General features: G+C 39.2%; 4 protein-coding genes and 1 long non-coding RNA gene across 6 annotated transcripts; 3 read left to right on the forward strand and 2 right to left on the reverse strand.

Moving 5' to 3' along the window:
* The first annotated feature begins 6,747 nt into the window (after positions 1-6,747).
* On the forward strand, positions 6,748-8,522 carry LOC121775246. The gene is made up of 2 exons (XR_006045103.1): positions 6,748-8,216; positions 8,312-8,522. It is a non-coding gene; the product is annotated as an uncharacterized LOC121775246 (long non-coding RNA).
* A 905-nt stretch (positions 8,523-9,427) lies between these two features.
* LOC121773395 (peptidyl-prolyl cis-trans isomerase CYP40-like) lies at positions 9,428-14,813 on the forward strand. Its single transcript, XM_042170247.1, has 9 exons — positions 9,428-9,833; positions 10,497-10,997; positions 11,170-11,257; positions 11,361-11,413; positions 11,798-11,902; positions 13,647-13,722; positions 14,175-14,212; positions 14,287-14,356; positions 14,454-14,813. The coding sequence occupies exons 1-8, from the start codon at positions 9,663-9,665 to the stop codon at positions 14,338-14,340; spliced, it is 1,086 nt and encodes a 361-aa protein (XP_042026181.1). The 5' UTR covers positions 9,428-9,662; the 3' UTR covers positions 14,341-14,356; positions 14,454-14,813.
* Positions 14,814-15,744: 931 nt separating this feature from the next.
* On the reverse strand, positions 15,745-16,685 carry LOC121774649 (patatin-like protein 2). Of its 2 annotated transcripts, XM_042171503.1 has the most exons (3): positions 16,494-16,685; positions 16,238-16,419; positions 15,745-15,883 (listed from the first exon to the last, which is right to left on the reverse strand). In XM_042171503.1, exons 1-3 carry the CDS (start codon positions 16,674-16,676, stop codon positions 15,823-15,825), a joined length of 426 nt encoding a protein of 141 aa, XP_042027437.1. In that variant the 5' UTR covers positions 16,677-16,685; the 3' UTR covers positions 15,745-15,822. The 2 variants fall into 2 exon arrangements, 1 of the variants encoding a protein (XP_042027437.1); XR_006044968.1 differs by having other exon boundaries at positions 15,786-16,412.
* A 2,746-nt stretch (positions 16,686-19,431) lies between these two features.
* LOC121774338 (protein FAR1-RELATED SEQUENCE 5-like) lies at positions 19,432-47,281 on the forward strand. The gene is made up of 5 exons (XM_042171230.1): positions 19,432-19,557; positions 19,653-19,725; positions 45,631-45,772; positions 46,215-47,080; positions 47,274-47,281. The coding sequence occupies exons 1-5, from the start codon at positions 19,432-19,434 to the stop codon at positions 47,279-47,281; spliced, it is 1,215 nt and encodes a 404-aa protein (XP_042027164.1).
* Positions 47,282-48,710: 1,429 nt separating this feature from the next.
* On the reverse strand, positions 48,711-50,029 carry LOC121774339. The gene is made up of 2 exons (XM_042171231.1): positions 49,319-50,029; positions 48,711-49,247 (listed from the first exon to the last, which is right to left on the reverse strand). The coding sequence occupies exons 1-2, from the start codon at positions 50,027-50,029 to the stop codon at positions 48,711-48,713; spliced, it is 1,248 nt and encodes a 415-aa protein (XP_042027165.1).
* Between the last annotated feature and the right edge of the window lie 22,060 nt (positions 50,030-72,089).

Below are 72,089 nucleotides of genomic sequence, written 5' to 3' on the forward strand. Positions count from 1 at the left end.
GTTGCAGGATGGAAAGCCAATCGCTTACTTTAGCGAAAAGTTGAAAGGAGCTCAATTGAACTATCCAACGTATGACAAGGAGTTATATGCTTTGGTTAGAGCTTTGGAAACATGGCAGCATTACTTGTGGCCTAGAGAGTTTGTAATTCATACGGATCATGAATCTCTCAAGTACTTGAAAGGTCAAGGTAAGCTTAGCAAGAGACATGTTAAGTGGGTGGAATTCATTGAATCATTTCCCTATGTAATCAAATATAAAAAGGGAAAAGAAACATTGTGGCTGATGCATTGTCTCGGAGGTACATTTTGATCACTACTTTGAGTTCTAAGTTGCTTGGTTTTGAGTTGATTAAGGAAATGTATGATAATGACCCGGATTTTTCTTCTATCTATTTAGCTTGTGAGCATGCTGCATTTGACAAGTTCTATAGGCATGATGACTATTTGTTTAGAGAAAATAAACTGTGCATTCCTAAAGGTTCTATGCGTGAATTGCTTGTGCGTGAAGCTCATGGTGGTGGTTTAATGGGGCATTTTGGAGTCCATAAGACAATGGATGTTTTGCATGAACATTTTTTTGGCCTAAAATGCGTGTTGCTGTTGAAAGAATTTGTAAAAGATGCATAACTTGCATGCAAGCCAAGTCTAAATCACACCCACATGGTTTGTACAAACCGTTACCAATTCCTAGTGCACCTTGGGAGGATATTTCAATGGACTTTGTCGTTGGTTTGCCAAGAACAAAAAGAGGTAGAGATTCAGTTTTTGTGGTTGTTGATAGGTTTTCAAAAATGACACATTTTATTCATGTCACAAAACTGATGATGCATCTCATATTGCTGATTTGTTCTTTAAAGAAATTGTCCGTTTGCATGGTGTTCCTAGATCAATTGTGAGTGATCAAGATGCTAAATTTGTGAGTCATTTTTGGCGTGTGTTGTGGAATAAGTTGGGAACTAAACTCTTGTTTTCTACTACTTGTCATCCACAAACTGATGGACAAACTGAAGTAGTTAATAGGAATTTGTCTCAATCACTACGAACTTTAGTTAAAAGAACTTGAAAAGTTGGGAGGAATGCTTACCTTTTGCTGAATTTGCTTATAATCGAAGTGTTCATTCTGCTACTAACTTTTCTCCATTTGAAGTTGTGTATGGTTTTAATCCATTGAGTCCACTAGATTTGATTCCAATACCTATTGAGGAACATGCAAGTCTTGATGGAAAAGCTAAGGCTGAAATGGTGAAAAGATTGCATGAAAGGGTAAGACTCAACATTGAAAAGAGGACAGAACAATATGCAAAGCAAGCCAACAAGGGTCGGAAACAAGTTATCTTGAGCCGAGAGATTGGGTTTGGTTGCATATGAGAAATGAGAGATTTCCTTCGAAAAGAAAGTCCAAGTTGCAGCCAAGAGGAGATGGACCATTCCAAGTTATTGCAAAAATCAATGATAATGCTTACAAACTAGACTTACCTGGTGAGTTTAATGTGAGTGCTACTTTCAATGTTTCTGATTTATCTCTTTATGTTGGTGAATTAGATTCGAGGACGAATCCTCTTGAAGAAGAAGGGAATGATGGAGACACACCCAAGCTGATCTACAAGGACAACAAGATGTATCAATTGATCATTCAAAGTGGGCCAATTACAAGAGCTAGAGCTAAGATGATAAAGGAGTCCATGTTGCTTTTAGTTGCTGAAATAAAACCCAATTCCAAGACCATTCTACATTGGGCCAAGTGGTGAATATTATTCAAGTTAGTGGGCAGCCCAAGGCATTAAGTTTGGAGTCACTACATATCACATTTTGGAGGCCCAAATTGATGATACATGATGCATTTTTGTCCAAGTTGTAGTCAAAATGAAGGGTCTTTTTTAGTTACATTTTATGTTAAATGACTTTAGATGTCCTAGAGTTACACCAAAGGTTTAGGAGTTACTTTTCTTTTATTATGAGTCATTTTAAGTGTCTTAAGTTGTACTAATGATATGAGATTTTCAAGAGTCCATTCTAGCCTATAAATATGCTTGTAAGCATGTCATTTGAGGACACCATTGATCAAATACGAAAATAGACTTTGTCTTGTGAGTTGAATTCTCTTTGTAGAGTTTTTCACTTGTTTGGAACTTATCAAGATACTTTGAGCAAGTTCTTGTGGCGTTCAATCATACCAAGGTTCTTGGCTGATCATATAGCCAACGTGTAAAGGTTTTCCAAGCTCTGGAAGTGGATCAAACCAGATTATCAATCAAGGGAGTTTGCTGCCAAACCTTATACGTGGGGTTCTTGGATCAATATATCCAACGGGTCCTTCGTCGTGTCCTAATCCATATCAATGAAGTACTGGGTGAATGCAATATTCATGGCCACATTATTTAACTGAATCTGTACAGTATTTACCTATTTGTATGCATTAATTATCATGTTTTAGGCATTATAGGCATGTTGTTGTACATGGGTCAATGAGTGAATGCAGTAGTTGTATGTTAATTACTTGATTGAATATGTACATTATGTAGCTATTTCTATGCATTATTTATCATGGTTTAGCCATTATGTGACTTGTGTTGTACATGGGTCAAAGAGTGAATGCAATATTTGTATGTTCATTACTTGATCGAATCTGTACATTATGTAGCTATTTCTATGCATTATTTATCCTGTTTTATGCATCATTTGACTGTTATTGTACATGAGTCTAAGAGTGAATGCAATATTTATATGTTCATTACTTGAGTGATTCTGTTCATTATTTGGCTATTTGAATGCATTATTTATCCTGTTTTATGCATCATGTGACTGCTGTTGTACATGGGTCAAAGAGTCAATGGAATATTTGTATGTTCATTACTTGACCGGATCTGTACATTATTTAGTTATTTTAGTGCATTATTTATCATGGTTTATGATTTATGTGACTGTTGTTGGACATGGCACAATGAGTGATTGCAATATTCATGGTGCATTTGTTGATTTATTCTGAATAATATTTGATTATTAAAATGCAATATGTATCAGTTTTTAGCCATTATTTTGATGCTTCTGTACAAGGGTGTATAAGTGAATGCAGTATAACTGTCCACATTATTTTATTCAGTCTGTACATTATGTAACTAATTGTATGTTATTATTCTGTATGTTGTACAACATCAAAGCAGCTAAGATTGGACATCGACGAGGCGGTCGATGATATACTGCCAGTAGGAATTGCCCAGAAATTCCGGGAGCGATTATCAGAGGCCGGGACTAGTACAACTCCAGAAGAGACGGAGGATAGGAAACCAAGGGGTAGGAACGTCGACCATCTGTATTGTCGACGAACCCCTGCAGAGTTTCTGAATTGTATAAAGAGTTTAACTCCACGGCAGAAGGAAGCCGTCACGGAACTTGTACATGAGTCTAAGAGTGAATGCAATATTTGTACATTATTTAGCTATTTCTATGCATTATTTATCATGTTTTATGCATCGTTAGACTGTTGTTGTACATGAGTCTAAGAATTAATGCAATATTTGTATGTTCATTACTTGAGTGATTCTGTACATTATTTGGCTATTTGAATGCAATATTTATCCTGTTTTATGCATCCGTGGTTGCTGTCGTACATACTAGACCCTAGCCCCTAGGCTTGTTAAACCCTTAGGGAAAATAAGAAACGTGCGCCAAACATCGAAACACGGCACAACTTAAATTAAACGGGTCAGGATAAATATTCATTCCATATTACAAATAATGCATTACAGAAACTAAACTACGCATTATACTACACTAAAATGTACATTATGTATGTCTGTTTTAAAAAATACCTACGCGCTATGCATGTGCAACCCGAGATGAATTACTGCAGCTCGTGTATTTGGACAACGTTTTTTAGACTTAAAACATACTACACCCTAGCCCCTGGGCTTGTTAAACCCTTAGGGAAAATAAGAAACGTGCGCTAAACATCGAAACACGGCATAACTTAAATGAAACGGGGCAGGATAAATGTTCATTACATATCACAAATAATTCATTACAGAAACTAAAACTACGCATTACACTACATAATATGTACATTATGTATATCTGTTTTAAAATATACCTACGCGTTATGCATGTGCAACCCCAGACGAATTACTCCAGCTCATGTATTTGGACAACTTTTTTTAGACTTATAACATACTACACCCTAGCCCCTAGGCTTGTCAAACCCTTAGGGAAAACAAGAAACGTTCGCCAAACAACGATACATGGCACAACTTAAAAACCGGTCAGGATAAATGTTCATTACATATCACAAATAATGCATTATAGAATCTAAACTACGCATTATACTATACAAAATATACATTATGTGCAACCCCAGACGAATTACTGCAGCTCATGTATTTGGACAACGTTTTTTAGACTTATAACATACTACACCCTAGCCCCTAGGCTTGTTAAACCCTTAGGGAAAACAAGAAACGTGCGCCAAACATCGAAACACGACACAACTTTAATTAAACGCGTCAGTATAAATGTTCATTACATATCACAAATAATGCATTACAGAAACTAAACTACGCATTATACTATACAATATGTACATTATGTGTACATTATGTGGATCGACGACCGAGTTCACGTTCACCAGCACTTCAAAGTCCCCGAGTTGAACCGTTCAACTCACCAGCTCAACCTCTTCTACCGCCGCGTTTCGCTCTACCTCACCTCCCTCCCGTCGCTCGAGGACTCCGATTTCACCAACCTCTACGCCGGCAAAAAAATCAAACAACATCGTTTTATTGCTCGACGACAATTAGACGATCCACGACGATTTCCTCGGCGTGAGAGTCTCGTGGCTGAATCGAGTGGAGAGAGACGGCGGTAGCCGGAGCTTCGTGCTGAGGATTAGGAAGAAGGATAAGCGGAGGATTCTGAAACCGTATCTCCAGCACATCCATGCGGTTTCCGATGAAATTGAGGAAAGAGGGACCGAATTGAGGATTTACACGAAAAAAAAGTGCAGAGATGGATTATGGAGACAATCACGTCTGGAGCGTGTGAAAATAAAAAAAATGCCAAGATCTTCAAATGAGGAAATCATGGAAGTTTCCATAACCACCAATTTAGTGTTTACCTATTTTGATCTTTTCGGATTTTAATTGAATTAAATTTAATGGTTAAAGCCAATAATTTGGGCCACAGGATGGAGGAAATAAACGGTTGAGATCAAGAAGGAAATAGGAGAAAATATGGAAAAAGGAAATGAATACATCCATATATATATATATATATATATCACTTTGATGACCTATGCAATATTGCTAGACAGTAGATCATAATTCATATTGAAAAAAAATTGTCTTGTGGAAGAAAATCAATAATGGAAACAGATAGGCAATGAAAAAGTGGATAAGAAACTAGCAAATGAGAGCTCGTTGTCGACCTCAGCATCTTCTTTATCAGTCTCACTCATCATTTACAACCCCTTATCTTTCGTCTCTCCAAGATGCCAATGATCCGACTTGTTAAAATCGCAATGTAGGTCTTTGCTTCAAATTGTGTTCTCAACTCCTACACGAGTTAAGGTCAGCGTAAAACAGAAGTAGCTCTCTCCCATTTCTTTCTTCTTTTGCAATTAAATTCCAATTATGTACACTGTATTCTAACAAGCACGGATGTTGGTATTTATAGACCAAAATTTATGTATTTTAATTATTAAAATCAAATTTGAATTTAAATTAATGCTCTTTGAATAAGATTACTGTTTCAAAACTTGATTTCATTTCAAATTCTAACTTAAAACATGAATACAGAAAAACATACTACTGTTACAAACCACATATAAAACCCAATAAATTTACATATTATAAATATAATTAACAATTATTTAATAACCCGTTATAATCATATTTAGCACACAAACAACCTTCTTCTCATGAAAATACAATTTAATGTCTCAGATATCACATTTATAACCCAATTCATCTATATATATTATAAATATAATAATTAACTATCAAGATAAATGATCCGTTACAAATCCTAGTCGGCATGAACAATTTTTTATTTAAATTTACCCAAAATTCATAAATATTTTACATTTCTGCCCAAAACTCGGCTTTTATGCATGCATAGATAGAGATTGGAGATGATCTAAATAAAGGAAGGACTAAAGTTACTTGTATTAATTATGTGTTCTTTAAATTATTACTCCCTCAGTCTCAAAAAAATATAGATAATACGACTTCTAATACATAATTGGTAAAATATGAGATATACACAAAAAAAAAGTTATTGAAGTATTGCCTATAGAGAATTAACCCTACCTTATTAGAGAGAGCAATTTTTCATAAATGGATAAAGACTAGTATTTTTTATGAAACGAACGAAATAAAAACAAATACTCCTTTCGTCCACCAATACAAGAGCACATTTGACCAGGCACAAGTGGGTCGAAAAATTAGCAGGTGAGTCCTAATTTTATATATTAGTTTTATAATGAAATGTGAATGAGATAGAGTTAGTGAAGTGTGAGATCCATTACCGTACAAAAGCAAACAAGGAGTTATTAGTAGACGGATAAAAATGATAAAGTAGAAAGTTTATTAGTAATGAACAAAGGGTGTAATAATATACTACTCTCATATTCCACTAACTCATTCCATTAACTTTTTCAATTTATTTTCGTTTACATTTTTTAAAACTCGTACCGAAATCAAAGTGGACAATTATTGGGGAACGAATGGAGTAATTTTTATGGGATATAGAAAATATTATATAGTCCGAAGTCCGGACAGAGAGCTTTATTGGACAATTAGGCCCTACGGAAAAGTTGAGCTGGTGTGCTAGGCTAAAATTCAGGAGACCTGCGAATTGGTTCTACTGTCTAGGTCAAAAGAAAAAATAAAATAAAAGGAAAATAAGAGCATCTCCAATTGGTTCGCCGTTGTCCCCCCGAGCTTCCGCCGTCAGCGACTCGCCGTCGAGCCACTCCTATTGGCGATTATTGCTTCCTCCGCTCCCAGCTCCTCTTCCGTCACACCGCGATGTGGCTCCAACCTGCTCGGCGTCGCGTGGCGATCGGGCAGGTGCAGCTGCTCGTCGCGCCTTCTGTTCCGGACCGTTCTATTGCCGAAGCTAAGTCCCTTCTAGCCTATCCTAATCTCCCTTGTTATTTGCAAGTTTAGAGTTGCATTGAGATGTTTAGTTAATGGCAGCATCGAATAAATTTTTGATTCTAGGCTTAGGGGGCAAAATTCCAAGAAAGGACGCCATGCAAAAATGTATCCGCCATTTGGACCACATGGTATAGACGCGATCTCGCGTGTTTAACTAAACTCGCTTGAAGCTCTTGCGTGTTTTAACTAAACACGCATCAGGCTATCGCGTGTTTAACTAAACACGCGACACGCTCTCGCGTGTTTCGGGTAGACACAAATTCCAGCCCAAACGGCAGAGACCTCACTTTCCACTCGCGAATTCACTTCCAGCTCGCTCAATCTCTCACTCTCAGCGACGGCCAACGTTTCTAGCCGGCGAAAATCGAAGTGAATCCGTGATGGCAAAATGTATCCGCCATTTGGACCCTGAAAAAGGGCAGCCATGTTTCGGTTCCTTTGTTTACACTATGGAGGATGGTTCCTAATTCTCCTTATACTTGTTTCTTTCCGTTGGTTCATTTGGAGATTAGCATGCTAAATGAGGTCTCTATGTGATGTTGTGGTTCATGCTTGAGTTTGAGGAAAAGAAAGGGATATGGAGGTTACCTTCTTTTTCACCACTCTAAATCTTGCTCCTAGACTTGTCTCTCTCTCACTCTCTACTCACTATCTTGCTATGTGGTGGTGAGAGAGGGTGAGACCGAGTGGATTATGCTATATATAAGGGTATAACCGAAAGCCTGCAAAGGCTGATTATGTGTTGGCTGTTTATGTGTCCTTGGTTGATTATGTGTTGGCTGTTTTCTCTGCACCAACGCAGGGGTTTACTCGTGTATTAAATGCATTTGTACCTCCTCATTTATTGCCTTATTGCAGCCTCTGTCTCTCGCTGCTCATCTCTGTTGTTGTATGGTGTACGATGGGGCAGAGGCCGTTGAGCTGGAGTGCAGGCTTCTGCGGCTGTCTCCCTTTATTCTTTAGCTTCTTGTGGCTGTGATTATGGTTTGAGGTGCTTGTTGCTATTGGCTGTACCCTAGTCACTGCCGGTTTTGGGTGGTACTTCGGCCCTTACAAAAAAAAATAGTAGTGTCTACTTTCTCCTGTTACCTTTCCCACATGGCAAATGCTTTTTTTTTTTTTTGTTGAGTGGAGTTTGCTTATTTGTTTTCACATGGCAGGGGCTACACTTCCTGGCTGCCGAGTTGATACAGCCTTAAGGCTGGCTCGCTGCCTTGGGTCGAAGGGCGTCGGTCCAATATTTAACATTCCTAACTTGTAATAGAATAGTGTTTTCTTTCCAATTTCCCTTTTCTTTCCATTCTCAATAAAGTGTAAAACATTTATAAGGGTTGAAAATACATTGTTCTCGAGCACCTTTAGTTTGGAAAACAACTATCATCGTCCTTCTTTTCCGGTGCTTGTTCTATACATTTTTTTTGATTTATTTAATCAATTGTTTTAGTTTACTTGTTTATTTCACATTCTCTTCTTTTTGTGAACTTGTAACCTTGAGCTAGAATGTAGTGGGTTCTATTCGAAGAAACGAGATAAGAGAGTAATAATCTTTAATTCGATAAAGACGCTACAAAAAGGGCGTTTTAAAAGAGCGGTTATTACATGCATAAATTTGAAATATAAAGAAAAATGAGTTGAATAAGTTAATGGAACTTGGGTCTCATTTATATATATTACTCCCTTTGTTCCACTTTAATAGTCTCGATTTACCATTTTTCGGTGTCCCACTTTAGGAGCCTCAGTTAAAATATTCTATAAATGGTATAGGCCCCATATTCACCAACTTTCCTTTACATTTATTAAAACATGTGACGAACTCAAATGAGATTCCTAAAGTGGGATGGAGGGAATAGTTTTATAATAAAATGTGAGTTAAATAAGTTGCTGGAATGTGTGACATAATTATCATTTATGGTGAAATGAAATAGGACTCTTCTTATGGGATGGAAGGGAATGGTAAAATATGACTCTTATTATGGGAATGGAGGTAGTGAATAAAATGTACTCTCTCCGTCCCTAAAAATATTTTTTTTTCCTATTTTGATCTGTCTCTTAAAAATAGAAACATTTCTTTTTATGAAATTTTTTTCTCTCTAATTTGATGAGACTAACACTTTTTTTCTTTTATATTTCTCTTACTTTACTAATATTTTATTTTTAGTGAAAAGAGGGAGTGAAGTTGGCTTTTGAATCTTAAAAAAAAAAAAAAAAAAAAGTGAAGATCATTTAATAATATTGTATTAGGAATGAGTAAGTTTTCGGAAAAGAGAATCTCTGCTCTTTGCCAAAGTACTACGGATTTTATTTGAAGCAGAGTTGAAAATACAAATTTGGTTTTATAGCTATGCATTTATTGCTGCATATTCGTTGTCTCTATATGTATATGCAAGACGGTTACTCCCACGCCCAGCCCATGCTCCATTCCATTGCGCATCTCAATTTCCGCATTTCATTTCATTTCCGCCTCTGCTATTTTCAAATCGACCATTCCCACGCGCTAAATCTCTTTCGGAGATGGTGAATCCACGCTGCTTCTTGGATATCAGCATCGGCGGCGAACTGGAGGGGAGAATGGTGGTCGAGTTGTACAAGGACGTGGTGCCAAAAACCGCCGAGAATTTCAGAGCTCTCTGCACTGGAGAGAGAGGCCTTGCCTCCGTCACCGGCGTTCCTCTCCACTACAAGGTTTTCTCACTTAATAAGCGACAATTTTAAATACATTTTCACTGCGTTCGTTTTGTGTTTCGTTTTACTTGTGCGGCATCAACTTTGATGGCTACCTTTTCGGATTTCAGTTTTGTGAGGGTTTATTGAACCTACTTGCTCGTTTGTTTGATTTATGTATGCGTTTTCGAGCTATTCCTAAGCTCCAGGTAAGAAATCATTAAGAATTAGGAACTCACGTCTCCAGATTATTTTCTGGTGTAGTTTTGTTTTCTTCTGAAATTGTTGGATTCATTTGTCGTAAGGTGTTGGCCATATCTACTGAAATACATTATCTAATCACAATTTGTGTGTTCAACATTATACACTTTAATGATATTGCATTTTGTATATTCGATATATCTTCAACATTCTACCTACGAATTAAAGCTTTCGGTGTGTTATTTTATTTGTGTTGATGGGTGGAACAGTTGAAAACCTAAGTATAAAAGTGATCTCTATGTCTTCTAGCAAATCATTTTGTGATTTTGCCACATTTAGTTGGTCTTTCTAGTCATGGTTATAAGATTGAATAATGTTTCCTTCAGTCTTCTGATAAATGTATAAGAAGAAATCGAAGTTCAAAATTTCCAGTGGACTTTTGTTCCTTCATGCTTCACAACCTGAGCAATGCGTCTGATACAGGGTTTACGCTTAAGTCGTATTATCAGAGGTTTTATGGTGCAAGGGGGTGCAATTTCTGACGAAAATGGCTCGGTTGGTGAATGCATTTACGGAACGAAGTTTGATGATGAAAATTTTGAGCTAAAACACACAAGGAAAGGGATGCTATCAATGGCCAATAATGGTCCAAATACCAATGGGTCACAATTTTCAATTCTAACAACCCAGGCCCCACACCTAGATGGGAAGTGTGTTGTCTTCGGTAAGTTGATAAAAGGATTTGGAGTGCTACGTGCAGTAGAGTATCAAGCAGTAGTGGATGATTACTGCTCAACTGCTGATGTTGTGATTATCGACTGTGGAGAAATTCCAGAGGGAGAGGATGATGGGACAATTGATTTCTTTAAAGATGGTGATTTATACCCTGATTCACCGATGGACCTTGATGCTAAACCTGACAGGTACTCGTGGGTACTTTCTGCAATAGAATCTATCAAAGTCATTGGGAATGAGCACTATAAGGTATCTTATTTTATCACACAACTAAATTCTTACATATGGGCTTCTTGAAGCTTTGCTCGAATGTCTTGTTGTGCTCTTTTAACCAGTTTTAGGGTTAAAGTAGATTACCTCGAATGTATGCTAATCCATTTTTTACTGACATTTCTGATGATGCACTCTTTGCATTATGCAGGAAAAAAACTACAAGATGGCTATAAGAAAGTATCGTAAGGCCATCAAATATCAGGATTTGTGCTGGGAGATGCCGGATCTTGATCAAGGTTATGTTACTCTTATTATCTATACTAATCTTAAAAGTAGGCAATGCTTGAATATGGGTGTAATATTAACATTCTTATAGTATCTTATTGCATGTCTGTACAGAGCAGAGTGAACTACTAAGGAAGATAAAGTCGCAAATACTTACAAACAGCTCTGTAAGGTTTTTGGCTTACTGTGTGTTTATCAGATTCTTTGCTAAACTGTTTACCTAACCGAAGTGATCCCAGACCGAATAGCTGCAACCCTATCATCTGTTTACAGTAACTATATTATTTACATGGACTAAGTACAATACTCATGCTCCAACACCAGGCCTCCCTCCCCAGCCCACTAAGCGGAAAAAATGCTCACACTTTTCTGTTATATTAGTTTTATTACATTATAGAGGTTGGCTCCATTTTATAAATGATTAAGTTTCTCCACTGTTTTTCTCTAAATGTATATGTTAAGACATAAAAAACTTGGACCATTAGTTTATTTAGATTGATCTGAGTCATTTATTACCTCGTTGTTTTTCATGTTTCCTTGTCATGCTTCAGATGTGTAAGATGAAGTTAGGTGATCTTGATGGGGCATTGCTAGATGCAGAATACGCAATTCGTGAAACAAAAGACTATGCAAAAGCTTTTTTCCGTCAAGGCCAGGTTGGTCGTCATGTTAATTATCTGTGAAAGTACTAGTTCTATGTGCTTCTAATTCTGAACTAAAAAATACAAGGTTTTACACCATCAAAATGAGTAATGAGTAATGAGTAATGAGTATGTCTAGTTGTAGTACACAAAGTGCATTCTTCTAGTATATAGTTCAATTTAGCAGTTTACATGTTGAATAATTATTGTCGTTGTTGTAATCACTTGTTTAAATGTGCCACCATTTGTCATGTCCACATCTTCTGAAGTTGCCACCAATGAATCAAGTCTTTTATGTCTGATTGATGCATAATTATGATACTGACTGTGCCAAGAGGGGCTGAATGTGTATTCGAGGTGCATAGAATTTTGGGCTGCTTATGCGGTCGGTTAGGTTAGACCGAACCGAATCATTCGGTTAACCTATCCGAATAGCAGCCCTCTTGAAGAACCGTAATTGAACCAGTGGACCAAACCTGTGATCCGACTATTCGGTTAACCGAATAATCATTTAAAATATGTGTCTAGTTAATGATTAACCAAGCTGTTGGTTAACCGATAACCGTTTAAAAATCTGTCTAGTGCTAAACTCTTAATCATGTGGATAATATATGATGCATAATGAACCCACAAAGAACAATCAGACACAAATTACACAACATTCAACCACAGAGAACAATTATCCAAATCCAAGTTGTTACATTACAATTCACTAATAGATCCAAGTTCTTACATCAAAATTCACAAAGACAATTCTAAAAATCACAATGAACAATTATTCATATACCTAGTTTGAGGGCAGCTAAACTACTGCAGAACCTTAAAACTTCTGCACATACACACACACACTGAACACACACTCTGAACGCACACACAATGAACACACATACACATGCAAACAAATAGACATACAAATGTGTATCCATATAGCATGCCCCCCCCCAGTATGAACAAATAAGTACGATGACATGTAGACACACAACATGTGTCCACCTTGCAAACCACACTCAAGCACAACTACTAAGCATTTGTGCATAAGGGGTAAAAACATCAATAACGCAATAGAGGCAATGTTCTATTAACTTCAAAGTCCTACTTTAAAAACTTCTATATTGATTTAATTTCCATCAACCCACACATAGATCCTTGTGTGTGTGTGTGAACCTTTCCGTTGTTAATACCTCTGCTACAACATCTAATTAAACGGACGTCATGTCAAATATTTCAAGTAGACTAGTCCCTCAGGGCCATGTTCCGTTCACCATCAACGGATATTTTTTCACATCACTTGCTATATCTTCCCTCTTCACTCCTTAGTGTAGGCAGGGCGGGAGCTGAGTTTGCATGGGAACCTCCCTTAAGCATGGAACCAGTATGTGTTAGGTGTAAGTATAGTGGTTAGGATTCTAGGTAGTTGATAGTTCCTGGGTGGAGTTGGTCGATACGAGAGGTCAGTTTCTGGAGTTCAGCCTTTTGGTCAAGGCTGTTCGGACGGGGAAGCAGGCTTTAGGGTTTTGCATGGACCTGTGGGGTTGGGACTAATAATAAGCAATCCGCAGCTAGTTAGGTTATGGGCTTAAGGGTTTTGCTTGGACCTGTGGGGATAGGACTGTTAATAAGCGTTTACACACTAGTTTAGGGTTATGTTTTCCAAAGTTATGTGCCCCTTGTTTAGGGAATTTTCGTTCCCTTTAATTCTGTGATTTTCTTTTCCTCAAACCTTCACTCTATCAAATTGCTGTTTTCAATTATCTTTCAGGTATATAATGCACTGAACAACATTGAAGCAGCTGTTGAAAGTTTTCAAAAAGCATTAGAATTGGAACCAACTGATGGTAAGGAGCACTTTATTGTGGAAAACAGGAAATCCTCTTTTTGTGGAACAATACTTTCTGCTTTTCAGTACTCTTGGATAACTTTTAGCATTCAAATTGTGTATTTAATAACTTAGTGGATAAGATGCTTTCCCTCAGCCAATAGGTCTGGGGTTCAAGTCACCACGCCACGGAAATAATTGTAAACCATTACCATTATCCATTATCTTTAAAAAAAACACAACAAACTTCATAAATGCTAATGTAATTTTTTGTGTAAATATTCCTAAACAAAAAGTAATGGCCACCAAATATGCATTCCACAGCTCTGTCTTTTTTTGTTTCCCTTTGTGGGGTTAGCTAACCGTAGAACAAATATTCAACAAAACTTTAATGCTTTTATAGTGAATCATTTGTGCCATTGCGATTACTTCTAATTAACTGACAGTTTCCTTTTCCTTTTCCTTTTTAAGGTTGTATAAAGAAAGAGCTTGCTATTGCGAAGAAGAAGGTAAGTGACATTCCATTCTTGTATGAAGTAATCACATCTATTCAATAAATTTAATGGTTGAGATATTCACACAGATTGCTGATAGAATTGACCTAGAGAAAAAAGCTTTCTCGAAAATATTTCAGTAAATGGAAGTTTGAACTTGTAAGTGTGTTCTTTTGTGTAGTTTTTCTTGCTCTCTTCCATCCTGTATGTTATCATAACTGAGAGATGTTTGCCATCTGTTTTAAATCTATTGCAGGTTATTGGTGAGTTGAAGAATGAGTTTAATTCCTTGGTCATGCTGTAGATGCTGTTTCTATGAGTGGAAATCAATCAAGACTGCATTATGAACTGAAATTTTGGCATAGTTGTGGTACATAGCAGTATAATCATGGAAGCAAAAAAGACTTATAAGAAAAGGAATATTTTTGAAGAGAGGAGAGATTACTTGGTTAACCTTCGTATAATGGAAGTCTTTTATCGTGAAAAACTTTAAATCCTACTTTACTTGAAAGCTATGGTAGTTTTTGGGATGATTCCATATAATATCTTCTGTTGGTGGTTTCAGCCCTTCTTTATAATGGATTTCTTGGCCTAATAAATTCCTGCCTGTTGTTCGTGGATTTCTGTGCATTATCACCATCAAGTTTTTGCATCTAAGTGCATGCTTCCATCTGACTAATAGTGATTGGATGACCCGTCACTCATTGTGAACTTAGCTTTGTAATCATAAAAGTTCTAATACGTATTTCCATTTGAAATATGTATGGTTGCAGCATAAGCTGATATTTTTTTCAGTTAATATTTTGCGGGAGTTGAATTAGAAAATTATTTACCGCAACTAAGTTGTCAAAAATTGATCTTTGAAAATTGTTAGACAAGAATGAAGGTTGAGATTGTTAGGTTAAATAGACTGTGTTATGAGGTTGAAATTTTTGGTAGCATTGTGTAAATCTTTTTTGAGCATGTAGAGAACATTGAGTTGATGATGATGATCGGTCGCTAAGGGTGGGGCAATCGACACTAGAAACCGTCTTGTTCAACAGGTCTTGTCCAACTTGCATCATCAACCGATGATGCATCTCCCGCCAAGTTATCGTAGGTAAATGAGTTGAAAACGGTGGAGACATGAAAATCAACCAAATCCGCACTAGCGTCTGAGAAGATGCGCATCTTTAGCATTATACTTTCCAACGACATAACCAACATCTTGTTTCTCTCTGAACCCCTTCATTTTTCCAAGCAGTATTTGTTTCGAGATGTGTGTTAATGCCGTCAAGGTCTAACCAACCCATTCATTATATTATGCTATGCTATGCTATGCTATGCAATAGAAACTAGGCCTAGCCACTCACAGGGCTCCATCGATGAGATTAAAGGTGTGAAGCGTGCGGTGGTAAGTAAGTCGAACACATCTGATAGTCGAACTATGGTTGCAAGATTTTGGTTTCCATCCACCTATCATTACCAAGTAAAAACGTTTTAGATGGAAATTTGAGGCACTTTATGATTAAAAAGATGTTACATACATCTATATATGGTGGAGAAGATAACAGGCTTCACATCAAATGAGGGAATGACTGAGATTAGTTAGGGTTTGGCTGAGGGTGTGATTGCCTAATATTCCCTCAGATACTTTCCGTCATATTTTGGGCCGCCGCCGCAACATTGTTTCGACTCTTAAAACTCCTTACAAGAGGGAAGGAATAGTTATCCAAAAATATGTAGACAGTATATATAATCATCATCATCAAAAATATGAGCCACTCACAATCTCAATCACAAAATGCGGTTCTTTTTTATGGTAGAATTTAGAGATTTACGTACTACTACCTCCGTCCTTTAAAAATGCTACTAATGATTTCCATTTTGGTTCATCCTTTAAAATATGCATTTTTTTTTCCTTTTTAGGAAACTTTTTTAGTCTAATCTAATAATAATACTTCAATCACTTTTTTTATCTCTCTTACCCTATCAATCATGCATAAAAAAACGTGTCATTTTAAAAGTTGATATTTTAAAGGACGGATGTATTATCCTCACTTTTTCTCCGGGAAGATTTTTGGGGAGTGTTGTACGTAGAAGGAGGCAATATCCTTGGCAGCATAGAGAGGGCGATTGTTGGCACCGGGTGTCGTGAGCATGGTGGCGACCAACCCGCCCGTGCTCGTTCCAGCAATCACATCAAAATAATCAGCAATTCTTGCGTCCGGGCCATCTAATTCCTGTCCTTGTTATTATCATGCTTGCAACGATATCAACAATGAGACACAACATAGTATATCTTATTGATCATCACCTGGAGTCTGGCTTCGAGGTTTCCCAGAATTGTGCCCGGAATGATGCCTCTAACACCGCCACCATCTATGCTCAGCACCGTCGCCATTCTCCCTTTTGATTGAGCATTAGACATCGGAGATACTAAGATCAATTGCAGAGTTGCAACAAAATTTAATGCAAATACAAAATTAATCTTCTCCATGTTGGTATATTTTTGTGATCATAATTGTGCAAGCTATTCTGTATATACATACGGTCATATAAATGTATGTGTATCATCTTTTCACTCTACCCATCCATGATTACATACCTAAATATTCGTGATGCTTTGCGGATAAATTTTTTCCGAATCTATTTTTAGTGATTCGATGCCTGTCTTACAATATGTATCATATATAGATTTGCAAGTTTATGTGATCATCACAACCATATTTGGGTTTTGGATTTCAATTTTAGTTTCTAGTATTTCTTACTATATTGTAGTAGAATTGATTCCATCTCTATAGTCTTTTGAACTTTATATCTCTATCTACGTTGCAATCTCTATGCATTTTTTTAAATAAAATTTTCTTATGTAGAAAATGCAATAATTTTCACATTACATGTCAGTATTATCTACTCGATTTCTACTTTCCGAATCCGAGTTTGTTCGATTAACGCAAAATCCACAAAATTGAAGCCTTTTAGCATTGTTATTGAACCAGGAGAGGAGAACCCTTTCTTCACTAATTAGATGTTCAAATTTTGACATTCTAAAGAAAAGTGGATGTAAAATATTAGTGAGGTAGAACTCTTCTTTTATATATTAATTTTATGATAATTGTGAATAGAGCGAGTTAGTAAAATGTGAGATCCACTTATCCGTCAAAATAAGAAAATATGAGACATTTAGAAGTAATTATGTAACATAAAGTAAAACCAATATTAATTCCTATTGTAGTTAGTACGTGTTGGAAAGAAATTAAGGAATTTTAAATCATGAAAGATATCACGCAAGATCAATAGATTGATAATTAGAAGATATGATTGATTTGTTTTCCTAATTAGAAGTTACCAATATGTTTTCTATAATCGACATGTACTTGATTGTTAATAATAAGATCAATTTTACGTAATTCTACATGGCTTTAGAAAAAAAAAAATCATCATAGCCTAGTAATATAGGAGTACCTTTGTGGACCTAGTAGGCGAGAGAGACCATCCAAACACTCAAAATGACAAACCCAGAAACACCAAAAAAACCAAATCAGGTAGCCGATAAAATTCAATCCAGCAAAAATGTTAATTACTCACTATGGGAATGATTGAAGAAAGTGGAAGAGATGGACCTCATAGTCTTCTCATGGATCGTGGACAACATGGAGACGAACATCATTGCAGATTTCTTACACCATTAGTCTAGGAGATTACCACCCGCCGCTGCCGAACAGGAATCAGCCGCAGCAGCCACCATCACTCCTTGCCACCTCGAACCGCCGGGGAAACGTATATAGAAACTCTGGTGTGGGAGATATGTTTCTAACTCGTTGCAGGACTAAGTCAAAACTAGATGTTGCAGGACTCTTCCCATCCATGCATCAAATATTAAACTGGTGTAACGCTCATTTGGAGTGTGAAACACATATCATTTCTTTTTTTTTAAAGTTCTCTCTCACATTAATATAAATATACTATTTTCTCTCATCACTCAACATACAAAACAACATCTCCTAAAATCTCGTGTCATTACCCAAGTGTGCCATCTATTATGGGACGGAGGGAGTATCATTCCTAACTTCTACTATTCTCCTATTATCCTTTACTTTATATATCAAAAGTCAAAACCTAACACCAAATGTGTTTAACATTTTGTTCTAATGGATGGCTAGAAACGAGTGATATAAATCACACAATTAAACACAATTGGAATGGCGGAACTTCCTTTCATCGGAAAGCAACTTGGCGAATCGAGCCAAAGCGTGTCCGTTAGTGCCCTCTCCTCGAACGAGCTCAGGTCGGGCCGTCTCCAAATCAACCCTCAAAACCGGCTTCTTCAACAGATTCTCTCCAATCTCTATAAGTGTTTGCATATTCCTTATCGTTGAAACATCGAGTGATGACGCCTCTGAGCCCAAATCTTCTTCCCATTTGGATACCAAATACTATACAATATACTCAATTTGCCTTTAAATCATTAAAGCTAAAAGATTAAGAAATTTTAAATTAACTAATCTTAACTTAAGTTTTTAATATTGGGGTAAATACATAGCTCATACAAATTATTTCACCTTTGTTTTATATTAATGCAAAAAGTTTGAAGTTTACATAAATCATATAAAAAGTTTCATTCGTGTTTTAGTTTAGTATATTCTGTTATTTTTGTTTAAACAATGTTAGCCTTTTGTCTATGTGAAGTATAAAATGTTTCATAATTGTTTCATGTTAGTACAAAAAGTTTTATCATTATTTCATATTGGTACAAAAAATTTCATCATTGTTTTATGGTTTGTGCGTCACATAGACAAAGAGTTAACGTCGTCTAAACAAAAATAACGGAATGTACTAAACTGAAATACGAATGAAACTTTGTGTATGATTTATGTAAACTTTAAACTTTTTGCACTAATATAAAACAAAGGTGGAACTTTTATGCCCCATCCTTTGGTCCATGCGTATGCTCTTGCTAGACTTCAGGAGATGTCTAGTTCGGGAAGGGATGGGTTTTCTTCTAATTCTACTAGGAAATTTGGAGACAAGAGCCTAAGCTACCTTCTACTAATACTGGTAACCCACCCTTATTGCCTACTCCTACTATTCCTACCTTCAAGAGTAGGCGATTGTTGACTGAGGAAGAAATGACTGATTGTAGAGTAAGAGGCTTGTGCTATGGCTATAATGAGAAGTTTGAGAGGGGTCATAGGTGTGTTAGGAAACAACTATATCGTCTGGAAGTGGATGATGTTGTTGCTGGGTAAATAATGGCGGGTGAGACTGATTGTGTTGGTGAAGAACATACTGATGATGATGATAATCTACTGATTTCTATTCATGTTATTAGTGGATCGGTTTCTAAAGGATTTAGAACTATGAGAATCATTGGAAAAGTGGGAAAGAAGGCTGTGGATATTCTTATCGACTCTGGCAACACAACTTTTTGGATCTTCACCTTACTAAAGGTTTGGATCTTACACTGACTCAGGTCAAATCAGTGATGGTAGATGTGGCTGATGGGAATAGATTGAAATGTGATTCTGTGCAAGGGCTTGAAATGGGTACTGAGGCATACTCATCACTGATGTGTTCTTATTGCCTTTGGGAAATTGTGTTAGAGTTTGTATACTAGAAATCACATTTCGTGTGATTGAATACCGTAAAACTCTATATGTTATTTTCCAAAGGAATAAAACAGATTATTTTTGTTATAATGTTGTTATGTTTTACATTTAATGGATGTTTATAGCACATATAAATGTATAGGCAACGTAACAAAGTCTAAGTCTTTGTTTTAGTAGACCGGTTGTGGGCGTCGTCCACTTTAAGGTAACACGGTCAGCTCTGAACAAAGAAAAATAAGAATTTCACAACCTAGATAGGCCTAGACTACCTATCGTGAAAGATTGCAATGTCAGTCCGCATATTTCTAAGCCTTACTGAAATAAGATGACGTAGGTGTGGTATAGCACTGAATTAGATCTAACAGCAAGACGAGTCTTTATGCTATCTACTGAAAGATGAGGTCTTGATAATTAATTTCTTAATCAACGTATGTTAGCATTGAGCATACGGTATTGATTATGCACTACTTTGACTTACCAAAAGGTGCGGGTTTTTCGCAACTCAAGAATCCTGGTATATTGGGTAGTGGTGATTAATATCTAGCGGTGCTAGGAATGCTACTATATTGAATTGTGCACGAGGTGAGTCTCGTTTGATAACGTCCACAAGAAGAGTTCGAAACAAGGTTTTATTATTCGGAACCTAGCTAGTTGGAGTTTGATTACTCTATGAATAATAAATAAGCGTTTCTTGCTAAGTCTACTCTTGGAGATAATAATATGTTAATTAATTAAATCCATAGCAGACATTGATTAATTAATGGACGTTTTTATCTTAAGCGCGAGAAATTAATGACAAACAAATGGAAACCCGGAATACTTGTAATTTCGGATTTGGATGGGCAATGCAATATTACTTCTGTAGTGGCTGCTCGTAATATTCCAATATAAACTTATATTAAATTGTAGGTTCAATTTAATTAGTAAAAAGCTAATTGGGGGAGGCCATATCTAAATTCGTCCAAAGATCCCTGACTAATATGTGACTTAATATAAATAGAAGAATAAAGGAGATAGAAAATACACATTATTTTCTCCAAGAATTCTCGTCCAACTCCTATCCATCATAGGGGACGTTTTTGCTCTCTCCGTGAGCAGTTTCCGTATTCTTTATTTAAGGCCTAGTATTCTTGTGAGATCAGCCCACACTGATATTAGATTACAGTCCGGGAACCAGTCAGAAGATCCGTGGTTTAGTACTCAAGATCTTCACGTGGAGAAGACGCGAGCCATCTTCGATTCTTCAGTGAATCAACGAGGTAAATTGGCTAACTCCGTAGCAAGCGTGTTTTAGGGATTATTTGTGCTAGAGCATGTTTAAATTCAAGTTATGAGCCTGATACATGTGAGAATTACGCGAATAGAATTTCTCTAAATAATCTGCTAAATAGATCAGAATTATTATGTGATCCGTTTGAACGCACGCTTTCGCTGCCAACCCCTTCAAATTGTGTGATGAATCCGCGAATTTCTGATGTTAGTAAATGCTGGTAGAGAATGAAGACTACGGCACAAAGAATTTACGTGGTTCGATTTACTGAAGTAAATCTACGTCCACGGGAAGAAGGGAGGGCAAGATTGTATTGCTTGATCTGGGATTACAGCTTACAACACAGACTTGCTATATGATTTTATCTCTAGAGAGCTTAACCTTCTTCTATCTTATCTAAGTTCTATTTATACATTGAACTAAGATCGTGGCTTGCATCACCACCCTAAGTCGTGGATGTCGTGTAGGTCATGGCCTAAGATCGTGGATGTAGCGTAGGTCATGGCCTACGATCGTGGCCTGAGTTGACACCAAGTGGTAGTGGGTGTGTTGGAAGTTGTGGAAATCCTGTATGGGTCCACTAACTCCTTGTTCGGTCGAATACTGAGACCGAACTGCTTTGGTTGCCGATCTGAGAGCAGAGCTTGATGCCGACCTGAGAGCAGAGCTTGATTGGTTGGCTTTTACCGAGCTGTAGGCTGAGGCCGAACTCTTTGGTAATGCCGAACTCATACTCTTCCTTGGGCTTTGGGCTGATGGGCCGTCATTGCTGTTGGGCTTGTTTAGTACGCACCCCATCACTACCCCCCCCGAAGGGCGAAGTGAATCACTTCGGCGAAGTGAGTCACTTCGGCATTCTGGATAAAGGCAAGGGGGAGGCTGATGTCAGGGGACGTGCCTTGCATTAAATGCGACAGTAAAATCCGGCCGTTGAATCCTGAAAAGGTGGGATTCGAAACGGTGCGACGATTTTGAAATCTTCGCCGAATCTGATAAATACCTCCTTTCTTCATCATTGAAGCACTTTTGCGACTGCTTCTTCTGCACTCTCTCTTTTTTGCGAAAATTCTCTCTCCGCTTTCAAGAATTTCTTCAGACTTTCTTCACCTTCAAAAAGTAAGAAAAATGTCTTCTTCTTCTTCTTCTTCGGAGTCGGGTAGCGTTAGGAGAGGCGGTAAGGGGTCTTCTGGCCGGAAAGAGTCCGGGGAGAAGACCGTAGAGTATTTCCATAGTATTTTGAGTAAGGATACTGTGATATCCCTACCCGAAAAATACTTTTTTCCTGGGGGGAAGGCGGTGGTACCTGACGGTGATCATAGGGCTGACTCCCCGCCGGAGGGTTACGCCACCGTGTACGAGGCCTGCTTAGAATGCGGGCTTCGTTTCCCCCTCCCTTCTGCCTTTATAGATTTACTAGATTTTTTTCAGCTTCCTTTAGGCCAGGTGACTCCGAACTCTTGGAGGCACTTGTCGGCCTTCGCTGCCGAACTCCGTAGGTTAGGAAGGGATTTGTCTTTGAAGGCGATCCTTAAATTCTTTCAATTTAAGAGGAAGGGGTCTTGGTTTTACTTGATCCCTGTACAGCCCTTTAGGGCCTTTTGTAAAACGAAGTGGCCGAAGTGGCAAAACCGCTTCTTCTACTATGATAGGACCGCGGCTCCTAGTTTTCCCTGGAGAGGGCCGAAGTCCGTTATCCGTCATCCTCGGCCTGAACCGTTGGACGAGCTCGATGGCGAGCTCAACAAGATTCCCATAGTTAGGAAACAATACACGGAGTCTGAGCTCGTCAAGGGCGACGTCGTGTTCGACATCTCGTCTTCGGACGAAGAGGCCGAGGGTGAGGATTTCTCTTTATCTTTATGCTCTACTGCTTTAACGAAGAAAACTAACCTTGCTTTCTTGCTTTTTGGCAGTGTACATGCTGAACAAGGCTATCCGAAAGTCCTCCGAGCTTGTGGAGCCGGAGAGGCAGAGAGCCCCTCGCTCGGCGTCTGAAGCCGAGAAGAATCCGAAGAGGCAAAAAACCTCTTCTTCGGATCCGAAAGTGCCGGAGTCGTGTTCGGCTAAAGGGAAGGGGAAATTTCATGAGTCCCCAAGAGTGCCGGGGAAAGACCTGGTCATCTCCGAGGTGGTTGCAGACATCCCGGAACACGTCCCTGAGCCTTTTCAATGGCCGACGAATTTTGTGGAGGTAAGCTTTCTGACTTGGCTTCTTTTCCACATTTTTTGATGGCCATTCTGTTGAGTTTTTTCCTTGTTCATCTTCAGAGAGCCAAGCTCGTCTCCGTGGAGCTCTCCAAAGCATCCCACGACTACGAGGAGATGCAGAAGAAGATGCATCTTGCTCGTAGTCTGGCCGAACAGGCTGAGGCCAAATTTGAGAGGGCCCGAGCTGCTAGGATCTCGGCTCAGGATGAAGCCCGGTCAGCCAAAAAACCAGCTCATCATCCTGCAAGAGCAGACGAAGCACCGGGAGGCTCAGAAGGAGGCTGCCGCCGTGGCTGCCCAGGGGGAGGCTCTCCGTGTTTACACGGAGAAACTCTTTTTGAGCAGCCAGTTCTCGGCCTTTGTCGGTAGTCTGGTAAGGCTAATTACCGATAAGGGCGAGCAGGGGGCCGACGTCGTGCTGCCTCTGTACAGCCGAGAGATAGCAGCTCGGCTTCAGAATCTGCCGCTCCTTGAGGAGCTCGCTTCATCCTCGGTCCTGCTTTCTGCAGACCGAGTCCGGAGTTGTCGAGCTGATCGGGACGAGAACCTGGAGGCTATCTTTGCCTCCGTGGGACCCGTTTCACCCGCTTCGACTTACAACGGAGAGGGTGAGGCCGAGCCGCTGGAGCTGGAGGCCGAAGTCGAGCGGGCCGGGCATCCGGAGAAGGAAGCCGATCAGGAGGCGGAGGCGAGGCCGGCAGGATGCGAGGCCGAGGCTGAGGTAGCTCAGGAGAAAGAAGCTGAACCAGACCAAGGAGCCGGAGACGAAGCTGGCGGAGTATGATTTCGTCTCCCTTCTCTTAGTCTAGTTTCTTCCTTGTAAAATGGCCTTGAAGCCCTCCTAGTGTAAAAAATTTTCCTTGTGAATGAAAAATTCTCTACACTTGTCTTCGTATAGCTTTTCGTACTCGCCTTTATTCTTGTTGTATTTTACTATCTGCTCGGTACAGCTGCCGAACTAATATAGCTGCTTTGTACTCAAGGAGATGGAGATACTTCACTGGAAACGGCTGTACTCTTCGGCTTTAGACGAAGCTGAGAAAAGAGCTATAGCCGATCAGACGAAGAATGACGAGCTTCTGGCTCGTTTAGTGAAGCTGGATGCCGATAATAAGGACTTAGAGTCCGATAAGAAGGATCTGGAGGCCGAGCTGAATACGACCATTGCTGAGAGGACTGCGTACGAGGATTACATCCGTGTGCGCGGGGGAGTGACCATATCAGATGTTCAGAGTCGAGTTGACGAACTGTGGGAGGAATATCATGTACTCCGGAGGAACAATGCGCTGGAGAGCTCGGCTTGCCAACAAGTTGTGAAATCATTACGGCGCTGGGCTTCTCGGTACGACATCATTCTTTCCCGGCGTCCCGCAATCGAGAGATTCCTTAGGCATTTCCCGCCAACAGATGCTCGCACTCCAGATCAAGCCTCTGGTTCCCTTGTTCAAAATCCTACTCCAAGTCAACAACGAACTCCGGAACAGCCGGAAACGTCAAGACGAGAACGGGCTCAGGAGCAACCGGAATCGTCAAGACAGGGACGGACTGAAATTCGCCGAGGAGTTGTGACTATGAGCGAGCAAGATCAGCAGATGCTTATTGCAGAGACTCTTCATCGCCGAGGGGTTAGAGCTTCTGGGGCTCGCGGAAGAGGTGTTGGGTCGAGGATAGCATCTCGTCGACCTGCTTATTCTTCATCTGCTCGGAACAACCGAACTCGGCTTCCAGAGGATTTTGCAGATAGGTGGCTTAACTTCAGCAACCCTGGACAGTAGAATAGTCCTTTGTAATAGCGTAACGCCATTTTGTAGGGTAGCTGAGTTGTATGCCGAACAAGATTTGAAAAATGAAATTTTGTTTTCGCTTCTAACACTGTATTTACAGCTTAGCGAAAAAATTTCATCGTACTTGTCCTCGGTCTTATGAAGTAAACTTCTTTGACCGGACTTGGTCCTTGGTCTTATGAAGTAAACTTCTTTGACCGGACTTGGTCCTTGGTCTGATGAAATAAACATCTTTGACCGGACTCGTCTTTGGTCTGATGAAATAAACATCTTTGACCGGACTCGTCTTTGGTCTGATGAAATAAACATCTTTGACCGGACTTGGTTTGTGTTCTAATTTGGCGATTTTTGTCGCCGGGATCGAACTTTCCCTTGTCCTAATTCGGCGAGTTTTATCGCGTGGATCGGACTTTCCCAGTTAACCGAAGTGGTCTTATGCAGTAAACCTCTTTGACTAGACATGGTCGTCCCCGGTCTTATGAGGTAAACTTCTTTGACCGAACTTGGTCGTCCTAATTCGGCGAGGTTTATCGCGTGGATCGGACTTTCCCTTATTGCAGTTCGTTTCAGACGAAGTGCTTATTTCTTAAGCCGAATTGTGGTCTTGTATCTTCCTGAGAAGCTTGGACTCACAATCGTTGGCTTATTGCAGTTCGTTTCAGACGAAGTGCTTGTTAAGCTGAATTGCGGTCTTGTATCCTCCTTGGAAGCTTGGACTCACAATCGTTGGCTTATTGCAGTTCGTTTCAGACGGACTGCTTGTTAAGCTGAATTGTGGTCTTATATCCTCCTTAGAAGCTTGGACTCACAATAGTCTTTAATAATCGATCTAAAAAGGGGATCAGTCTTTAAAGAACGATATACCTTGGTACCATTTGTAAGAGACGACAAGCACATAGAGACAAAACACAGAGAGAAAAAATGAAAAAGACGAAGGAAAAAAACTTTAAACCTCTTTTTTTTTTAAAAAACGACAAGTAAAAGGTACAAGTAAGAAACAAACAAATAAAAACATATACCCCTATGACCGAGCTAGACACAAGACGGACTGACCGGACTTTTGTCTCTTACAAGTGGAACTTCTTGAGGTTGGAGACGTGCCATGTTCGGGGTACTTGTTCTCCTGACATGTGAGTCAATTTATAAGACCCTTTGCCGAGGACTTCTGACACCCGATATGGACCCTCCCATGTGGGTTCGAGTTTGCCCAGCTTTTCTGCTCGGCTTACTTCGTTGTTTCTCAAGACGAGATCTCCCACTTGAAATTGAAGCTTTTTCACCCTTTGGTTATAATACCGGGCTACTTGCTCCTTATACTTGGCTGCTTTTATGCACGCCAATTCTCTTCTTTCTTCGGCGAGATCTAGTTCTGCTCTCAGTCCGTCGTCATTCATTTCTGAGGAGAAATTTAGAGTTCGGGGACTGGGTACGCCGATCTCCACCGGAATTACGGCTTCAGTGCCGTACACCAGACTATACGGAGTTTCACCGTTGGAGGTTTTGGGTGTAGTTCGGTAGGACCATAGGACTTGAGGGAGATTTTCTACCCATTGTCCTTTGGCTTGTTCTAACCGAGCTTTTAACCCTTTCACCAGAATCCGGTTCGTTACTTCCGTTTGTCCGTTTGCTTGGGGATGGGAGACCGAAGTGAACCGCTGTTGAATGTTCAGCTCTTGGCACCAATTCTTGAACGTCTTGTCGGTGAACTGAGTCCCATTATCCGAGATGAGGATGTGGGGTATGCCAAATCGGCACACTATGTTCTTCCAGACGAAGTCCAATGCCTTTGAGCTCGTTATCGTAGCTAATGGTTCAGCCTCCACCCACTTCGTGAAGTAGTCCACGGCAACGATAAGGAATTTCATTTGCCGAGGAGCTTGAGGAAGTGGTCCCACTATGTCTATGCCCCATTGCATGAAAGGCCAAGGGCTTTGCATAGTGTATAGATCGGTCTGCGGCATCCTTGGGACATTTGCATGAATTTGGCACTTCGTACACTTCTTGACGAGCTGCACTGCCTCTTGTACCATGGTTGGCCAATAATATCCCCATCTCAGAACTTTTGTAGCTAAAGCTCTGGCTCCGATGTGGCTACCGCATGATCCTTCATGAACTTCTCTGAGGATGTAGTCCGTCTCTTCTGGTCCTACGCACCGCAATAACGGCTGGAGGTAAGACTTTCTAAAGAGGACTCCTTCATGAAGTTCGTACCGAAGTGCTCGGCACGTGATCTTCCGAGCTTCTCTCTTATCCTCGGGCAATTGTCCTTGATCCAGATACTGCAAGATCGGCGTCATCCAGTTCGGCGAGCTGGATACTGAATGTACCTCGGCTTCATCAATGCTTCGATGCATTAATTCTTCCGCCTTTGAGCTCGGATCTGAGGCCAACTTACTTAAGGTATCTGCTCGGCTATTTTCCGCTCTGGGAATGCGGATTATCCGAAAATAGGAGAAATTTCGGCTGATGCTTTGCGCTTTGTCCAAATACTTCTTCATTCTCTCGTCACGAGCTTCACTTGTGCCCAACATGTGATTTACTATGACTTGTGAATCACAATGGACTTTGAGAGATTTGACGAGCAGACTTTGCGCTAACTGGAGTCCGGCCAGGAGGGCTTCGTACTCGGCTTCATTATTAGTAGTGGGGAATAGGAACCGAAGTGAGTAGGTTACCTCGTGTCCGTCGGGAGCGACAAGTAGAATACCAGCTCCACTTCCCATCTTGTTTGAAGCTCCATCTACGAATCCGCTCCAGCAGTCCGGCGGCTCTACTTCGGATTCCAAGGGCTGTGCTAGTTCGGCATTGGCGGAATTCTTCTGTTCGGCAATAACAGGAATTGCTTGATCGAACTTTGCTTCTGCAAGAAAATCTGCCAAGGCTTGTCCCTTGATGGCTTTCCGAGGTAGATATTCAATTGTGTGCTCTCCCAACTCTATAGCCCACTTGGCGATTCTGCCTGATGCTTCTGGTTTGGTCAACACTTGCCGAAGTGGCAGATCAGTTAAGACGCATACCTTGTGAGCATAGAAGTATGGCCGCAGTCTCCTTGCTGCATTTACTAATGCCAGAGCAATCTTTTCCAGAGGTTGATACCTGGTTTCTGGACCTCTTAATGCTCGGCTTGTAAAATAGATGGGAAGCTGCTTTAGGCCTTCTTCTCGTACAAGCACCGCGCTGATGGTTTGATCCGATGCCGCTAAGTATAAGAATATTACTTCGGCTTCGGTTGGAGCAGAGAGAATAGGAAGCTCGGCTAGATAACTTTTGAGCTCGTCAAAGGCCTTTTTCTGCTCGGCTCCCCACTCGAACTTTGGTGCCTTTTTCAACACCTTGAAGAACGGCAGTTGCTTTTCGGCTGCTTGGGAAAGGAATCGATTCAGTGCGGCTAGACATCCGGTTAGCCTTTGCACGTCATGTATGGACTTCGGCATTGCCATGTTCTGAACGACTTGAACTTTTGAGGGGTTTGCCTTGAGTCCGTCCTTTGAAACCCAACAACCCAGAAACTTTCCCGAATCTACCAAAAAGGTACACTTTTGGGGATTAAGTTTGAGGTTGGCTTTCTTGAGCACGTTGAGAGTGGACTTGAGGTTGTGCTCGTACTCCGAAGTGCTTTTGCTTTTGACGACTATATCGTCAACATACACTTCGACCTCCTTTCCAATCAGGTGCCGAAAAAGCTTGTCTACCATCCTTTGATAAGTGGCTCCGGCATTCTTTAAACCGAATGGCATCTTTTTATAAGCGAAAATGCCGAAATCAGTAATGAAGGCCGTTTTTGAAGCGTCAATCTCATCCAGTAAAACTTGATGGTATCCTTTGTATAGATCAAGAAAACAAAAAATTTCAAAGCCTATCAAAGCTTCTACTTTTTTATCTATGTTCGAAAGGGGATAGCAATCTTTGGGACAGTGCTTATTTAGATCGGTGAAATCTATGCACATCCGCCATCCTCCTTCCTTTTTCTTGATCATGACAGGATTGGCCACCCACGAAGGATACTTCACTTCGAATAACACATCCGCCTTCAATAATTGACGGACTTCGTCATGGATGACTTGACTTCGTTCTGCCGCAAAGAGTCTTTGCTTCTGTTTTACCGGCCGGACCGAAGGATCAATATTTAACCGATGAGTGATTACCTCGGGGGGCACTCCGGTCATGTCCAACGGAGACCATGCAAAGACGTCTTTATACTCCTTGAGGAGCTGGATGGTTTTTTCCCGAAGTAGAGGCGTTCCCGCGAAGCCGATCTTAACCGTTCTGGATGGATCGTCTTCGTACAGCTGAACTGTCATCGAATTCGGCTCCGGTATGACTTCGGTCATTGCCTCTGACTCCGGCTGCTGTGATTGCTATGCTTGGTGGTGCCGATCTGACTGCTCGGCACTTCTAAGCGCAATTTGCAGACATTCCTTTGCTCTCTTTTGGTCACCTCGGATGACCGCTATCCCTCCTTTAGTAGGGATCTTGATGGTGAGGTGATAAGTGGAGCAAATGGCCCGAACTGTGTTGAGCCAGTCTCTTCCCAGGATGACGTTGTACGGGGACCGAGCTTTCACCACGAAAAACTCAATCATCGTACTGGAGCTAGTAGGCGCTTTCCCCACCGTGATCGGAAGGCTGATAATACCTTCAGGGCGGGTGTCCTCCTGGGCGAAGCTCTTCAGGGGAAGCGGAGCCGGACTGAGCCGAGCTGGGTCCACTTCTAGTTTGTCGAAGCACTCTTTGAAAAGAATGCTGACTGACGCTCCTGTATCCACAAACACCCTGTGGATCAGTTTGTTTGCCACTCCGGCTTGGATGACAATGGCGTCTTGGTGAGGAGAGATGGCCGGGACGGGATCAGCATCCGAGAACGTAATCACTTCGTCCTGCTTCAGCCTTTTATGCGTTGGCTCCTCTCGATTGGAGCCTCTGCGCTCTGACTTCAGGGACGACTTGGTCTTCCCGGCAGAGAGAGCGTCAATAGTCAGGATTACTCCATCATATTGCGGCTCGTCATCGTCTTCGGGATCCGGCTGCCTTTTCGGATCCTGAGGAGCGCAGTTCGCACCTCTCTGCTTCTTATTCTTCTTTGACTGCTTGCTTTGGTATTTTTTCAATGTCCCTGCCCTCACAAGAACATCGATACCTGCAGCCAAGTTTCTGCACTCCTCGGTATCGTGACCGTGGTCTTGATGGTAGGAGCAGTAGTTATCCTGGGGTCGGCGCGCGGCTGATTTCGTCATCCGCTTTGGCTTTTCGAACAGGTCAGAGTGCAGTTCGAAAATTTCCGCTCTCGGCTTGTTCAGCGGTACGAACTGAGCGGACGGCTTCTCGGGATTGAGACGGGGTCCCAATCTGTCTTGCACCGGAGTCCTTTGAATCCTTTCAAAAGGAGTTCGGCGAGGATGTCCCTGATCGCCAAAAGGAGTTCGGCGAGGATGTCCCTGATCGCTATGATCGGGCTTCCTCCTGTCTCCTCGGGATGAGCTGTCTAAAGACCGTTTGCGACGGTCAGCCTCATCGGCACGGGAGAACTGGTCCGCAATGTCCCACATCTCTTGAGCTGTTTGCGGACTGCATTCCACGAGCTTTCTGTAGAGAGCTCCGGGCAGGATTCCATTTTGGAATGCCGAAATGACAAGTAGATCGTTGAGATCATCTACTTGTAGGCATTCCTTGTGGAATCTCGTCATGAAGTCGCTGATCCTTTCGTCGCGACCTTGACGTATAGAAAGCAGCTGAGCCGAAGTGATCCGGGCTTCCGCTTTCTGAAAGAACCTCCTGTGGAAAGCATCCATTAGATCTCGGTAAGATCTAATGCTGCCTTGGGGGAGGCTATCGAACCACCTTCTCGCGTTCCCGATAAGCAGCTCGGGGAACAGCTTGCACATGTGGACCTCATTGAGACCCTGGTTCGCCATATTATACTGATAGCGTCCCAGGAAGTCATGAGGATCCACGAGTCCGTCATAGGTTATCGACGGAGTTCGGTAGTTCTGTGGAAGGGGAGTTCGGGTGATATCGTCCGAGAACGGAGTCTTCAATGCTCCGTACATGGCGAACCCGACATCTCTTCGGTATGGAGGAGATGGAGATCTCCTGTGATTCCGGTACCGAGGAGGAACAGGAATATGTCGGGGTTGAGGATTCTTCTTCCTGGAAGACACGGCACTACTGCGGTAGTGACTTTCATGTCTGGATGAGGAAGGAGAATCCTCCGTTTTCGTCTTCGGCTCTTGGCTCTTTTGCAGGAAGGCTAAGAACTCATCCTGCTTCTCAGCCAAGAACAGCTTGACAGCCTCATTCAAATCAGGCTGCTGGGAAGACTCAGTGGGACGATTTTTGGAGCGGCTTGTTCCTTCGCCATGAGAACTGGTGGTGGATTTATCCCTAGGCTGTTTTCCAGACCTATGGGATGGATTGGCTTCCTCCTGGTTCTCACGGGCAGGAATACGGGTACTCTGCGATCTGGTATGCATTTTTTGGGTGGAAAAAATGGATCAAAAATTCGCTTTATCACAAATTTTGTTCTCTGGTTCCCACAGACGGCGCCAGTGATGAATCCGCGAATTTCTGATGTTAGTAAATGCTGGTAGAGAATGAAGACTACGACACAAAGAATTTACGTGGTTCGATTTACTGAAGTAAATCTACGTCCACGGGAAGAAGGGAGGGCAAGATTGTATTGCTTGATCTGGGATTACAGCTTACAACACAGACTTGCTATATGATTTTATCTCTAGAGAGCTTAACCTTCTTCTATCTGATCTAAGTTCTATTTATATATTGAACTAAGATCGTGGCTTGCATCACCACCCTAAGTCGTGGATGTCGTGTAGGTCATGGCCTAAGATCGTGGATGTAGCGTAGGTCATGGCCTACGATCGTGGCCTGAGTTGACACCAAGTGGTAGTGGGTGTGTTGGAAGTTGTGGAAATCCTGTATGGGTCCACTAACTCCTTGTTCGGTCGAATACTGAGACCGAACTGCTTTGGTTGCCGATCTGAGAGCAGAGCTTGATGCCGACCTGAGAGCAGAGCTTGATTGGTTGGCTTTTACCGAGCTGTAGGCTGAGGCCGAACTCTTTGGTAATGCCGAACTCATACTCTTCCTTGGGCTTTGGGCTGATGGGCCGTCATTGCTGTTGGGCTTGTTTAGTACGCACCCCATCATTGTGATATGGTCTTAGGTATTCAATGGCTAGGGACATTGGGGGTTATTTCAATGGGATTTTAAGCATTTGATAATGGAGTTTAAACTACTGGGAAGAAGGCATTGTACGGCGGGGTAGTCAAATGAATCAGCTAGTGCAAGCTGTGTCTGAAAAGGAAATGAGTAAAATCATTTCTAACTGCCAGGGAATTCAGCTCTGCTGTATTAGGATGGTGGAAGAAGAAATTCCAGAATTAATAGCTGTGGATGGGGGAATTTGAGATGGAAATTCCCTTCGAAATACAATTTTTTTTGAAGTGTCAGAATCCCGTTTTTGCAGAACCTAAGGCACTTCCATCTATGAGATCCCATAATCACCACATTGTACTCACTAATGGTGTTTCCCCAGGAAACTCAAGGCCTTATCGACACACTGCGCTTAGAAAAACATCATTGAAAAAATTGTTTTTGATCTTCTGAAGCAAGGTTTTACCCAACCTAGCACTAGTCTTTTTTCCTCTCCAGTTGTGTTAGTAAAGAAAAAAGATGGCTCTCGGAGGATGTGTGTAGATTACCGGAGGTTGAACAAGATCACCGTGAAGGATAAATACCCTAATCCTTTGATTGATGAGCTTCTGGAAGAACTACATGGGGCTGCTATATTTTCAAAAATAGACTGATGGAGTACGTACTAAACAAGCCCAACAGCAGTAAAGCCCATCAGCCTAAAGCCCAAGAAAGAGTATCAGTTCGGCATGACTAAAGAGTATCAGTCCGGCATGACTAAAGAGTTCAGCTCGGCACAACCAAAGAGTTCGGCCCCAGCCTACAGCTCGGTAAAAGCCAACCAATCAAACTCTGCTCTCAGGTCGGCATCAAGCTCTACTCTCAGATCGGCAAAAGCTGCTCGGCAATAATTCAGCAGTTCGGTCTCAGTATTCGACCGAACTAGGAGATAGTGGACTCATGCAGGATTTCCACCTCCACTACACCCACGATCTATTTAGTGGTGTCAAGCAGTCATTAACTCATGCAGGATAGTGGACCCATGCAAGATCGCCACGATCTCCACGACATCCACTACCTAGTAAATGGCTGGCTCTACTCTCAGATCGGCAAAAGCTGCTCGGCAATAATTCAGCAGTTCGGTCTCAGTATTCGACCGAACTAGGAGATAGTGGACTCATGCAGGATTTCCACCTCCACTACACCCACGATCTATTTAGTGGTGTCAAGCAGTCATTAACTCATGCAGGATAGTGGACCCATGCAAGATCGCCACGATCTCCACGACATCCACTACCTAGTAAATGGCTGCATGCCACGATCTTGGTCCTTTGTATAAATAGAACCTAGATCAGATAGATAGGGTTAGACTCTCTCGCTCTCTAGAGATCAAATATAAAATAGCAAGTCTGTATTGTAAGCTGTAGAAAACAGATCAAGCAATACAACTCTGCCCTCTTTTCTTCCCGTGGACGTAGATTTACCTCAGTAAATCGAACCACGTAAATTCTCTGTGTCGTGATCTGCATTTTCCTGCATTCATCACCATCAAAAATTCGCGGACTCATCACTGGCGCCGTCTGTGGGAAACAGAGAACCAAATTTGTGATAAAGCGAATTCTTGACCCTTTTTCCACCCCAAAAAAATGCATACCAGATCACACACTACCCGTAATACCGTTCGTGAAAACCATGAGGAAGCTAGTCCAGCTCGCAGGTCTGAAAAACGGCCTCGGGAGACATCTACCTCCGGTTCTCACGAAGAAGGAACAAGCCACTCCAGGAGTCATCGCACCGAGTCTTCCCAGCAGCCCGATTTAAATGAAGCTGTCAAGCTGTTCTTGGCCGAGAAGCAGGAGGAGTTCTTAACCTTCCTGCAGAAGAGCCAACAGCCGGAGAAGACAACGACGGATTCTCCCTCCTCATCTAGGCATGAAAGTCACTACCGCAGTAGTGACGTGTCTTCCAGGAGAAAGAATCCTCAACCCCGACATGTTCCTGTTCCTCCTCGGTACCGGAACCACAGGAGAACTCCATCTCCTCCGTACCGAAGAGATATCGGGTTCGCCATGTACGGAGCATTAAAGACTCCGTTCTCGGACGATATCACCCGAACTCCTTTGCCGCGGAACTACCGGACACCGTCAATGACTTATGACGGGCTAGTGGATCCTCATGACTTCTTGGGACGCTATCAGTATAATATGGCGAACCAGGGTCTCAATGAGGTCCATATGTGCAAGCTGTTCCCCGAGCTGCTCATCGGGAACGCCAGAAGGTGGTTCGACAGCCTTCCTCAAGGCAGCATTAGATCCTACCGAGATCTAATGGATGCTTTCCACAGGAGGTTCTTTCAGAAAGCGGAAGCCCGGATCACTTCGGCTCAGCTGCTTTCTATACGTCAAGGTCACGACGAAAAGATCAGCGACTTTTTGACGAGATTCCACAAAGAATGCCTACAAGTAGATGATCTCAATGATCTACTTGTCATTTCGGCATTCCAAAATGGAATCCTTCCCGGAGCTCTCTACAGAAAGCTCGTGGAATGCAGTCCGCAAACAGCTCAAGAGATGTGGGACATTGCGGACCAGTTCGCCCGTGCCGATGAGGCAGACCGTCGAAAACGGTCTTTAGACAGCTCATCTAGAGGAGACGAAAAGAAGCCCGATCATAGCGATCAGAGGCTTCCTCGCCGAACTCCTTTTGAAAGAATTCAAAGGGCACCGGTACAAGGCAGATTGGGACCACGTCTCAATCCTGAGAAGCCGCCCGCTCAGTTCGTACCCTTAAACAAGTCAAGAGCGGAAATTTTCGAACTACATTCCGATATGTTCGAAAAACCAAGGCGGATGACGAAATCGACCGCGCGGCGACCTCAGGATCAATATTGCTCATTCCATCAAGACCACGGTCACGATACCGAGGAGTGCCGACATTTGGCTGCAGGTATTGATGCTCTTGTGAAAGCAGGGACATTAAAAAAATACCAAAGCAAGCAGCCGAAAAAGAACAAAAAACAGGGAGGTGCGAACTACGCTCCTCAGGATCCGAAAAGGCAACGGGATCCCGAAGACGATAACGAGCCGCAATATGATGGAGTAATCCTAACTATTGACGCTCTCCCTGCCGAGAAGACTAAATCGTCTCTGAAGTCATAGAGCAGAAAAAGGCTTTTGACGAGCTCAAAAGTTATTTAGCCGAGCTTCCAATTCTCTCTGCTCCAACAGATGCCGAAGTGATTTTCTTATACTTAGCGGCATCCGATCAAACCATTAGTGCGGTGCTTGTACGAGAAGAAGGCCTAAAGCAGTTTCCCATCTACTTTACAAGCCGAGCATTAAGAGGTCCAGAAACAAGGTATCAACCTCTGGAAAAAATTGCTCTGGCGTTAGTAAATGCAGCAAGGAGACTGCGGCCATACTTCTATGCTCACAAGGTATGCGTCTTAACCGATCTGCCTCTTCGGCAAGTTTTGACCAAGCCAGAAGCATCAGGCAGAATCGCCAAATGGGCCATAGAGCTGGGAGAACACTCAATCGAGTACCTACCTCGGAAAGCCATCAAGGGACAAGCCTTGGCAGATTTTCTTGCAGAGGCCAAGTTCGATCAAGCAATCCCTGTCATTGCCGAACAGAAAAATTCTGCCAATGCCGAACTAGCACAGCCCTTGGAATCCAAAGAAGAGCCGCCGGACTGCTGGAGCGGATTCGTAGATGGAGCTTCAAACAAGATGGGAAGCGGAGCTGGTATTTTACTTGTCGCTCCTGACGGACACGAGGTAACCTACTCACTTCGGTTCCTATTCCCCACTACTAATAATGAAGCCGAGTACGAAGCCCTCCTGGCCGGACTCCAGTTAGCGCAAAGTCTGCTCATCAAATCTCTCAAAGTCCATTGTGATTCACAAGTCATAGTAAATCACATGTTGGGTACAAGTGAAGCTCGTGACGAGAGAATGAAGAAGTATTTGGACAAAGCGCAAAGCATCAGCCGAAGTTTCTCCTATTTTCGGATAATCCGCATTCCCAGAGCGGAAAATAGCCGAGCAGATACCTTAAGTAAGTTGGCCTCAGATCCGAGCTCAAAGGCGGAAGAATTAATGCATCGAAGCATTGATGAAGCTGAGGTACATTCAGTATCCAGCTCGCCGAACTGGATGACGCCGATCTTGCAGTATCTGGATCAAGGACAATTGCCCGAGGATAAGAGAGAAGCTCGGAAGATCACGTGCCGAGCACTTCGGTACGAACTTCATGAAGGAGTCCTCTTTAGAAAGTCTTACCTCCAGCCGTTATTGCGGTGCGTAGGACCAGAAGAGACGGACTACATCCTCAGAGAAGTTCATGAAGGATCGTGCGGTAGCCACATCGGAGCTAGAGCTTTAGCCAAAAAAGTTCTAAGATGGGGATATTATTGGCCAACCTTGGTACAAGAAGCAGTGCAGCTCGTCAAGACCTGCCCGAAGTGCCAAATCCATGCAAACATCCCAAGGATGCCGCAGACCGATCTATCCACTATGCAGAGCCCTTGGCCTTTCATGCAATGGGGCATAGACATAGTGGGACCACTTCCTCAAGCTCCTCGGCAAATGAAATTCCTAATCGTTGCCGTGGACTACTTTACGAAGTGGGTGGAAGCTGAACCATTAGCTACGATAACGAGCTCGAAGGCATTGGATTTCGTCTGGAAGAACATAGTGTGCCGATTTGGCATACCCCACATCCTCATCTCGGATAACGGGACTCAGTTCACCGACAAGACGTTCAAGAATTGGTGCCAAGAGCTGAATATTCAACAGCGGTTCACTTCGGTCTCTCATCCACAAGCAAACGGACAAACGGAGGTAACAAATCGTATCCTGGTGAAAGGGTTAAAAGCTCGGTTAGAACAAGCCAAAGGACAATGGGTAGAAAATCTCCCTCAAGTCCTATGGTCCTACCGAACTACACCCACAACCTCCAACGGTGAAACTCCGTACAGTCTGGTGTACGGCACTGAAGCCGTGATTCCGGTGGAGATCGGCGTACCCAGTCCCCGAACTCTAAATTTCTCCTCAGAAATGAATGACGACGGACTGAGAGCCGAGCTAGATCTTGCCGAAGAAAGAAGAGAATTGGCATGCATAAAAGCAGCCAAGTACAAGGAGCAAGTAGCCCGGTATTATAACCAAAGGGTGAAGAAGCTGCAATTTCAAGTGGGAGATCTCGTCTTGAGAAACAACGAAGTAAGCCGAGCAGAAAAGCTGGGCAAGCTCGAACCCACATGGGAAGGTCCATATCGGGTGTCAGAAGTCCTCGGCAAAGGGTCTTACAAATTGGCTCACATGTCAGGAGAACAGGTACCCCGAGCATGGCACATTTCCAACCTCAAAAAATTCCATTTGTAAGAGACAGTCCGGTCAGTCAGTCTTGAGTCCTGTTCAGTCAATGTGCTTTATTTGGTTTACTTGGTCTTTATTTGTCTCTGTGCGTTTTGTCTGTGTGTTTTGTCTGTCTCTGTGCGTGTCGTCTCTTACAAATGTTACTGAGGTATCTTGTTCTTCGAAGGCTGATCCCCTTCTTAGAACATATACAAGCCAACGATTGTGAGTCAAAGCTTCTACAGAAGATACAAGACCACAATTCAGCTTAAACAAGCAGTTCGTCTGAAACGAGCTGCAATAAGCCAACGATTGTGAGTCAAAGCTTCTACAGAAGATACAAGACCACAATTCATCTTAAACAAGCAGTTCGTCTGAAACGAGCTGCAACAAGCCAACGATTGTGAAGTCCAAGCTTCTAAAGAGGATACAAGACCACAATTCGGCTCAAAAATCAAGCACTTCGTCTGAAACGAACTGCAACAAATGTCCGATTCACGCGATAAAACTTGCCTGAATTAGGACAAGGGAAAGTCCGATCCACGCGATAAAACTCGCCGAATTAGGACAAGGGAAAGTCCGATCCCCAAATTAGGACAACGGAAAGTTCGATCCGAGCGATAAAACTCGCCAAATTAGGACGCAAACCAAGTCCGGTCAAAGAAGAGTTCACTTCATCAGACCGAGGACAAACATCAACTTACCCCGTACCTTTATCCAGAATGCCGAAGTGATTCACTTCGCTTTCCGGGGGGGGGTAGTGATGGAGTACGTACTAAACAAGCCCAACAGCAGTAAAGCCCATCAGCCTAAAGCCCAAGAAAGAGTATCAGTTCGGCATGACTAAAGAGTATCAGCCCGGCATGACTAAAGAGTTCAGTTCGGCACAACCAAAGAGTTCGGCCCCAGCCTACAGCTCGGTAAAAGCCAACCAATCAAACTCTGCTCTCAGGTCGGCATCAAGCTCTACTCTCAGATCGGCAAAAGCTGCTCGGCAATAATTCAGCAGTTCGGTCTCAGTATTCGACCGAACTAGGAGATAGTGGACTCATGCAGGATTTCCACCTCCACTACACCCACGATCTATTTAGTGGTGTCAAGCAGTCATTAACTCATGCAGGATAGTGGACCCATGCAAGATCGCCACGATCTCCACGACATCCACTACCTAGTAAATGGCTGCATGCCACGATCTTGGTCCTTTGTATAAATAGAACCTAGATCAGATAGATAGGGTTAGACTCTCTCGCTTTCTAGAGATAAAATACAAAATAGCAAGTCTGTATTGTAAGCTGTAAGAAAACAGATCAAGCAATACAACTCTGCCCTCATTTCTTCCCGTGGACGTAGATTTACCTCAGTAAATCGAACCACGTAAAATCTCTGTGTCGTGATCTGCATCTTCCAGCATTCTTCACCATCAAAAATTCGCGGACTCATCACAGACCAAAGGGCAGGTTATCATCAGATTAGGATGGAGAAAGATGACATAACAAAAACTGCTTTTAGAACTCATGATGACCATTATGAGTTCACTGTCATGCCATTTGGCCTCACAAATGTCAGAGTCTCATGAATGACATCTTTCGGCCATACTTGAGAAGGTTCGTCTTGGTGTTTCTCGGATCCAGGATTCTTGATTCGGGGGTATGATAAGGTGTAACAACAATACAGAACTTCAAAATCTGAGTGATCGATTTTCTTCTCTTTATTCGGTTTTTTAAAAAAATCTTTGTTTTTAATTTTTTGCTTAAGAAACTTTATCATATATAAAAAATAATTATTGAAAAAATTATTTTACTTTTTGCATAATATGTTATTTTATTAAAAGCTATCTTTTAATTTATTCGAGGAAATATTTCAATTACTTTAATATAAAAAAGACATGCATCCTAACATTTTGTATAGAAATTATTTCTCGTATTTATATCCAAAATATTTTTTATATAGTATGATTCTATAGCAAGAAAAAATTACAAATTTAAGAAAACAATTCTATAAGAGAGCTACAAATGAGTGAAAAATATGTAACAAATAGTAAAAAAAATAATAAAAATAAAAACAACGTCAAAATAGATATATAAAAGATTGTAAAAAAAAGAGGCTACAAAATGAGTGAAAAGAAAATGTAACAAAGAGAAAAAAAAAACAAAGTGCTAAGATATGTGTGTAAGAAAGAAGTGGGTGATGGAACCCAGGCTTCGTTGCTCTGCAATTGAAGGATGCAACCGGTGGACCAATTATTATATAGGTCATATGCAATACACTCGTACCTCAGTGACCTCAACTAGTGTAAATTCTCCACTTAGGGCTGGTTTGATTGCCTATATAGTCCTAGATATCCATTCCTATCCATGTGTTTTTGAGTGTTTGTTTTTAGGAGCTTAAGGCAAGTTCAACCCTAAGAATGGCTTTGTTTTCAGGAACAGTGATGTGAGGAAACGATAGACGTCAATAAGAGGAGAATAGAGAAGTTTTGTTTTGTCCAAAACTTCAAATTAATTTAACTTGTTTTTCATCCATGTCATAATCGAAACGTTATGTTTTTGGTCCATCTAGACATTCTGATTTTCCACCTCAAAACAAAACGTTGTCATTTTAATCTACTACATATTCCAACATGTCACATAATATTTTATTTAGGTGGAAACTAGTTTTGGTAGCTATTGCATACAAAGTCAGACTTCATGACTTTTTCCTGTCTATGTTTTAAGTTTACCTACAAATCAGCTCAAGGACTAGTCACTGGCCCCGGCGATTGATAACATTGATAATTAAAAAAAATATCTGGTCAAAATTCGTGTGTATAGAATTAGAGTCTAATACCGCATAATAAAAATAATACTATGAGATTTTAATACAAACACATATTATTTTTTCGATACTAATGCAATAATTTAAATAATACTACAAAGACTTAAATAATTCATTTTTAAATAACACTACAAAGATTTAAATAATTTGTTTTGAGATAATATACAAAGATTTAATAATACCACAAAGCTTTTTGGGCCCTTGAAAAATCACAAAAGAAGTACATAAACATTAAAAAATCACAAGTTTGATCCTCAAATCAAACTAAATGGACAAATATACCCCTCAAGGGCTAAAGGGTTGAATAGTAAAAATCGAGACTAAACTCGGGCTTTATGGAACTTTTTGACTGAAAATGTGATTTTGTAAATATTGAGTACTAAAAAGATGCAAACCCCATTTTCTGGGTATTAGTTTTCTAGTTCACTCTTATTCTAATATGAGGATACGTGGGTTTGTTGTTGGGCCAAGGTAAATAATTGGATTTTGATTAATTGTTTATAAATAAAAAGAATAAGAATTTTATCTTTTCTAATATATGTGAAGGTTGTAACATTTCTTCTTATTTAAATATTTACGTGACTTTAAAATATGATAGTAACAAAGTAATCCTTTAATTGTTTATTAGCTTTTTCCTATTACAACATCTTACGTATCAAACGTATGCATTTGGAAGAATATAAAAAATGGTTTTTTGAGGTCATAAAATAAGAGAAAATATTAAAATACACCAGAAATAGTATGGAATCTCAACCTCCCAAACACAGTACTAGATTCAAGCAAAACAAATGAGTAGATTACAACCCCACCCTTTCAACAAAAGCTGATAATATATATATATATATATATATATATAGGGGTGTGATAAAATACAAACTCTCTAAAATACAAACTATACAAACTTTAATCATACTCACTTAATACAATTAATCACCGGTTAATATAAGAGATTTTTCTAATGTCAACATTTTGACATCGAAAAATCAGAATTTGGACACCCCCGTCGACAGAATTTGTACACTCCGTACATCCCCCGGTGACATAATTTGTACATTCCGTTGACATCGACCCCCGGTGACAGAATTTGTACAGTCCGTTGACATAATTTGTACACTCCGGTGACAGAATTTGTACACTCCGGTGACATAGTTTGTATAGTTTGTATTTTAGAGAGTTTGTATTTGATCACACCTCTATATATATATATATATATATATATATATATATATATAGTTGTGATCATATGATAACCCCCAATTTGTGTGATAACCCTATAACCAAATCCGGACCACACATATTTTCTAATCTTGTGGCTGAGATTCAAACTTAGATTTACTTCAAAAAAAAAGGCGCAGGGGGTAAATATGTCATTTCTCTCATTTAATTTCTGAATTTCGCTCCATTCTTTCATTCTCTCTCAGTTCGATTCTCTCCTCTTTCTCAGCAATTTTGTTTCCATATTCATCTTCTCATCGATTTTGTTCCCAGATTTGATGGTGTTGAGGGAAGAATTCTGGTTGATGAAGCTTCTGAAGCGGCAGACGACGCCGGATCTGGAACAGAATCGCACCGTCTCTTCCCGGAAGAAGGGGCCGTGAAATGTTGACTCTCCTCGCCACCGTCGTTAGACAAAGCTAGAGAGTCTTAATTTCATTCCAAAAATAATTGTACCGTAAAAAATGAGAAAGAGGGTGCATGTACAATTTGATTGGTACACCTCAAAACTATATATATATATATCTTTCTTTTGTAATATCAGCTGAAACTAAACTCAGCATCAACTCAGTTTTATAATTAATTTGATGATGATTTTATTCGAATGGGTGAGATCTTCTTTATATGTTCAGTAAAAAAAAATTTGAAAGAGGTTTTAGTGTCTTTTTTATGTGTAATCTTGCTTAGTAGTTAAACATAAAAAAATCATTTTTTGTATATTTGATGAGCTATCCAATACATAGTTGTCTACATGTTCTTCATTGTAATGATGCTAAAATGATAGTTTTGCCGGATAGAATGATACTCTGAGTTGATAAAATGATAGTTTTGCCGGATAGAATGATACTCTGAGTTGATAAAATGATACTTATACTTTTATCCCCTGAAACTATCATTTTATCAAGTGCAACTATCATTTTACCTTCTGAAACTATCATTTTATCCCCTGAAACTATCATTTTACCTTCTGAAACTATCATTTTATCCCCTGAAACTATCATTTTATCAAGTGCAACTATCATGTTACCTTCTGAAACTATCATTTTATCCCCTGAAACTATCATTTTATCCCCTGAAATGAAAGTTGAATTGCATGGATGAATAAGTATCCAACTTCAGAGGTTGATGACTGTGCAGTGGCCTGCCTCTTTCTCAACTCAACAACCAATTCAACACCACACCCACTAGCCCAACTCACACAACACTAATACTCCATGTTTTGGTAATCGTTTAAGATTTCCAACTACTATATGTTTTATTACTGCATATTGTGGGATGGGATTCAAGCTTCTTCATAATTACTGTTGTTCCTTCGATATTTTTTTATTTTTGTTCATTATAATTTCTAGTTGTTTCACTGATTTATAGTTGTTTCACTGATGTAAAGTGATGTGTTTTGTGAAAAAGAGTGAAGTGTTTTCTGAACAAGAGTGATGTGTTTTGTGAACAAGAGTGAAGTGTTTTCCGAACAAGAGTGATGTGTTTTGTGAACAAGAGTGAAGTAAAATCAGAATAAGAGTGAAGTGTTTTGTGAACAAGAGTGATGTGTTTTGTGAACAAGAGTGAAGTAAAATCAGAATAAGAGTGATGTGTTTTCTGAACAAGAGTGATGTGTTTTGTGAACAAGAGTGAAGTAAAATCAGAATAAGAGTGATGTGTTTTGTGAATAAGAGTGAAGTATTTTTTGAACAAGATTGATGTGTTTTGTGAAAAAGAGTGAAGTGTTTTCTGAACAAGAGTGATGTGTTTTGTGAACAAGAGTGAAGTGTTTTCCGAACAAGAGTGATGTGTTTTCCGAACAAGAGTGAAGTAAAATCAGAATAAGAGTGAAGTGTTTTCTAAACAAGAGTGATGTGTTTTGTGAACAAGAGTGAAGTGTTTTTTGAACAAGAGTGATGTGTTTTGTGAAAAAGAGTGAAGTGTTTTCTGAACAAGAGTGATGTGTATTGTGAACAAGAGTGAAGTGTTTTCTGAACAAGAGTGATGTGTTTTGTGAACAAGAGTGAAGTAAAATCAGAATAAGAGTGATGTATTTTTTGAAAAAAGTGATATGTTTTGTGAACAAGAGTGAAGTAAAATCAGAATAAGAGTGATGTGTTTTGTGAACAAGAATGAAGTGCAACTATCATTTTACCTTCTGAAACTATCATTTTATCCCTTGAAACTATCATTTTATCAAGTGCAACTATCATTTTACCTTCTGAAACTATCATTTTATATGATAATATTAGCTTTCAATACAACTTTCAATTTGTTGCGATTTTATTAACAAGCTAAAATCTCCAAATCAAAAATTGAAGATCAGTATTATTCCTTTCATTTCTTAAAAGTAATGCTATTTTCATTCGTCGAAAACGTTTTCCACAACTCATTACCTCTAATTAATAATGTGTACAATACAACAAGCAAAGTTTAGTATTCTCCAAATTTTGGGATTTTAGATAAAAATATTTATGTATATTAATCATATCAAAATTATCCATATGCACTGTATATTATTCCGCAGCATTCTATACAACGCGGCATTGCTTCTCCCACCCTACACCACCCCCCTCCCCCAGCATTCTATACAAGGCGTAGAGGATAAATATGTCTTTTCCCTCATTTAATTTCTGAATTTCGCTCCATTCTTTAATTCTCTCTCAGTTCGATTCTCTCCTCTTTCTCAGCGATTTTGTTTCCATATTCCTCTTCTCATCGATTTTGTTCCCAGATTTGAATCCGATTTGGTTCATTATTCCATAATCTCAAGATTTTGTTTCCATATTTCTCGCATAATTGTGAATTGTGATCGGTGTGATGTTTTCAATTTTGCGTTCTTATTTTCATTGATTACATGTTCAATTGTTGTCAGAATTCGCTTCGATGGAGTCTGTAGCAAATAACGAAGGTAACAATCATCATCTATTATTTAGCTTATTGATTGTGTTCATATTTTAATGTATTGATTGTTTTGCTTCATGTATTGAATTTGATTTTAGAATAATATTAGCTATCAATTGGTTTATGTTTCTGATGTATTGAGCTTCATATTTAATTATATTATGTAGTGTTAAGATGATACTTTTGGCTTATAAATGTTAGGTGTACTGTATAAAATGATAGTTTTGTCAGATAGAATGATACTCTGAGTTGATAAAATGATACTTTTGTCGGATAGAATGATACTCTAAGTTGATAAAATGATAGTTTAGCAGGATAGAATGATACTCTGAGTTAATAAAATGATAGTTTTGCCGGATAGAATGATACTCTGAGTTGATAAAATGATAGTTTTGCCGGATAGAATGTTACTCTGAGTTGATAAAATGATAGTTTTGGTTTATAAAATGATAGTTTTGTCGCATAGAATGATACTCTGAGTTGATAAAATGATACTTTTACTGATTTGTAGGTATGTACATTCCTGTTTGTGATGATGCTTTGAAGCCAATGATTGGTAGTTAAGATGATACTTTTGGCTTATAAATGTTAGGTGTACTGCATAAAATGATAGTTTTGCTTCATAGAATGATACTCTGAGTTGATAAAATGATACTTTTGCCGATAGAATGATACTCTGAGTTGATAAAATGATAGTTTTGCCAGATAGAATGACGGATAGAATGATAGTCTGAGTTGATAAAATGATACTTTGGCTTATAAATGTTAGGTTTACTGCATAAATAAAATGATAGTTTTGCCCGATAGAATGATAATCTGAGTTGATAAAATGATAGTTTTACTGATTTGTAGGTATGTACATTCCTGTTAGTGATGATGCTTTGAAGCCAATGATTGGTATGAAATTCAATACATTAGTAGAAGCATCTGATTTCTATGAACATTATGCTCGTTCAGTTGGTTTTGGCATTCGTAAACTGGGCAACAAATCAGTTCATGGTATTATTAAGTGGCAGTATTTGGCTTGCAGCAGACAAGGCTCTAAGAATTTTATACTTGGTGATGCATCCAAATCAACTGAAGTGTCTGTTAAGAAGCGCAGGGGTGTCGGTCATTTAGGTGTGAACGTCTTGCTAAGCTCAACTTGAGATATTTTTCAGATGGCATGAGCAAAGGGTATGAGGTTTGTCAGTTTGTGGAGTATCATAATCACTTAATGGTTGCGGATGAGCATAGGCATTTTATGACGGCCAATCGCAGTCTGGATCCTATCCATCGGAGGTTTATGGAGGATTGTGGCAGGTGTAATATTGGTCCAACACTCACATTCAAACTTCTGAAGGAGATAATGGGGACCTGAAAATGTTGGATGTGATATTATTGATATTAGAAATGGTTATCGCGATATTATGTCCAATATTGATGGTTCAGATGCTCAAATGATTTTTGATTATATGCATTCTCAAAAGGAATCATCGGATGCCTTCTATTATGAAATTGAGATAGGATCTCATGGAAAGTTAACTAAACTCTTCTGGGCTGATGCTATTTCAAGACGAAATTATTATATGTTTGGAGATGTAATTTCATTTGACTCAACATACAACACTAACAGATATATTACTTTTGTTGCTAAAAGACATAAAATGATACTTTCGGCTGATAAAATGATATTCTTAGCTGATAAAATGATACTTTTCTGTATGTATGAAAATATAATTCATTTTTATGTTATGTTCTGAAGGTATTGCATGATTTTTGCTCCATTCACTGGAAAAGATAACCATTCCAGAGCAGTTACATTTGGAGCTGGATTGTTATCAAGTGAAGGTAGAGACTCATATGCTTGGTTGTTTGGCTGTTTTGTTCGATGTATGGGGGTAGCACCCAAATTGATTATCACTGATCAAGATTGGGGGATGAAACTTGTTGTTCAACAAGTACTTTTACAAACAAGGCACCGATGGTGCATGTGGCATATTATGGTTAAGGTGTCAGATAAGTTGCCCAAATCCTTGCTTGGTAATGAAGATTTCAAAAAAGAGTTGAATGCATGTGTTTGGTCTGATTTGTTACAGCCTGATGAGTTTGATATAATATGGAATGATATTATGGAACGGTATGGATTAGAAGACGTCCACTGGTTTGGATCGATGTTTGAAGATAGAGAATTCTGGGTTCCTGCTTATTTTCAAGATTTTCCCATGAGGTCGCTTCTTAGGACTACATCAATGTCTGAATCAGAGAATAGCTTTTTTAAAAACTACACAAAGCCTCGTGCAAATCTTGTACAGTTCATCAATTTCTTTAACTATGCTGTGGGAGATCAAAGGAATGTCAATTCACGATTGAACTACTTGGATTACTCAACTATTCCTGATTTGTCAACCCAATTGCCTATTGAGAAGCATGCATCTACAATCTACACTGATTCTATTTTCAAACATGTACAACAGGAAATAAGTATGGTATGTGAGATTGTTTCGATAACTGTTGAGGATAACATCAAGATGCATAAGGCCAATGACCAATATGATAGAACATGGGATGTTAAGTATGATTGTAAACAAGACACATTCGACTGTAGTTGTAAGAAGTTTTCCAGAATTGGTTTGTTATGCTGTCATATATTTTGTTTGTTGAAGAATAAGTCTGCTAATCTCATTCCTGAGAAATATTTTGGTCGAAGGTGGTTGAAGAGCTCTTTACTAAAGGCAGCCCATGGTCTACCATCTTAGGAGATACAACCATTTGAACATGTGCTCCATTTTTAACCTTATTTTGTAAAAACTCTATTTTTCAGTCAGATAAATGATACTCCCTCCGTCCCAGTTTAAGAGTCACTTTTTGCCATAAAAGTCCGTCCCAGTTTAAGAGTCTCTTTTAGAATTTTCCATATTTGGACATAAAATTTTACCCCATTCTTCATCAAAATTACATCAAAATGCCATTATCAAAATTAAAATAAACCAAAACAAAAACCCCACATTTAATTATCCCCAACCCCCCCCCCCCCAACCCACCCAACCCTTACAATATTCGACTTTTCCCATTCTCTCTCCACTCTCCCGATTGTCTTCTTCGAATTCGGGCGAACCCTAATCGGCGCCTCTGATTTTTCGCCGCTCTAAACCTGCCGTTACTCCATCACCGTTGCCTTATCATGGCGGATGATTGGGTTGCAACGCCGGAGGCGCAGCCAGAAACCCTAATCATCCCTGACACTCCACCGGAAGTCCTTGACCGATGGGAAAGCGAACGAGCGGTCGATTGGTACCACCGATCAGGAAATCGACCACCGTTTGCCGGCGTTGATGGGTCTGAAACACCTCAATCATCTGAGGTCGTCCGAGAATCTGAATTTCCTCCTTCGGTTGGGGTATTCGACTGATCTGAAACCCAACCACCGTCCCACCCCTGTGCGGACTCCGAAGCTCAACCACCGTCTTCATCAAAGGTAGAGTACACCGAGAATGAGAAAGCTATGTTGTTGATCTTGTTGCCTAGCATGAAAGATTTCCTCTAATCCGTGCGTTTTTACTCTAAGGTAAGCCACCCCCTGTATAGGGTTTGGAGGCTGTTTGTATGGATTTGATTGAGGAATGTTGCTGCATTGGCTATGTTGGAGGTTCTGACTTGTTGTGTCGGTTTGGAGGCTCTGATTGAGTGTGATTTTCCCTCTGTGATGAAATTTTCTGAGATATGCATGCTATTATGTGTATTCATTGTGTTGGTTGGATAATTATGCTTAGAGCCACCCCTTTATGGTTTGGAGGCTCTGATTGAGTGTGATTTTCCCTCTGTGATGAAATTTTCCTGAGAGATGCATGTTATGATGTCTATACTCTGCCTTGGTTGGATAATTTTGCTCAGTGTCACCCCTTTATGGTTTGGAGGCTCTGAATGTGTGTGATTTGGCCTCTGTGATGAAAATTTTCTGAGAGATGCATGGTATGATGTCTATACTCTGCCTTGGTTGGATAATTATGCTTAGAGCCACCCCTTTATGGTTTGGAGGCTCTGATTTTGTGTCTTTTGTCCCTTGTGCTGGTTTTTGAACAAAAAACACACACTTAAACCAATTACACCTGCATTTCATACATACTACAGCTTGTAATGCAGCCTATATACCCTTAACACCAAAATAAAGGCAACATAACCAAAAAAGGAAGTTTACATCCTAAACACCAACCTAGTTTGATGCTTATACTGTAAACCCCATCACCAATTGCCCTAGCTACTATCCCAACACACTGATTAGTTGTTCTATTTCATATGATCCACCCACATCATTCTGAGAAAGTTGAAGATACTCCAAGCTGTCCCTAATCAGATTCTCTTCAACCTCAAGTGAGGTAGGCAGCCCATCTGTCCTACTCAACCTATCTTTGTTCAAGTGGGGTATTTTGTAGTTGTTGCCCCCATGGACTTCTAGGATCTTGGTTAAACAACTTTGCAATGTTAGGAAAACCTTGTTCAGAGTTTGTGGTGTGAGTTCCTCAAAAGAACTCCAAACATTTGCCAACAATTCATCTATATTGGTGGCAAGTTTGTCATCTTGCAGAGACTGAATTGCCCTAAAAAAGCCAAGGTCTAGCACATTTGTATCTGGGGAGTTGGCTGGTTGGCTGACTAGATGGAATTTAAAACCATCTGTACTTGCAATAGCCTTAAATTGTAAGTCAGAGGATTTCAAGTGGGGTTTGGCATTATCTTGTTGGATGTATATCTCCTTGTTTGCACTGGCTGGCCACTTTGCCTTGATTGTTGGTATAATCTGAGCATGAATTGTTAATGAATGCTTAGTTGCCTAAGTGATGACCTTAATGAACACATAAATGTACATACCTGATTAAGAAGGCATTCTCTCATGGCTTCTTTGTTAACTGATGGGATAGGCTTTGTCTCTAGTGTCCCTCTTGGCCTATTCTTTGACTTCCTCATGGCTGACACTTGTTGTGTGAATGGAAATATGCCTATTTTACCATCAAAGATGGGCTGCCCATCACTGCCAAACATTGGCCTACTGACAGCACACATGAACATCACTTTAGTGATGAATCTTTTTGACTTACAAGACCTGTAAGGCTCATCCTCCTCTGGCAACATGTAGTATCTGTCTGAAGTCTTTGTCATGTAGAACCATTTCTCATCAATGTGAACAATGTTGTGCATTGCATGATAGGTTAGCTTTCCTTCAGATATGGTTGGCTGAATATGACTAAGACTCCATCTCATTCTTGTGATTTTGTTCACATCAGTAAGTGCAGGCTTGATGGCATTTGTATGTGGTCTGATTTTGTTTTCCTTCACCCATCTGCCAGCTGTGGACTTGCTAACATCCATCTTAATAGCAAGTTTTTTGATGGAGGATCTCTCAAGCATAGACAAGTGTCTAAACTTGTCTTCATCAAGATTTACTTGACCTTTTTTCTTAGTATAACCTGATGCTTTGCCTTTCATGACAACAGGTTGGCCTTGTTCAATTTGATGAGTGGCTATCCGCCACAAGCGGCTGACTGTCCTTGGATGCACTCTGAATTTTGTTGCAGCTGCCATGAGTGAACCATGTGGCAGTGCTCCAGCACGGCATTTCTGTTGAAGGAACTGCACAATAAGGTTTTTCTCTTGGCTGCTCAAACTTAGAGAGGCCCTCGGCCCTTGGCCAAACTCTGCCTCTTGTGGAGGCTCTGCCTCTGGAAACTGATCCTCTGGCTCTTGAAACTGATCCTGTTCGAACAGCTCCTGCTCCATCTCTTCATCCATCTCTTGCTCCATCTCCATTGCCCAATGATGAAAATTTTCTGAGGGTAAATTAGCTATAAATAGGTTTGCTTTCTTTTTTGGTAGGTGGAATAGAAGAGTTTGATAGTAATGGAGTGAATGTATTTATAGGTTTAGCATTAGCATTTGTGGTTTCCCTCCATTTGTTGTACTGCATTCCCTCCAATTTTGGAGTTTGAATTAATGAAACCACAATTCATTTTGTTTGAATCAAGTATGGGCCGGATGGCCTTTTTGTTTTTTAAGCTTCATTATTTTTGGTTGTTAGTAAATGATTATTCATAATGAACATTAATTTACCTTAAGTTTATTTAATTTAATGAATTTGTCTTACAAGTCAACAATAAACATCTTTTAAATCTAAAAAGTCAAAAGGGACCCACATTCTACCAACTCACCTAATTTATTACACATTCTACCATCTCACTTCATTTATTACACCAACCAACTCTTCCTTAAAACCCGAGCCATAACTAAAAGCGACTCCAAATGTGGGACGGAGGGAGTAGTATTTATTGTAATAATGTTATCTTTTACCTTGCAGATTTGGATGAAAAGCAGAGAGTTAAGAAAAAGTTGTTCTCCAACTTTTATCGAATAGTCCAAAAGTCTGAGGGAAGTATGGATCATCTGTCTTTGTTATGTGCTGATCTTGATGATTTGGAAGAGCATATATTTGGAAATTGTGCAATACCTTCAGTCATTGAAAAGAAAAAGATGGTTGAGGAATTTTATGGAATGGCAGTACCCGATGTAATTGATGTACATCCTCCAGATGTTGTTAGAACCAAAGGATCAGCTAGTGACAAAGTATCAAAGAGGGAGAGTGCAATAAGGAAAGCAAATAAGCCTCTACGACGGTGTGGTAAATGTCATGAGATGGGTCGTCACGATTCAAGAAATTGTGGTAGATTCAATGAGAAGGCAGATTGAAGCCATTCGAAATAAAATGACACTTTCAGGCGATAAAATGATACTTTTAGCATATAAAACGATAGGTATTTTTGGTGTATAAAATGACATTTTGTGGGATAAAATGATAGTTTCAGAAGGTAAAATGATAGTTGCACTTGATAAAATGATGGTTTCATGGGATAAAATGATAGCTTCAGAAGGTAAAATGATAGTTGAAGAGAGGTATTTTTTTATATCGCGTGTGCACAGAAATAGATCACTGCAAGCGCTTGGTCAAGACACCACTCTCCTTAAATCCACTAGAGCACAAGGTCTAGGAACTTAAGAGAACATAAAGTGCTTGGTCGTTGGACACACATCGACTCCCCTTCAAAAAAATATAAATCCCTCAACCCGAATACTATGAATTAGTATAGGGAAGTGGGGTCGATCCCACAGAGATGGACTCGCAAAGTAGTGCTCAGAGACTTTGGACAGACAAATGGCTGCTGCCACGCAACAAAAGGGTTGAGAATTTTAAACTAACTCTAGACCTAGGCAGAAAATGTAAATGCTAGACCTAGGACATGTTAAACTTGTAAATTCAGACTTCGACAACAAGGAACATAACCACTTCCTAGACAGTGTAAACAACTACCTAATCTAGCTAAACAGAATATGACTGAAAGTGGGGACCATAATTCCAAAAATGGCAAGTACGGAAAGAACTGCAGATTAACAAACTCTGACGCTAGCTCGCAGCAAAATGCATCCTCTCAACCAAATTAAACTTGCAGATGAACAAACAGAGCAAAAAGCGAGATTCGAACAGAATATAGAGATTTGGTCGTCGTTATCTTGCTGCAACTCGGAAACACATCAGATCTGCGTACACTAGACGGAATGAAAGAAAAACACGTAAACTAAGCATGAAAATCAGATCGAAACTACTCAGATTCACGTCAGAATACTTGATCCACTCCGGATCCAAGACATCCGAACCCAACAACCAACAAATCCAGCAAATCCAACCAAAATTCCTCCACAATCCAACTCCAATCTCCCAGATCTGACCATTAACCTACAATAACTCAGTAAACAGCTGCGAAACGCATCCAACTCAGACAATTTAAAAACTCCAAAATCTCAATAAGCGAAACGATCAAACCAGAAATCAACACAATCGCCATAACGGAAAATCAAACTTGCATTTAAAGCAGAAACTATTCGGTGAAAACAGCGAACCGAGCTTCGAACAACGAAGCTCGGCAGAGTAAGCAAAATGCGGAAAGCGGAAAATAGATTGTTTCTTCGCTCCTAACAAGAGCGGTGTTACACCATATCGGAAGCTAAGATGAAACCCGAACGTGCGAACTGAGATCTCCTCAAAACTAGTATCAAGTGTGTGTGTGGGAAAGTGAACTAAGCAACAGGCTGTGGTGAGGTCTCCCCCGGGAAGATCCCTCCAGCTTGCATGCTTCTGCCTTTTATAGGTGCGGACATAGCCCTTGAGTCTTCGTAGAAATCCCTATTCTACCCTTCAACTCTGGAGCTTCCTCCGTCGAGCAATTCTCTTCATAATCGTTCACTAAATCGCCAGTTCCTCGACCTTGTGATTTTTTGGTCTTCTTTCCTGGACCTGGCGAATTCCTTCACACACCTGGCTTAAAACGTGCGTTAGTCCTAGTAAAATCACGAATTAAATCCCTAGACCCATGCATGAAATTAGCCTTATCAATAGTTTCAGATTATAAAATGATAGTTTCTGTGTTTAGATTTATGAATGAAGGGGTTGGCAGCGGAAGCGTGCAGCATTTAATGATCACATAAATTTGATCTATTTAGCAGATTATTTAGACAAATATCATGATCACATAAATTCGCGTAATTATCACATGTATCATGCTCATAAGTTGAATTAAAACATACTTTAGCATATAAATCCCTAAAACATGCTTACTACGGAATTAGCCAATTTACCTCGTTGATTCAATCAAGAATCGATGATGGCTTGCTCCGTCTCCTCGTGAAAATCTTCAATACTCGACCTTGGATCTTCTGACTGGTGTCCCGGACTAAACGCTGATATTTGTGTGGGTAAATCTCACCAACGTACTAGGACTTGAATAACGAAGACAGAACTCAGCTCACGGAGGTGGCAAAATTTCGAGCTATCTCTTTCTTAGAGGGGGACAAAAATTTGATAGAGTAATAATGTATCATTTCTGTCTCCTTTATTCTCCTATTTATATTAAGTCACATATTGGGCTCAGTCAGGGATCTAAGGAAGAATTTGGAACAGGCCTCACCCAATTAAATTGAACCCACAATTTAATATAAGCTTATATTGGAATATTACGAGCAGCCACTACAGAAGTAATATTGCACTGCCTTCCAAATCCGAAATTACAAGTATTCCGGGTTTCCTTTAATTGCATTTAATTTATTTCCCGCGCTTAAGATAGAAACATCCATTAATTAATTATTGTCTGTTATGGACTTAATTAATTAACATATTTTAATCTCCAATAGTGGACTTAGCAAGAAACTCTTATTTATTATTCATAGAGTAATTAAACTCCAACTAGCTAGGTTCCGAATAATAAAACCTTGTTTCGAGCTCCTCTTGTGGATGTTATCAAACGAGACTCCCCTTGCGCACGATTCAACGTAATAGCAATCCTAGCACCGCTAGATAATGATCGCCACTACCCAATATACCTGGATCGTTGGGTGACGAAAAACCCGCACCTTTGGTAAGTCAAAGTAGTAGATACTCTATATCGTATGCTCAATGCTAACGTACATTGATTAAGAAATAGATAATTATCAAGACCTTGTCTTTCAGTAGATAGCATAAAGACTCGTCTTGCTGTTAGATCCAGTCAGTGCTATACCACACCAACGTCATCTTTTTTCAATAAGGCTTAGAAATAATCGGACTGACATTGCAACCTTTCACGATAGGTAGTCTAGGCCTATCTAGGTTGTTAAATTCTTATTTTTCTTTGTTTAGAACTGACCGTGTTACCTTAAATTGGACGACGCCCACAACCGGTCTACTAAAACAAAGACTTAGACTTTGTTACGTTTGCTTATACATTTAAATATGCAATAAACAACCTTTAAATGTAAAACATAACAACATTATGACAAAAAATAATCTGTTGCATTTATTGGAAAATAACAATTAGAGTTTTACAGTATCCAATCACTCGAAAGGTGATTTCTAGTATACAAAACCCTAACAATCTTCCACTTATACTCAAAACAGCTTTCGAGTATACAAAATGGTAGTGCACACGTCTAAAATTTCTCCTACTTATACTGAAAGCGAGTTGAGGTCTTGAATGAGTCGAACGCCCATCCCTTCAACGTGGCACTCGAACGGTTTCACCGCCAAAGCTTTTGTAAAAGGATCTGCCAGGTTGTTCTCTGACGCAATCTTGACCTCTTGTATGTCTCCTCTCTGCACTATATCCCTGATGATATGATACTTCCACTCTATGTGTTTGCTCGCTTTGTGAGCTCTTGGTTCTTTTGAGTTTGCCACAGCACCAAAATTGTCACAATAAATGGTGATCCTCTTGGGAAGATTCGAAACCACACCTAAATCCATAAGGAAGTTTTTGAACCATACAACCTCTTTTGCCGCCTCTGAAGCGGCCACATACTCGGCTTCCATGGTCGAGTCCGCGATGCATTTCTGCTTCACACTCTTCCAAATTACAGCTCCACCTCCTAAGGTGAACACATATCCTGAAGTAGATTTTCTCGAGTCCTGATCAGCTTGAAAGTCTGAGTCAGTATATCCCAAAGGAAAGAGCGTGACTGCATTGTAAACTAGAGCATAATCCTTAGTTCGTTTAAGGTACTTGAGTATGTTCTTTACGGCAGTCCAATGTCCTTGGCCCGGATTCGACTGATATCTTGCCATCATGCCAACAACAAAGCAAATATCAGGTCTAGTACAAAGCATAGCATACATGAGACTTCCAACTGCCGAAGCGTATGGAATCCTTCTCATTGCTTGTATCTCAGACGGCGTTTTAGGGCACATCTCTTGAGATAAATGAATGCCGTGTCTAAAAGGTAAGAAACCTTTCATGGCGTCCTGCATGCTAAAACGACTAAGTACTGTGTTGATGTAAGGTTCTTGAGATAAGCACAACATCTTCTTTTCTCGATTCCAAAGAACCTTGATCCCGAGGATGTGTCCCGTGTCTTCCATATCCTTCATCTCGAACTGGTTCGACAACCATGTTCGTACTAATGACAGAATCTTTTTATTGTTTCAAATTAGAAGAATGTCATCTACATATAAAACTAAGAACACCACATTCCCCTTATCAACTTTCTTATACACGCAGCTTTCACTTGGGCACTTTTCGAATCCAAACTTGCAAACAGTTTGATCGAAACATTAGTTCCACGATCTAGATGCTTGCTTGAGGCCATAAATGGCCTTCTTAAGCTTCCAAACCATGTGTTCTTTGCCCTTTATGGCATATCCTTCGGGTTGTTCCATGTAGATGGTCTCCTCAAGACCGCCGTTTAGAAACGCAGTCTTAACGTCCATCTGCCATACATCCAATCCATATAAGCTGCAATAGACAATAGTATCCGGATCGATTTAAACATGGCCACTGGGGAGAAGGTCTCGTCATAATCGACGCCTTCCTTTTGGGTATACCCCTTGGCCACTAGTCTTGCCTTAAAGACTTTAACTCGTCCATCGGGTCCATATTTACGCTTATATACCCACTTGCTTCCAATTGCAGTACAGCTTTCGGGTAGGACGGACAAATCGTAGACGTCTTTGTCTATCATAGATTGTAGTTCCGAATCCATTGCTTTCACCCATTCGCAATGATCGACATCTGCCTGCACCTCCGCAAAGTTCCAGGGATCTAATACATTGCTGTCCGAGGAGTGATCCATAGATTCTCACAAACCAATGTATCTGTCGGGCTCATTCGAGACCCTCCCACTGCGGCGCGGCACTACAATATTTTGAGTAGAAGTTGAAGTTTCGGGAATTGTTTGTACACTTGGTACTTGTTCTTGGTTAATGGAACTTGTGACAGAAGTTAGCTCATCAAGAGCCACTTCACTGTTGGGTTTATGATTCGTTACATAGTCTTCCTCTAAGAATGTCGCGTGAGTACTCACAATGACTTTCTTGTCTCGGAAACTAAAGAATTCATAACCTTTCGTCCCTTTAGGGTATCCTATAAACAAACATACCTCCGTCCTTGATCCTAGCTTAGTTGGATCCTTTTCCAATACATGAGCCGGGCAATCCCAAATCTTGAGATGTGCTAGATTGGGCTTGCGCCTAGTCCACAACTCATAAGGAGTAGTAGGTACGGATTTTGATGGTAAATTGTCTAAAATATGGCTTGCAGAAAGCAAGACATGTCCCCAAAACGAAATAGGCAGCCGTGCATAACTCATCTTCGATCGAACCATATTTAACAAGGTCCTGTTCCTTCTTTCAGCCACGTCGTTCTGCTGGGGCATGCCCGGCGCAGTCAGTTGGGATTCAATACCCGACTCCGATAAGTAGTCCAAAAATTCGGCACTGAGGTATTCGCCTCCACGATACTTCTCCACAAGAGTCTTAAAGTTTTTAAACTTGTCAAAAGACTCTGACTTGTGACGCATCAAACAGACATATCCAATTTTCTAGAAGTCATCAATAAATGTGATGAAGTATCGAAAACCACCTCTTGCCTCTGTAGACATTGGTCCACATACATCGGAATGAACGAGCTCAAGTACTTCTTTGGCCCTATTGCCCTGAGCCTTAAAAGGCCTCTTGGTCATCTTGCCTTCTAAGCATGACTCACACTTATGAAAAGGTTCCTCCTCTAGACCTTTAATAAGATCTTGTTGAACAAGAGAATGGATCCTCCTTTCATTTGCATGACCAAGTCTAAGGTGCCATAAGTACGTTTCGTTCATTGAACTTGAAGGTTCCTTTCGTTTCTTTGAAATTTTCGATGTTGTATTGAGTTCTGATTTGCGATTATTAAATTGTGTAGAAGTGATTGTGTACAAATTGTTTTCCATGATACCACGACAGATATAAGAACCATCTTTCTTAATAACGCAGTTGTCATTAAAAGAAATCGAATATCCATCAAAAACTAATTTAGAAACTGAAATTAAATTTCTTCTAAAAGAAGGTATCAACAAAACATTCTTCAAAATAAAAAATCTATCACTACTAAAACGCAAATAAATGTCTCCCACTGCAACGACCGCCACTTTGGTAGCGTCACCCAGCTGGACTTCGATCCCACTATCATGTAGCCGTCTTGTCACCTGCATTAAGTCAGGATCAAAACAAATATGATCAGTGGCTACTGTGTCAATAACCCAAGTGCAAGTAGATGTCAAAGTCAAACATGACTCAACTACTAAAGCTTGGTGCATACCTGTAGCTTGCCCCTTTTAGGACAGTCTGACTTCCAATGCCCCTTTTCTCTGCACTTGAAACACTTCCCCGAGGGCTTCATATTTGCCCTTTTCTTCTTCTTTCCCTTAGCCACTTTACCCGATTCTGAGTTCGGTGCCTTCCTTTTTCCTTTGCTAGGCTTGAAGCCAGAGGAACGAGGTGCCGAAGTCATCATGGCAGCCTTAGCCTGGACCATAAGGTCCTCTGCTGACTGAAGTTCAGTCAATAGTTCTGCCAAGGTGTAATTTCTTTTGTTCATCTCAAAGTTGAGTTTGAACTGCTGGAAGCTAGGGGGAAGACTTTGAAGGATGATTGTTACCTGAGACTCGGGATCGATCGTCCCTCCCAACACCTCAATCTGGTTGAGGTGGCCCATCATCTCGAGGACATGGTTCCTCACAGACGAGCCTTCCTTCATTGTCTTAGACATGATACTCCGAAAGGCTTGAGACTTAGCCGTTCCATTTTGAGTACCAAAAAGATTCTTGAGATTCTGCATAATTTCAGTGGCAGTTTCCATGGCAGAATGCTGATGCTTGAGTACTGAAGACATAGATGCCAACATGTAGCACTTAGCCATCTCATTCGTCTTATGCCACTTTCTATGTGTATCTCTGAGTCCTACCGCAGCGTTAGCCGCCGGTACTGGAGGTCGCGGGGTTGTGAGCACAAAGTTGTACTCTTCAGCTGTAAGAACGATGTCCAAATTTTGTTTCCATTCTATGTAATTTTGGCCCTCGAGTTTGTTTTCTTTGAGAATTGCAGAAAAAGGATTGAACGACATTGTGACGATTTGAATTGCACTGCAAAACAGAGTATTTTACTATTTGTCATAAACTTATGTAAGAAATTTGATTAGATTAACCATAAAACTTTTCAAAATCTTACAACTGTAAAATTAAAATTTTGTACCCTCCAGAGGAAGTCAATACGCATTAAAATCTTACAATATTATTGGTGACAACACCGACGAATAGTCCAGAGGCCACAGAGTGGCATGGCTGCCTAATGTTGCCTAAGCAAGACCACCGAATTTAGCATTACAGAATCTCATTTCTACAACACACTCCCAAAACAATGCTTATGTGCTGCTACCAAGATCAAGTTATCTCATAAATCCTGTGTGAACTTCTGAATCTCGTAGTTTCTTAGGATTATTGTCCCCACAGAGCAGGTGGCGATAATATTAGAAACCACATTCTAGTTCATACCATTTATATTTGAGAAGTCCGCCATATGAACTTGCTATTTCTTAGGATTATTGTCCCCACAGTGCAGGTGGCGATAATATTAGAAAAAAAGGCTTCATAAATTGCAGACCAATTGGTGGAGACCATATACAAATGTTGATTTCGTAATTATAGCTTAGATAATTGGGTTATGGTTTTTCTTTAATTATCCTTAGCCTTAGGATAGAGAAAGGCTTGATTAAATTCAGTTGATATTTAATTTGCTGGATAATTAAATCTTTTATTAATTGGTATCTTCCTTTAGGAAATTATTGTTCTAGAATATAATTCTATTTCATGTCTACTATAAGATATGTCTAAAATAAATTATTTAATTCTTAATAAGACATGAAAAATTAAATTCAAATTAATTCCATTGTTCAAGATTAGGAAGAGATATTTTATTATTTAATGTATTCATACATATCTATCATTTTTAGGATCTTAGATATATAAATATTAGGAAACTATAAATTATTCTCATCTATATCATCTTGGAATCAAAACAATAATATTTATTTCCATAGATATAGAAAATAATAAAAATATTCCTAAAGTCTAGATAAATATTAGGAAACTATTATTCTTATCTATATCATCTAGGAATAAAATAATATTATTTATTTCCATAGATATAGAAAATAATAAAAATATTCCTAAAATCTAGACAAATCTTCCAAAAAGATTTTATTTCCATTAAATAATAATATTTTAATGATATCTTTTAATAAAATAATTAAATAATCATTAAAATAATCCTTCATCGTTATCTCATCGTACGAGGTTCACACGAACGATGAACGACGAGTTCGTCGTCGAATCACGACGCACGCAGCGTCTCGGCCACCGGTGCGCAAGTGGCGCGCCAGTGTCTCAGCCAGTGACTCGTCGGGTGTCGCCAGCGTCTCGGCCAGGAGCGTGAGTTGAGGCGCGGCTCCTCTCGGCCAGCGGCGAGTCCCCGTCTCGGCGTCTCGGCTCGTTGGGTGCCGATGCTTCTCGGCCAGGTGCGCACGCGGCGGCGCGCGCCTCTCGGCCAGCGTCTCGATGTCTGTTTCGGATGTGTCGACCGTCGGGTGCCGACGCGTCTCGGCCAGCGTTCCGTCGGGCGGCTCGAGCTCTCGGCCAGCTCGGACCCCCGTCTCGGCCTATCCGATTGTCTGGGTGGCGCGCTCTCCCGGCCAACAGCTCGCGCGACAGCGCGGCTGCTCTCGGCCAGCGCCGCCATCCCTCTCGACCCTTCCGCCTAGGGTTCTCGGTCTGGCGGCTCGGTGCCTCGGCACGTTCTCGTTCGAACTGCCGCGTCATGCCTTCCACCGGCTCGGCCTGCGGCGCGCATGAGCCTTAGCTCGCCTGCGTGTCGCCACGTGATCGCGAGTCCCCGGCTCCCACTGTCTCGACGTCCCTACCTCGATCGCACGTGGTACGTTCGAGCAATTCAACATGCATAAAAATTAAACAAAACACAAGAACATTCTTCGCAATCAAATTGGACATGCATACATGAATTTCGCAAAATTTAAATCCAAATAATCATAGCCAAAGACTGGCTCTGATACCAATTGAAGGGGTTGGCAGCAGAAGCGTGCATCATTTAATGATCACATAAATTTGATCTATTTAGCATATTATTTAGACAAATTCTATTCACGTAATTATCACATGTATCATGCTCATAACTTGAATTAAAGCATGCTTTAGCATATAAAATCCCTAAAACATGCTTACTACGGAATTAGCCAATTTACCTCATTGATTCAATCAAGAATGGATGATAGCTTGCTCCGTCTCCACGTGAAGATCTTCAATACTCGACCTTGGATCTTCTGACTGGTGTCCCAGACTATACGCTGATATTTGTGTGGGCAAATCTCACCAACGTACTAGGACTTGAATAACGAAGACAAAACTCAGCTCACGGAGGAGGCAAAATTTCGAGCTCTCTCTTTCTTAGAGGGGGACGAAAATTTGATAGAGTAATAATGTGCCATTTATGTCTCCTTTATTTTCCTATTTATATTAAGTCACATGTTGGGCCCAGTCAGGGATCTAAGGAAGAATTTGGAACAGGCCTCACCCAATTAGCTTTTTACCAATTAAATTGAACCCACAATTTAATATAAGCTTATATTGGAATATTACAAGCAGCCACTACAGAAGTAATATTGCACTGCCTTCCAAATCTGAAATTACAAGTATTCCGAGTTTCCTTTAATTTCATTTAATTTATTTCCCGCGCTTAAGATAGAAACATCCATTAATTAATTATTGTCTGCTATGGACTTAATTAATTAACATATTTTAATCTCCAAGAGTGGACTTAGCAAGAAACTCTTATTTATTATTAATGGAGTAATTAAACTTCAACTAGCTAGGTTCCGAATAAAAAAACCTTGTTTCGAGCTCCTCTTGTGGATGTTATCAAACGAGACTCCCCTCTCGCACGATTCAACGTAATAGCAATCGTAGTACCGCTAGATAATGATCGCCACTACCCAACATACCTGGATCGTTGGGTGACGAAAAACCCGCACCTTTGGTAAGTCAAAGTAGTAGATACTCAATATCTATGCTCAATGCTAACGTACATTGATTAAGAAATTAATTATCAAGACATCGTCTTTCAGTAGATAGCATAAAGACTCGTCTTGCTGTTAGATCCATTCAGTGCTATACCACACCAACGTCATCTTTTTTCAATAAGGCTTAGAAATAATCGGACTGACATTGCAACCTTTCACGATAGGTAGTCTAGGCCTATCTAGGTTGTTAAATTCTTATTTTCTTTGTTTAGAACTGACCGTGTTACCTTAAATTGGACGACGCCCACAACCGGTCTACTAAAACAAAGACTTAGACTTTGTTATGTTTGCTTATACATTTAAATATGCAATAAACAACCTTTAAATGTAAAACATAACAACATTATGACAAAAAATAATCTGTTGCATTTATTGGAAAAGAATAATTAGAGTTTTACAGTATCCAATCACTCGAAAGGTGATTTCTAGTATACAAAACCCTAACAATGAAAATCGCAGTTTCTGTGTTTAGATTTATAGTAGTTTCACTGATGTTAAGTGATTATGAAAACCGTAGTTTCTGTGGTTAGATTTATAGTTGTTTTTATAAATGTTAACTGATTATGAAAATCGTATGTCCTTTGTATTATGTTTACATGGTTATATTTATAGTAGTTTTGCAAATAAGAGTGAAGTGAAATCATAATAAAAGTGATGTGTTTTGTGAACAAGAGTGAAGTGTTTTCTGAACAAAAGTGATGTGTTTTGTCCCATGAAACTATTATTTTAACATCTTGAACAACTTTTTTCTTGCATTTTATACCCTGAAACTATCATTTTATCCCATGAAACTATCATTTTATACCCTGAAACTATCATTTTATCACCTGACACTATCATTTTATCCCCTGAAACTATCATTTTATCAAGTGCAACTATCATTTTACCTTCTGAAATTATCATTTTATCCCCTGAAACTATCATTTTATACCCTGAAACTATCATTTTATCCCATGAAACCATAATTTTATCAACCTAGACTATCATTCTATCCGGCAAAACTATCATTTTATCAACTCAGAGTATCATTGTATGCAGGAATGTACATACCTACAAATGAATAAAATTATCATTTTATCAACTCAGAGTATATTCTATTCGGCAAAACTATCATTTTATCAAATCAGAGTATCATTCTATCTGGCAAAACTATCATTTTATCAGACAGAAATATCAGTTTAATCAAACAAAACTATCATTTTATCCCATGAAACCATCATTTAATCAACCCAGACTATCATTCTATCCGGCAAAACTATCATTTATCAACTCAGAGTATCATTGTATGCAGGAATGTACATACCTACAAATCAATAAAATTATCATTTCATCAACTCAGAGTATAATTCTATTCGGCAAAACTATCATTTTATCAACTCAGAGTATCATTCTATCCGGCAAAACTATCATTTTATCAACTCAGAGTATCATTTTAATCAAACAAAACTATCATTTTATCCCATGAAACCATCATTTTATCAACCCAGACTATCATTCTATCCGGCAAAACTATCATTTTATCAACTCAGAGTATCATTGTATGCAGGAATGTACATACCTATAAATCAATAAAATTATCATTTTATCAACTCAGAGTATAATTCTATTCGGCAAAACTATCATTTTATCAACTCAGAGTATCATTCTATCCGACAAAACTATCATTTTATCAACTCAGAGTATCATTTTAATCAAACAAAACTATCATTTTATCAAATAAAACCATCATATTTCGTTTATATAAGGGCAAAATTGTCATTTTGTTATAAAATTGGATCGTTGAAAGAAAACGTGAACTAGACACTTCGAATTCAATTTCTCTCACACTCAAACCCTTCGAATTCAATTTGTCTCACACTCAAATCCTTCGAATCGCATCCAAACCCTCCGAATCGCATTCAAACCCTTGCTTCTTCATTTTCGAAGGAAAAACCATTCAACTTCTGAAATATGACGACGGAAAACGCTCTAGTATCATCGAAGAATGGTTGGATGAAGTTTTTGATCGATTTTATCATTTTGCCTGCGATTCTCGTTTTTTTAGATTCTATAGTTTTTTTAGTGTAGATTTAGAGTTACATATGACAACATGATGAATTTACTTTGAATTTACTTTATATAATAGCATAAACTGTTTAACACACTGAAATCTTTTGTGTATTAGGAAAGAACATTCGTGATGCTTCTGCTGCTGATGATGATAGACAATTAATGATGGTTTCAGAAGGTAAAATGATAAATCTCATGTGTATTAATGATAAATCTTTAAATTGAAAATGATATTTTCAGAAGGTAAAATGATAGTTGCACTTGATACAATGATGCTCTCAGGGGATAAAATGATAGTTTCAGGGAATAAAATGATAGTTTCATAAGGTAAAATGATAGTTGCACTTGATAAAATGATGGTTTCAGAGGATAAAATGATAGTTTCAGAAGGTAAAATGATAGTTTCAGTGGGTAAAATGATAGTTTCAGGGGATAAAATGATACTTTAAGTTTATATAATGACATAAACCGTTTAACACACTGGATCTTTTGTGTATTAGGAAAGAACATTGGTGATGCTACTGCTGCTGATGATAATGATATACTATTGGCAGATGAAGTAGAACGTATAAGAAATAACAAGAAAAGAAAGAATGATGATGCAAGTAATAGTAAGGCAGCTTCAAAGAAGAAGGGCAAGAAAATAGTTGTTCAAGATGATATAGACATTCAGTCACCGACTTTGGCAGGAAGAAGGAATATTGACTTCTTCGTTGACATGCTCAAATCTCTAAACAAGAATCAAACAAGAGGTGTTCGAGAGATTGGGTTTGGCACACTCCTAAACTTCAATATAAGAAGTTTCCCAAGATCATTGGCATATTATCTGATTTACAACTTTAACCATAAAAGTTCATCAATTAAATTGAACAGTGGGGAATCACTGTTTTTAGATGATGAAGATGTCCATATAACTCTGGGTTCCCCATTGGATCTTTACCTATGAATAGCATAAAATTTCAGAAAAATATCGACATCAAAACTCAAATTGCTAGATTCTGTAAAGGTGGAGAGAAAAAAATGGTGCCAGCATATGTTGTAGAGCAGATGATGAAAGACGAAGAAGGTGGTGAGTGGTTCAAATGGTGTTTTATGGTTCTCGTGGAGTATGCCTTAATTAACACTCCTACTGATGGAAATTTGAGTCCACAAATTTTGGATTACATAGCTGATGTTGAGAAGATCAATCAATACAATTGGTGTAGCTATGTCATAACTAAATTGCTTGAAACACAAAAGAGATGGAAAAGAAACACAGCAAAGATATTTACCGGACCAGTTATCTTTGTAGTGGTAAGAATATATTTGTTTTCCATTGTCTATGAATCTATTTACAGAAAAACTAATATTTATTTTTTGTTAATGTAGGCTTGTTACGTGGACAGGATTGTCTTTGAAAAAAAATGGTGCCAAGATGTTATCCAACAGTTAAGGGATGGACTGCCGAACTGTTGAAAGAAAGAGGGAACAAGAGTGAAGTGTTAAGATGATACTTTTGGCTTATAAATGTTAGGTTTACTGCATAAAATGATAGTTTTGCTTCATAGAATGATACTATGTGTTGATAAAATGATACTTTTGCCGATATAATGATACTCTGAGTTGATAAAATGATACTTTTGCTGGATAGAATGATAGTCTGAGTTGATAAAATGATACTTTTGGCTTATAAATGTTAGGTTTACTGCATAAATAAAATGATAGTTTTGCCCGATAGAATGATACTCTGAGTTGATAAAATGATAGTTTTACTGATTTGAATGATTAAATAAATATACTAGGACTCTTTAGAAAAAGGACTCGTTCTCAAAGTAAAGAGATGCATGATATTGCTCTTCTACGAAAAAAAAAGTTGGATGTTATTAATTTGTTGCTAGATCTTTACCCTCAAAGTTTAATCTTCGACATAATACCAAATATTTACAACTAACCAATCACACGTAAGTAATTTATTGATCATACCATTGGATATCACACACAATACCAAACAATTTATAATGCAGTACTGATTATAATCACCACAAAACTACTCTGTTCAAAGTATTAATCACCACAAAAATATCATTTTATAAACTCAGAGTATCATTCTATCCGACAAAACTATCATTTTATCAACCCAGAGTATCATTTTAATCAAACAAAACTATCATTTTATCAAATAAAACTATCATATTTCGTTTATATAAGAGCAAAATTGTCATTTCGTTATAAAATTGTCGCGTCGAAAGAAGACGTGAACTAGACGCTGAATTCAATTTCTCTCACACTCAAACCCTCCGAATCGCATCCAAACCCTCTGAATCGCATTCAAACCCTTGCTTCTTCAGTTTCGAAGGAAAAACCATTCAACTTCTGAAATATGACGACGGAAAACACTCTAGTATCATCGAAGAATGGTTGGATGAAGTTTTTTACTTATTTCACTTTCTTTTTTTGCTATATTGATTTTTTTTCTCATATCCATGAAGCTGCTGCATCCGAAATAAGGTCTAAGATGCGTGAGGATAGACCTCAACAAATTGCTGAAATATTTAGTACAACTGAAATATTTAATTATTTAGTATCTTAGTGAATAATTTTGTGCTATATTAAGTGTGTATTCATGAATTTGACCAATTTTTTTGTATGTCTTTCAGCCTCAAAGCGTGGGAGGTCACAAACCAACGATGAAGAAGAAATGCTTGCCAGAAAGAAACAGGATAAAAGAAAGAGTGTTAAAGATATTAGTTGTAAAATTAGAAGACCTAAATTGGTCGTAAAGATAGGGGTGAAAGTTCTGGTTGATGCCATTGAGAAAATGAACTGCAAACAAATAGCTGCTCTGGAAGAGATGGGTTTTGGTCAGCTTATGCATTTGAAGATACGATGTATTCCTGCTGACATGGCATTTTCACTACTTGAAAATTTTAATCATGACAACTGCTCCAGAATAAAACTTGTTGATGATCAACCATTACACATCACTGAGGAGGATGTGTATGCTACATTGGGACTGCCAAGAGGAGAGTTGATGATTAAAAGAGAAAAGAAGCATGAAATGAATGATATGATGAAGACCATTGTCAAGGCTAAGAAGAAAAAAGCAATAACCCCAGCTGATTTACAAGAGCAGCTTGATAGTGATCTAGAAGGTGGTGAGTGGTTTAAGAAAATATTTCTTATTCTGTTAGACAATGTTCTGATCTCACCAACTGCCAACGGAAAATGTCTTGGTCGTATCTTGGACGATATTGGCAACATTTCTAATGTGAGGCAATACAATTGGTGCAACTACGTGTTGGATACGCTAATCACAGCACATGATAGCTGGAAACTCAAGAACAAATCCACCCCATTCACTGGACCAATCACTTTCCTCTTGGTGAGTTTTCTATTTTAACCAATCCTTTATAGTGAAGTAAAAACATGCTTAGAGTGAAGTAAAATCATATTTAGAGTGATGTTTTACACGGTTAAGTAGTAAATGCATGGTTAGAGTGATGTGTTTTTTATACATGAGTGAAGTAAAATCAGAATAAGAGTGATGTGTTTTGTGAACAAGAGTGAAGTAAAATGTGAATAATAGTGAAGTGTTTTGTGTACAAGAGTGAAGTAAAATCAGAACAAGAGTGATGTGTTTTGTGAACAAGAGTGAAGTAAAATTAGAACAAGAGTGATGTGTTTTGTGAACAAGAGTGAAGTAAAATCAGAATAAGAGTGATGTGTTTTATGAACAAGAGTGAAGTAAAATCATAATAAGAGTGAAGTCCTTGTAATGCATTTTATTATTGATCTGTTTTTGCAGGCATGCTATGTAGATAGGGTTGTCTACAGAACAAGACTGGTGGTTAGAAGATTCCCAACTGTCCGTAACTGGACAGAATCCATTCTTAAAGAGAGAGGACAGATGGAATTCGATAATGGAGGCACCATTGGAAGAGGAAGCATATAAAGTATCATTGATCCTGTCTCCATTGAATCTTTATATGCCAACAAGTATTCAATAACTGTCACTACCTCTGTCCCTTCAACTGAGGAAGCTCCTTTACCTGATGAAGCCCCCCCTTCAACTGATCAATCCCCCCTTCAACTGATCAAGTTCCTTCTCCTGATGAAATTAAAAGTTCAATTAGGGAGGCTGTAGATGCTATTAGTAAAATGATGAGGTATATGAAGAATGCTCTAGCAAATACCAATGACACCAACTGCTTCAAAGTTGCAGCTATATGCACTAAAGATGGTTGGTGTGGAGGTTGATAAAGGGGACCAAGCTGTGTCTAAGCCAATTGAAAACATGACACAAGCTATGGAAGAGGATCAAGAAGATGATCCAGAATGGATTCAGCTTATGGAAAAAATGATGGAAGCCAATGATGAAAAATGCAAATTAGTGAATGAAGGCACATCAATTTTGCCTGATATTAACTTGGGAAAGAAACCAGTAAGTTGAAGATTTAGGAAACAATTTATTTACTTTTTTGAGTTTTTATTCTTATGTTATATCACATTTCACTATTTGCAGGAGACAAATGAATTTTATGAAGATGTAGCTAAAGCAACATCACAAAACACACAGATGAAGGTATAAAAAAGTGCTTCGAGTGATGTGTTCCATTGTTAAGTGAGGTTTCTGTGTTGCATGTGTATAGTGATGTGTTTGTGAACAAGAGTGAAGTGAAATCAGAATAAGAGTGATGAGTTTTGTGAACAAGAGTGATGTGTTTGTTACAAGAGTGAAGTGAAATCAGATAAGAGTGTTGTGTTTTCTGAACAAGAGTGATGTGTTTTGTGAACAATACACATCACTCCTATTCTGATTTCACTTCACTCTTGTTCACAAAACACATCACTCTTATTCTGAAGTAAAAATTGTGTTAATATTATTGTGTTTTCATTTCTTATTATGAAAATAGGAAGACATTGTAGATGCCCAGATTGCATCTGCAATAGAAGCATGCATGGAGATATATGCTGATGATGATTGTGTTCAATCAGAGTTGAATATATCTGACAAAAATCCTTCAACCGAAATAGTAGTTTACAATCCAGACATGGTAAGTGTTAAGCAACGATATATCTCATCCATTCACCAACACTTTTAACAAACATCAAGTGAACTATATGTCTTATATAGTGAAGTTTTCATATCATTCTTGCCCTGACAGACAACTGCTAGGACTGAACAAATGGATATACGTTCAAAAGCTGAGAAGAGAATATCAGCTGCATTAAAATCTCCATTCCATGAAATGGTGGTCCAGGCCAAAACCAAGTTTACCTTGAAGGAGTCACAAATCTTTTTGTGGATTATGACAACATATGAATCAAATGAGTACGATTTATATTACAGTTCTGATTTAGAAGAAAAATATACAAAAGATGTGCTAACACACACACATATTTGAACAGGGACGCCATAGTGTATGATGATAATGTCATAATGGTAACAAAAAGAGAATTCTGTTCACTTGACATGTACGCTAATAGAAGTGGGTGTGATCAGTGCATGGGCTTCTTATTTGAATAATATGGAAGAATACAGGGCTCTATCTTCAATAAGGCGCCTCTTTTTCACTACATACCCATCCGTAAGAATAATATAAATTTTGAAAAATTTATTGCATGGTATATGTTCATTATAAAGCATGTTTACTTCACTACTAATCATATTCATTTCACTATATGATATTTAAACTTCATAAGTATATATGCACTATATTCTGATTTCACTTCACTCTTGTTCAGAAAACACATTACTCTTATTCAGAAAACACTTCACTCTTGTTCACAGAACACATCACTCTTACTTCGATTTCACTTCACTCTTGTTCACAAAACACATCACTCTTACTTCGATTTTACTTCACTCTTGTTTACAAAACACTTCACTCTTATTTCTTATTTACAAAACAGTTCACTCTTATTCTGATTTCACTTCACTATTTTACACAATACACAATTCATTAGTTCTATAAAACAGGACACAAAGTGAATTATTTCCATCCAGATTTGACTTGTCTCATCTTTCAGCTGTATACAGTTGTTCACCGGCCTGATGGGGTCGACCTCATGACTCTAATTGATAGATTCTATGACAATTTACAAACTGAGGTTGAACAAATTCCGTATTTCAAATGGGGCGATGTAGATTTGGTAAATACTGAACACAATTGATTCTTTGTTATATTCACTAATTGTTTTTATTCTGAAATTATTATTATTATCTATGTAGGTGTTCTTTCCAATATGTGCTGTAGAACATTACTATACCATATGCTTCAAATTTAGTACTAAAAGTATAGTGGTGATTGACAATTCGAAGAATGCTGATGATGAGGATGTATTAATCAAATATGGTAGCATACCTGCAAATGTGGTAAGTATACATGATATATAGTGAAGTATTTTTGTGATTACAGTGAAGTATAGTACTCTTTATAGTGAACTACATCTGATAATGATATATTGCAGGGATTGTATTTTTGTCATTTTTTGACAAAAATTGGGTATCACAACCAAAGCAAATCAATAAAGGATGTGAGCATAGTAAGGCTCAAAATGCCTTGGAGAACAACATCAAATGTAGAAGATTGTGGAGTTTTTTTGATGCGACATTTGGAATGTTATTATGGTGAGCGTGAACAAGATTGGAAGTGTGGATTAACTGCAAGAAGCAAGGGAATACTCCAAAGACTAAGAGCAAAGTATTGCAGCGCATTATTATTGTCGGAAAAAAAACCATGAGGCATTGAATATCTTGTCACTAGCATCAAAGCATTATGAAGAATATGGGAAAACAAATAAAATAGATGTGGGAAAAATGATTGTAAACTTCAAGCGTTCATGAATTATTGTAGAAAACTTCATTTAAATTCAATAGCAAGTACTTATTGTACATTAATATCTTGTTTACTATTTAATTCACTGTTGTGTTGTATCTATTTACTTCACTGAATAAGGAACTAATGTTTTGTGAACAACAGTGAAGTAAAATACAAATAAGAGTGATGTGTTTTGCTTGATAAAATGATACTTTTACTGATTTGTAGGTATGTATATTCCTGTTTGTGATGATGCTTTGAACCCAATGATTGGTAGTTAAGATGATACTTTTGGCTTGTAAATGTTAGGTGTACTGCATAAAATGATAGTTTTGCTTCATAGAATGATACTATGAGTTGATAAAATGATACTTTTGCCGATAGAATGATACTCTGAGTTGATAAAATGATAGTTTTGCCGGATAGAATGATACTTTGAGTTGATAAAATGATACTTTTTCCGGATAGAATGATAGTCTGAGTTGATAAAATGATACTTTTGGCTTATAAATGTTAGGTTTACTGCATAAAATGATAGTTTTGCCTGATAGAATGATACTCTGAGTTAATAAAATGATAGTTTTACTGATTTGTAGGTATGTACATTCCTGTTTGTTATGATGCTTTGAACCCAATGATTGGTAGTTAATATGATACTTTTGGCTTATAAATATTAGGTTTACTGCATAAAATGATAGTTTTGCTTGATAGAATGATACTCTGAGTTGATAAAATGATACTTTTGCCGATTAAATGATATTCTGAGTTGATAAAATGATAGCTTTGCAGGATAGAATGATACTCTGAGTTGATAAAATGATACTTTTGGCTTATAAATGTTATGTTTACTGTATAAAATGATAGTTTTGCTTCATAGAATGATACTCTGTGTTGATAAAATGATAGTTTTGCCGGATAGAATGATACTTTGAGTTGATAAATTGATAGTTTTGGTTTATAAAATGATAGTTTTGCCGCATAGAATGTAGTCTTGCTTGATAGAATGATACTTTGAGTTGATAAAATGATACTTTTGAAAGGATTGAACTTTTGACAAATCCAAACTTTTAAAGGATTGAACTATTTATTTTATCCCTGAAACTATCATTTTATCCCCTGAAACCAACATTTTATCAAGTGCAACTATCATTTTAACCCCTGAAACTAACATTTTACCTTCTGAAACTATCATTTTATCTTCTGAAACCATCATTTTATCAAGTGCAACTATCATTTTACCTTCTGAAACTATCATTTGCTAAATTTCAATGAGTTCAAAACAGCAGAGAGAGCATAACTTGTCACTTAAGTAGAACAAAACACTACTCACAAAATCAGCACTCAAATAAACTGCTTCAATTCTGCATTACTGCTGTACACAATAATATGGAATAAGGTATGAATTGATGATACAAAACCATGAGGCATTGAATATCTTGTCACTAGCATCAAAGCATTATGAAGAATATGGGAAAACAAATAAAATAGATGTGGGAAAAATGATTGTAAACTTCAAGCGTTCATGAATTATTGTAGAAAACTTCATTTAAATTCAATAGCAAGTACTTATTGTACATTAATATCTTGTTTACTATTTAATTCACTGTTGTGTTGTATCTATTTACTTCACTGAATAAGGAACTAATGTTTTGTGAACAACAGTGAAGTAAAATACAAATAAGAGTGATGTGTTTTGCTTGATAAAATGATACTTTTACTGATTTGTAGGTATGTACATTCCTGTTTGTGATGACGCTTTGAACCTAATGATTGGTAGTTAAGATGATACTTTTGGCTTGTAAATATTAGGTGTACTGCATA

Source organism: Salvia splendens, chromosome 17, assembly GCF_004379255.2.
Source record: "Salvia splendens isolate huo1 chromosome 17, SspV2, whole genome shotgun sequence".
NCBI lineage: Eukaryota > Viridiplantae > Streptophyta > Magnoliopsida > Lamiales > Lamiaceae > Salvia > Salvia splendens.

Excerpts from the sequence above, each read along its gene's own strand:
- LOC121773395 (XM_042170247.1), top strand. The coding sequence starts at position 9,663 with ATGGTGAATCCACGCTGCTTCTTGGATATCAGCATCGGCGGCGAACTG. Across the intron at positions 9,834-10,496 it reads GCGTTCCTCTCCACTACAAG|GGTTTACGCTTAAGTCGTAT; the intron begins GTTTTCTCACTT and ends CGTCTGATACAG. Across the intron at positions 14,213-14,286 it reads TTGCTATTGCGAAGAAGAAG|ATTGCTGATAGAATTGACCT; the intron begins GTAAGTGACATT and ends ATATTCACACAG.
- LOC121774649 (XM_042171503.1), bottom strand. The coding sequence starts at position 16,676 with ATGGAGAAGATTAATTTTGTATTTGCATTAAATTTTGTTGCAACTCTG. Across the intron at positions 16,420-16,493 it reads ACCTCGAAGCCAGACTCCAG|GAATTAGATGGCCCGGACGC; the intron begins GTGATGATCAAT and ends TAACAAGGACAG. Across the intron at positions 15,884-16,237 it reads AAAATCTTCCCGGAGAAAAA|GAGTTTTAAGAGTCGAAACA; the intron begins GTGAGGATAATA and ends CCCTCTTGTAAG.
- LOC121774338 (XM_042171230.1), top strand. The coding sequence starts at position 19,432 with ATGGCGGGTGAGACTGATTGTGTTGGTGAAGAACATACTGATGATGAT. Across the intron at positions 19,558-19,652 it reads CTATGAGAATCATTGGAAAA|GTCAAATCAGTGATGGTAGA; the intron begins GTGGGAAAGAAG and ends ACACTGACTCAG. Across the intron at positions 19,726-45,630 it reads TGTGCAAGGGCTTGAAATGG|ATGGCATGAGCAAAGGGTAT; the intron begins GTACTGAGGCAT and ends GATATTTTTCAG.
- LOC121774339 (XM_042171231.1), bottom strand. The coding sequence starts at position 50,029 with ATGGCAGCTGCAACAAAATTCAGAGTGCATCCAAGGACAGTCAGCCGC. Across the intron at positions 49,248-49,318 it reads GAGAATGCCTTCTTAATCAG|ATTATACCAACAATCAAGGC; the intron begins GTATGTACATTT and ends ATTCATGCTCAG.